We start from the raw sequence: 72089 nt of genomic DNA on the forward strand, positions 1-72089 counted from the left end.
AAGGACAAAATAGCAAAGCAAAGCACTGAGCACTGAGATCCAAACCCCACACTCTGCTCTGGCCACCGGGTCTGGCAGATCCCAATTAGCAGCAAGGACACGAGATCCACCAAAGATAAGTGGGCCCAGCTGAGTGTCTGACTCTGCTAAGTCTGCCTCAGAGTCGTTATGTGGGTGGTGCAGAATTTGTCAAACATGACGTTCACAGAGATCTCCCCCAGCACCGCCAAGAAAAAAATAAAGACAACCCTACCATAAAGTGACACATAATTCAGCTGAAGTGAAGCACACTCATACAACAGCAGAGAATAACTCATTCCCCTTAGGCAAAACTCATCCAAAAAGCTAATAATGAAAACTGGAGGACTCCAAACCATTATTTTTACTTTGCAGGCCAGCAGCAGGGATAGCTTATGTGGTTAGCAGCTGACTCTGGAGTTTTATTCTGGTTTCCACCACTAAGTCCCTGATTGATCTTGCAGCATCACTGTCCTGGGCCTCGGTCTACTGATCACTGGGATGTGAGTATAGGTTGACTACAGAATATTTAAGTCATACATGCAAAATATCCAGGATGAATACCAGTGCGTCTGGACTGTTGAAGCACATGCTTCTGTACCTGTTTTCCAGACCAATCCTTGAAATTATAAAGTAACTCACAAGCTTCAAGCCTCTGCAAGAAAAAAAAAAAAAAAGAGTCAATACACCTGAAAATATATGGGATGCAGAGCTCAGATTTTCTGGTGTCATTGGTTATGACTCAGAAATCATGGGAAAGAGGTCAATGCCTTAACGATGGCCCATTTTAACATGCACCCTGCTCTGTAGTTTGGGAATGGAATGCAAATGCAACTCTTTCTTGGAAGGTCATTGAATTGAGTTGAACTGACCCAACCAGTTACTATTGGCTTGTGGAAAACCGTGGACAGCAATATTTATGATGATTACCCTGACAGGCTGAATAATTGCTTTGCAGCTAAAATGCTAAAAGCAATGGAGCTGGGTTTTCAAAAGAAGTGTTTCATCAGAGCTTCCTAAATAAAATAATTGTGGGAAGTACCTGGAAAATGGAGCAGGTGGCTAGATTTGTGTTAATATATATGTGTGTGTATATATGCACAGATATTTCTGTATACATGTGTCAAGCGGTGCAGATCAGAGAAGAGAATAAAGCAATCTCTTTAGACTGAAGTATTCTTCCTGAATGTGTTTATTGCTACTACAGTCACTAGAATTATTATTTCAGTGGTAGTAAACATATTTTCAGGGAACCAAAAATGTAAAAATCAGATGACAAATCCACAGAATAGAGTACTCGGTGTAGTCTATAGAATGAAACTACAGCTTTTAATATATACCTGAAGAGTTAATGAATGTTAAAATAACACCATTTTTTTCCTCAAGTGTTTTGGGCAAAAGTATGAATCTGTGCTTTTTAATCAGTTTCTTTACTGTCTATGGCCCCAACCATGTTACTGCAGCCTTAAACCTCAGTGACTTCCCACATCCAAGACACTAGAAGTTTGCAGTGGAGAATTAAGAAGGTGAATTATTGCAGTGAGTCATCTTCTAAACATTTCTTATGTGAGTATAAAACCTTGAAAGGACCATTTCTGTACACTCATGCTATGAAGATATCTTCAACTGTGAAGTGAGCTTCAGCTCTCAAATTAGCTGAGACGTTTAAAAAATAGACCATGTTGGGCAAGTGCTGTTTGGAAGATGGTTCATGAAGTTGAATTCTTTGGTTAATGGATCTTCAAGACGTTTAGACATTGAAGTTTCTAAATTGCCATGTTCACATAGGGACCACAGCTTCCCGTGCAATGTAGTGGAGAACGTACGTGTGAGTGCTGGGAGGTGGAAACCACTTCTACAGCAGGTGCATAACCAATGCATGTGTGTATCAACATGAACACCTTCATGAAAATGTGATCCTCCAGGCCCAACCAGTTTCAATAATCAATAGACATCTTCATCCTCAGGTACCTCTTTAATGCAGTGGCTAAGAATTTACCACAGGCTCTTATTAATGCAAACCCAAAGCTCAGTCGTGTCCGATCACACCGCACTGCAGTGCTCCAAGGAGCACTTCTTTTTCATAAAGGGATTTCATTCGGTGTGCTGGCTCACAGGCCACTCTTTGCTGTGCTTTAGAGACACCCTTCTCAGCAGCTGCAGCAGCAGCTATATAATCACTGCTCAGGAAATAACCATTGTCTGAGTTTCGGGACAAGAACCACTTCTGTGTATTCATGAATGCCGCAAAACCACTAAGTAGTTAAGTTAAACATAGATACTCTGGATGCACATGTGAGCCAGACTTTGTATTTTTGGGGTTATTTTTGCGGATTTTGGATTTGAGAGTAATCTAAGTTACTAAAGTCTGCTATCCCAAATTCTGCTCTGGTCCTTGGCTTTGAATATCATGCTCAGCTTCCTGGACATTTGCAGACCACAGAGGAGAAATATTCCTCTGATAGATTTGGCAGGAACCTGTTTTATCAAAGACAGCAGAGGTGGGGAGATAAAGGTAGAGCTTTCCAAATTTGGCTCCAGCGGGACCCAGCAAATCTGCTGTGCTCTCAGAGATGGAAATACAGAAACTTCCATGGGTAGTGAGTAAATTGGACAAGAGCTCAGGATGACTTCATCCTTTTTTCCCATTATTACCAGGTATTCTGTAATAGCACTTGCAGGCTATAACTAAGACTGGGAGCTGCTGTGCTTGCACTTGTATGGACAAGCAAGTAGACACTGCTCTTGCCCTGAAAGGTTTAGACAGAGATAGTGAAAGCAAGATGATTTCAGATTTAAGGACAGTATGACAGACAAAAAGCAGAAAAAAAGGGTAGTGAAGAGATTTCTCAATGTCAGGAATACTTTAGAAGTCTTCTTCTGCCTGTTCTGATGGTTTAGAGGCTCATGGGCTGTCTCAGATGAGCACCATAGCAAAGTGGAAGTCAGTGGAATTAGAAGCAGAAGCTCCTGTGATCACTCATAGACCACAGAGTTCCTAGATATCACCTACTGTTCTTTATCAATCACAATTTTAGGATTCAATTTTTTTTTTTTTTTAATATCTCTGTGACTTCCTGCTACATCCCTTGTGAAGAAATCACACCCTTGGAAAATTGTAATCTAAGTAGCAATAGTTACTCCACATCCTGGAAGTGATTTTGATGTATCTGCATATTTTTTCTCTCTGTCTCTATCATGACACCTGAGAGCATTTGCAAATCAGTCAAAAACATCATCCCATATCAGATATGAATAACTATGAGCTACTTCTTACCCATCCCCATCCTCGCTGGAGGCTTCCACTTCCCAAGGCAGATTTCTCAGGAGGTATCTGAGTGGATAGCCAGCCTTGCTGGATGCTTTGAAGGGCAATACAGATTAACTTTGCCAAATCATTAGGGAAAGCAAGGTGTTGCTTAAGCTGAAGGTCCTGATTAGGAAATGCCGTACCCCACAAAGGTACACGGCAACCCCACCCACACACACAGAGTTCAGATCACTCAGATGCAAGATTGCAATTGATCTTAGCATCTGCAGAGATGAAAGGAACTGCAGCATCCAAACCATGCTGGGCTTCGTTTAGGGAGATCCAAACTGGGAATTTGGATTTCATTGCAACGGGAAACAAACTGGTAACCAGTCCAGCCTGCCAAGCAATGCAGCAATTAATGAATGCTGCCATAGCCTCCCTGCTAGGTTATTCCAGCAGTGTGCTTTGTAGCTTGCTAAGGTTTCTTTCTGAAAACTTACACAGCACCAGCTTGACACAGTCCCAGACCAGAGTCCCTGGGCTGCCACTAACAGGTAACACTTCCTGAGATGCTAACGTGTGCTTCAACCTGAAAAAAAATCTTCAGGTGTTGTAGAGTAGAGGGACAGACAGAAGAAGCCTTGGAAAACCTTCCATGGGACTAATTAGCCTCTGCCATCACTAGCACCACCTTCCTACACATCATCTATGCACCCAGAGCAAGGGGGACTCAGCTTCTCCCTGACTGAACTGCTGGTTGCTAATCTCTGTAGTGATTGTTTCACTCCAAGTACTCTGAGATTAAACTCCACCTTATAAAATACTTTGTCCTTTTAATGCTCAGTGCACTTCTGGAATCACCTCAGTGTCTGGCCACCTCAACACATTCTCCAGGCTTTTCATGACATCCCTTGACATTCACTTCAACATGTGACCCACATATATGCATCTTCCTCACAGACTCTAGGACACTGTGCTCCCTTTCTATCCTGAACCTTGACTCGGTGCACTCTGAAGCTGGCAGCTGATTCAGGTTCCCAGTTCTGAGGGGTGCTGAGAAATGAAGGGCTGAAATACAGAGGTACCTCACTGCAGCAGACCGAGGGGGTTCCCCTGACTGCAAATTTCTTAACAGAAGAATGTCTGTTTTTCTGGGCAGGCCATCAGGAGAGGCAAAGAAAAAACACTTCGTCTTCTCATCCCACTCACTTCTGTGAAGGAATTTGGTCTGTACTTTTTGAGGTCCTGAAGGATTTAGAAACTTTTCTCGCTATTATATTTTGGACTGAGAATATCCCTTGATTCTTCTCTATTTCTTTCAACAGAATTCTTCCTGTTTACATAAATTAAGGATCTGGCCCCTGGTTTCCAACTCAACCAAGAAGGACTCAAGTACAATGAGACAGATTGTCCTAGCAGGATTTTGAGCTGTGTAGAGAATCCAAAGTGCCAGAAATCTTGTGGGAAGGACTGTTTTCAGGGAAATTCCACCCCAAAGTTTCCATACGGGTTATATAAGTAATGTCACCCCAGACTATAAAACTTCTGAAATCAGCCTGCTGCATTCAATCCTTCTGGCTTAATTTTTAAAAAAAATATATACATGTGTAATTTTTCCCCTTCTGCTTTAAACTGCCTCGCTTAAAATTAAATTGTGACACTTGTGCCACCAACGTTCCCCATTTCTGCTGGAAGTGTGGAAGGACAGGATTCATCTGAAGCTGGTGAAAAAAAGCACTGAAACCTGTTGTAGTTGTGGCATGTGGTGTGGTACAGCCAAGTGATTGTCAGGTGCTCTGAGGGAATCTTTTGGAGCTAAACTCTGACACTTTAACTGGCTCAGACAAGCAGGAAACTGGAGACTGAGATTCATTTCTGGGTCTGTCCTTACTACAAACTCTGAGCAGTCAGTGGTGATTTTGATCAGATGAATTCCTCCTATCAGGAAGAAAGGCAACTTATGCCAGTACTTTAATTTCATTTCAATTTGCTTTAGCAGGCATTTATAATTATTATAAGGAATGACTTTATAATGTAATTCAGTGTTGTCAGAGTAGGTTAGCTTTATGACCTGCTTTAAAAAATAAATGCGGCTTTAATTAAAACAAAACCAAAGAGAGAAGTACAGTCTTGTACCAACATGTTGCTGTCAGCACCCTGCTAACTGTCTGAATTGAGCTGCAAGCTTCCTCTCAGAGGCTCCTGTGCCAAAAACAAAGCTCATTTGTGGCACATTTAAAGGTACCGCTGGCTTATTTTTAATTTATAGCTCAACTTGATATTGCTGGAGGTTTTCTAATAGCAATCATGATGACTGCAAGAAATGGGGCACAAAAGAACAGCCACATTTAGTAGCTGGCAGCTCTTGCAGAAGCAAGGCTGGATGCAGCAGTAAACCTGTCCCTCTTCTGCTCAGCAGTACTGCATTTCCATTACCTGGCATGGAGTCTCTTTTGCTTTAACCCAGTATGAGATCAGAATCCCAGTCATTCAATTTAGCCTTCCAAGATGCCATCTTTCATGAGGTAAGACGGTTTTGCTTCTGCATAATGAATGTCACAGAGCTCATCTTCAGTACATGCTCACACTACTTGTAATTTTCTGTATTTGCATTGCCTGACAAGAGACAATATTAATGCTGGATCACACTGAAGACCCTCTGACATCAGCAAATAGAGCCACCACACAAACCAGAACCCCTCCAGCACCACACACAGCCCCCTTTTTATCCTTGTGCCTCCTTCACAAGGTCAGGGATATTAGGCTGACATATTAAAACATTTTAGTATCACATTATCACAACTCCTCATGTCTTACTGTTCATCACACATCAGGATCCAGAGAGCTGTTGCATGTCTGTCACTAAATGGCTCAGTTAGGTGGTTATATAATATTCTGGAGGGTAAAATTTCAATCCTTAGAAGTCAATGGAGATTTTGATCTCACTCAGTTTTAACATTAATAACTCTATTAGTTTCCTTCTTATTGGCTTCAGTCTTAGAGAATTATCTAGTTCATAAACTACATTTTGGTATAAGGATTTATTTTTTAATTATTTTTACTTTGTCTTGATAAAATGATTCAGAAATTGAAAGAAAATGCAAATAGGCAGCAGCTTTGAGGAGAATAGCAGGAGGCAGAACCAAACAGGTGAGGGACAAATTGCAACCTTTGCCTCCCACCCCTCTGTCCAATGTCTTATTTGGGTGCTGAGAGTCCACTACCATGGATTTTCCAACAGGGGGTCTCAAGGAAGGGGTCTGCTGTAGCTGTCAATATTAATTGAGGCCACGTGTAGGAATGTGAAGTCAAATATTTGAGGGATAATTTATAGCAAGTGAAACATCTTCTCTAGTGTGCATTAAAAAGAAATCTTCTACAAAACATCTGGGTGAAAAGTGAAAAAGAGGTAACACTGTAAGATGTAGTTCTTAAGAAGATGTTCTGGGGAAAAATTGTACTTTTCAGAAAAGCCATGTTTTCTGCTAAGATTTTATAGTTTGACACTAGGACAGACAGCATCAGATATCATAAAGCTTCCTTTAAAATTCCTTTTACCAATTGCCTCAAATTATTTCTTGTGAGATGTATGCAAGACTGAAGTCTTCTGTCTTGGTGTGAGCTGGGTAATGTTCACTTCTGTGCCATATCTACGCTGGATTTGAAAAGCCTCACATCCTAAATGTTTTGTTCCATTAGAGAGCTAGTAAATCACTCCCTCTGAACATTTTAATACATTTCTAGTCTTGACAATTTATGAGTCATCAAATCTGTGAATACCCTAAAAACTTTTCCAGAAAGAAAAAACAAAACTTGTAAAATGTTTTTGTCACCATTTTCCCATCTGGTTAGTGCATACTGGTAATAGAGCCAGGATTTAGTAAGTGTTCTTTTTTTCAAGCCTGGTCAATTTTAATGTCCAAATTTTCAGGAGAGCTCAGTGTACAGTGTTTGACTCCCTTGAGCTGCCCATGGCTTTGGACACCCTTGGACAGGTGCCACATTTCTGCTCTGTGTTATTCTGTCAAGCACTGATTCACAACTTTATTCCAGGCAGTATCATCAGTAAATAACACTGATCATGAGCAGCTGTACCACCTGAGGCACTGAAACGGGTCAGGAGAGATAGAGAGTGGGTTCTAAGAGCTCCCGAAACACTCCCCAAACACTTTTTATCACCACACACCTATGATAGGTGTGGAGTTGTGAAATCCTACCGGGATCCATTTGGGATGTCTCTGCCCTACAAAGAGGGAGAAGCCTCTGTGAGCACAGGCTTGCACGCAGCACACGTCACATATGCCACAGCAGTGGGGCTGGTGCTCCTCTCACCCTCATCAGTCTGTTAAAACATCAAAAAAACCCCAAAATAAACCCCTGCATTGTGTATCACACGAGTCTTTGCCTGGCAAGAAGCTTTGCTCTGGAAGACGTGACAAGTGTTTAAACCATAACATATTAAACTTCAACAAGGCTTGTTAGTGTTCCCTGGGGCTGGCAGGAATGTTTTTGTAGTCATGGACAAGGAGGAAGGCTCCTGATCCTGCTGTTTGAGTAACAGGTGAGACACAGCTCCCCAGATAAGACTATCCTCCCTTTTGCCACAACATATAAATCCATTTTCCCTTCCTCCTACCTTGGGTTTTAGTGTATGTAAGAGCTCAGTGATGCTGAATTGGCCTTAATTAAAATGATTAATTTAATACAATATGTGTAATAGGTAAATAACTATTTTTTTTTCACTCGGTGTCCTGTAGCAGAATAACTCAATAGCAATAAAATGCTTTCACTCTTGGTTCACATCGTGAATAAAATAAACTCAGGTTTGTTCTGGACCTTGTTGGGCATATACAATAAAAGAGAATCCTTTGACGCCACAGGAGAACTTGTGCAAAAAAGCAGTTTGAAGCTTGGTCTCCGTGTTGATTTATGCTGGATTCAAATTTCTGTAAACATACAAAAAATGGTGGCTTTATTTCCAAAGGAGCAGGGAGTCTTCCTCTCATTGAGGTCTGTTGCAGTTATGTGTGTGGACTCAGCAGTGAACAGGGTGAGAATTATGTTGGGACAAGGAGAAGAAAAAAGCCTTTTGATGCCCTATAAATGTAATTTCTCTTTTTTTTTCTTTTTTTTTTCCCAAGAGCAAAAGTAGTTGAAATGCCCACATTCAAAAATCTCAGCCAGTTGAACTCGTTTCAGTTAAATAAAATCAATTTAACAAAATCTTTATGTTTGAAAAGCCAAAAGGATAAAAACAAAGTGCTGGTATTTTTCCTGTCCAAATTTAAGTGAAACAAAATGTCCTTCTATTTTCCCATTAGAGCCAACATGAGATATTGAAGAAATTACCCCTCCCCTCCTGCCCCCTGAGCTCTGTCTATAATGAAACACAGGGAAAACAAGTGCTAACACAAGTAGACTTTGTGCTGTGTGAACAACTTCTCCTGTATTAGCAAAGCAGACTGCTAATATGATATGATGGGACATTACTAATGCAACAGAGTGGAGCTAATGCAAACAAAATATGTTGGAGTGCCTGGTTGAACTGAATAGAGAATTTGTTTGTCTGGGACCCAGATTCTGAAAATCAAAGCAAATGCCTCAGAAATATCTTACAGATAATTCAATAAACACACAGAGCCCATCATGCACCAAGGTGTTTGTGGGTACTGGAGGTACAGGGACATCCATGAACCTCCTTCCCACACCGACTTTTGAAGGCAGCTGGGTGCTTGGATGTCCTTGGCACTTTGGAAAATCTCTTCTTGTATAAATAATATATGATACTAATTTACATTGACATAATAACTAAGTGTATGTGATTATCAGTAAAGGCTCTAAAACTGCTGTTCAAGGCTTGGGGAGCACTGCTGTCATTGAAGCAGAGCTGTCAGGAACTGTAGTGACAGGACAAAGAGGAAGGGCTTCAGGCTGAGAGGGAATAGGTTGAGATTAAATTTGAGGGAGAAATCCCTCCCTGTGAGGGTGGGCAGGCCCTGGCACAGGGTGCCCAGAGCAGCTGTGGCTGCCCCTGGATCCCTGGCAGTGCCCAAGGCCAGGGTGGACATTGGGGCTGGGAGCAGCCTGGGACAGTGGAAGGTGTCCCTGTGCATGGCAGGGGTGGCACTGGATGATCCTTATAGTACCTCCCAACCCAAACTATTTTGTTATTCTATATCAAGTTCAACTCCGAGAAATAAATAGTCATAATGCGCTTTAAAATCTTAACAGTGATTTTTTATTTTTTTTTTTTGCTTCCTTGCCTTCCCATTCTCAGCTGTTAATGAAGATATTGTCTGCTGTAAATGGATAGGTCTGAACAAATGAGAGGATCCTATCCCCAGTTTCAGCTGAGGCTAGTATCTCCCACAGCAAAGGGTCTGCTTAGGCTTTGATGCATTTCCCTCCAAAGGCCAGCTATTAAATGGAGTCCTGTGTTCTCTCACAACCTCCAGGGCCCTGCACTGCATTGGGAGCTGCTTTGCAGCCAGGAGCAACCAGTCACAATTTGTTATTAAAACTGCAGCTCCCCACTGCTTGCTGCTGCTGACTACCACGAGGCTGGAGTCTGCTCAAGAAACGCAGAGAAAGCAGAAACTCAGAATATTCCCAAGCTCTCCTTTTAATGAAGGCATATGGCATTCAGGATATTGTTATTCATGTAGTAATTGGCAATGGCATACACATATTTATGGTACCGCTCATCATGCTCAGGAAATTTTGGAATTGCTCCATTTTAATGGGCCGTAAACACTTACCTGAAGTTAAAGTATATAGCAAATACAAAGAAAGATGAATAATTCTTTATAATTGCATGCATATATTTATGTACACACACATACACACACGTAGCCATCAGGGAAGGCAATTTATTCTTTTAATAATTACTACTGAAGTAGAGCAAACTGTGCCTAAACTGTTATAAATCCAGGTTAGCAAATTTAATCAAGTCAAGTGAAAAACAAATGCAAGGTCCTGAGATTCTTTTCTAGGTATTTGGAGCCACACAAAAGAAGTGTAAAAATTAAGATAAATTGTCAGCAATTATCTGCAGAATTTGATTCCAACATTTGCTGGAAAAAAATGGGGCTTGACAAAAAGCCTCACTTTATACAGGAAAAAAGCACCACTTTGTAGTCCTCTTTCTATTGAAATATTAGAAGGAGGTGTGGGGTTTGTTGTTTGTTTGTTTTTTTAATGCAATAAGTAGCTGGAGTTTTCTCTGATCACTATGGAGAAATGTGAGTGTGTGGTTTGTAACCTTACTTAGGAAAAATGATAATCTGTAATTGTAGAATTAAACTTCGTCTTCTATACCTGTGAGCTATCCATACGGATATTCAAGCTCCATTTTTATTTCAGCATTTTTAAAAATTATTTTGACTTATTTAAACCAGAAAAAAAAAATCATGCAAAAGTAAAAAATTCATAAGAAAATATAAGGAACAAGAGTTGTTTAAATCCACAGACTCAGATTTCTGCTACTGCTAAGTTTAATCAGTTTGAGAGTAGACTCACTGAAAAGAAAGGGCTTGCTTAGAGGCAGGCACAAAAAGAAAATTGTATGTGCCAGCATTGGAGTCTGTGTCTATACAGACTAAAAGGACATGTATTTTTACACAAAATAAATATTTTTATTTTTAATAAAAATTACATTTATTTGCTTCAATTTCCCCAGAACTCACCCAACAGTTCACACAGATATATTAAAGATGTATTTTCAGGAGGGGGCTCAGTTGAACACTCAGAGTACCCATGTTCTGTATGCAGGAGTTAAGACCTCAGTGCAGATTTGGATAATGATCTGCAGCCACAGACTTTGTGATTGCCAACCTTAGTGTTCAAAAATGGGTGTCTGAGACTCTTCTTTCCTCCTCACAGAGTCAGAAATTGAAGTGCCTTGTTCAGAGCCTAACATTTGAAATATAGTGCTTTCAGAGACCATTCCAGCAAGTCTGGATTTTGTATTTCTCCATTAGAACCAGCACTCCCCTCTATCTTTCTGCTTCAACATCTGGTGTTGCAGGTAGGATACTCTGTTTCACAGCATCTGGGCTGAGAAATGTTTTCTCTCCTCAGTGTCCCAGATACTTCACAAAAACCCTTCAGAAACCATTTATCAGACCCAGCACTGAAATGTTCAGTAAAATTTACAGGGAGCCACCTTCTTCTCCTGCCTGCACAGTTGCCCCAGACTCTCCCCAGCAGAGCAGTTGTTAACAATTTGGTTAATTGCTGATGCTTTGCTGATGTTTGCTATTCTGAATCAGGTATAGCCAACCCTCTTCATACCAATCTGGAAATGACCTTAACCTATTGTTCAAAACTAAAACAGGCTTTGTTTTTGAAGTTTTAGAATCTCTCAAACAATTATTTCTTCTGATGAGTCTCAGCATCCATACTGTTGCTTCTTCATTAGCACAAAGAGGAAATGAATAATTTTATCAATAAAGTGCTGGCTGGCATCTCAAGAAGAACTGCTGCAGTCTCTGGCTCTGTCACGAATCTCAGTCATGATCTTGGACAAGTTCTGTCATCTCCCCGTGGGACTGGAGTGATGTTACTTCATTTCCTGCCTTTTAAGATGTTGTATTCATCTAGATTAGAACCCCTTCTTGAGAGCTTTGTAGGATTGGATGGAACCTGCCACAGTGTACCCTCATCAACATCACAGAATTAGATGATGCAATAATATTTATGAAAGTAATTAATTGAGGTAACAAAGAGATAGCAAGCAAAGGGGTGATCTTGCAACCTCAGACTGAAAACACGCATTTTGGAAACGTTGTGAAACAACTTGTGCCTCAGAGTTTACTACTTGAACTTTTTCAAACAGCGGTATTTCAATTGTTTGGCTAAAGCTGCAGAAATACCCAAACTTTTGGGTGCTGACGGGAAACCTCCAAACTTTCTGAGGTTTCTCTGTCATTGACATAAACCATGGTCTGTGGCTTTCAACAATAACATTTGTGCTGATTTTAGCAATTCAAATCCAGATGCAGCAACTGAGCTTGTCAAAACAGAGGAGCCACAGACCACTTCTCTCTATGTGAGTGTGCTGTCATTTTTGGTAACTGATTATCTACACAATCATGGACAACCAAATACCCATCTGGTTTCTCTGATCTGCAGGAGCAACATCACTACCAAACAGTCTATGGGGGATATAAATAATCTGGAAGCCTTTGCTCTGGAGTATTTTACTTGCATATCTAGCTGGACTGACTTCAACATGTAACTGAGTGTACTTTTACAGGTTTTATTGACATAAATTCTCTGCTGGAAAAGGACATCATTCCTAAAAATTAAACCTGCCAGAGGGTCAATGAGCATCTTCCAAAAATGCCCACAGGACAGCAATTCTTAGAGCAATGACAAATGCAATGTTTTTAAGGAATTGCTGCTTTCCAGGCTCACCTAGATGCAATACTTGCTTCTCCAAGGCAAGACACTTACCACTGCAGGGATTGTGTATTGACCAGCATCAGCGCCTTCTGGCAGGTGCCTGAGTTGCCCAGCAAAGCAGCAAAGCCCTAATCCCCTTTGTCCAAGAGTCAGGAATCAGCAGCAGGTCTGTATGGAAGGGCTGAGTCGACAGCACATCTCATCAGCACCTCTGAGATTGCCCCCAGTCTTCGGATGTGAGATGATATTGAGGTCTGCAAGGGAAAGTATAACAATAATTGACTTAACTGAAGCTTTGATTCAACTTTATGAGCATGAGAGAGGCAATTCACACTCCTTACCCAGAAGCTACACTCATGCCAGGGAGCTGGAAGGAGATATTCAATTAGAAGTATCACTTCACAAGGGAAAATTATACCTGGAGTGAGAGAAGACATGGGGAATTTCAGTGGGAGCTTCATTTTCTTTGGGGGAGTTCAAAGGAGAGTTTGTTTTGGTAGCCAAGCTCCTAATGGAAAGATAACTTCATCCTTAAATCTCAAGTGATTTCTGCCAATTTATAACAATTTACACCTACAGGGCATCAGCAAATTAAGTCCAACTACATCACTGGCATGTGAAGAAGTACTGGGGACACTGGAGCATGGAAGGACTGACTTATGAAGTGACATATGTTAAGGAAAACGAATAAAATGCAGGAGTCCCAACTCCCAGTTGCCTGCTATAATCACTGTACCTTGTTTTTTAATACTCTTCTGGAATACACTGTTGGAAATAAATGAATTATTTACATTCTGCCTGACCATTTTTCTCTTTCATTTTTTAACATTTTATGCCTCAGATTTAATTCATCCCCCGTATTTTTTCCATTTGAGTTTCTAGCAATAACATTATTAAATTTCATGTCTGCTTCCGTTTTTATTTCCATCTTTCACCAAAAAGATATAAAGCGAAATGAATCCAAATGAGAGAGCTTTTCTCTTCAAACTGCTCTCGGTATCATTGTTTCCTTAATTAAGTAATTGAAGCTCTCCCAACACACACAACGTCATTCAATCCACTGAGGTCTCTCATATACCCTGGCACTTACACTGCTTCCTACAGGAGACTCTTTTTCCAGTCCATCAGTCTCTTCTGCATCTCTCTAATAACCTCCCAGGCCTGCTCCTCCTGCTACCCCCTGGTGCACAGGGACCATGGCTTTAAAGAAGGAAATCACATAAAGACAGATTATTTTTTATCATTCCTAAGGGTGTCTATTCCAGGTCTTGCATGGGACCACTCTTGATAGGCCTGATATCCTCATATTTCTGTTGAACAGAGAAATTCCTTGCATTAGTTTCATGTTTGTGCCCTCAGTTTTTTTCCTTAGAAATATTAATTCTTTCCTTTGAAAAAAAAAACATTACATTTTTAATTAACAACTTTACATTAATGATTTCCTCCTTTTTATACCTTAGGCTGTCCAAACCCCATTTTGACATCCTTTTGCTGAGCAGTTGCTGCCTTCACTGGATTCTGGAATGCTCTTTTCTATGCTGGAAGTCTGAGCCAGAATTTTTTCCAGAGCAGAAATACATTTTTAAAGGATGAGCAATACACAATTCATGCTAAAACTTGACAGATCCTCAATACATTCATTCTTGAAGAGGTATGGCTGTAGATGTTGGGCATTACAGACTTTTTGTTGTTGTTTTTTGTTTGTTTTTTTTTTTTACTGTTAAAAATTTCTCAGTGAAAATTGAGATTCCATTTTAACTATATTTTTCAGGGAAAAGATCCCCTCAAGAGCCTAGATGATATTTTTCCTGAAGGCTGAAGGGAAGGAAGAGCAGCTAATGCTCTGTATTCCTTCTCTTCTGGAGACATTGGATCAATGTCTTCTGTTCTCCCTCCCCTTGCATCCTTGCACTGCCAATTCTCGTTAGGGGTGAGGAGATAATGTCTGTAATTGTTCTCTTCCCGGTGGATTTAGGATGATAAAGCAGCTTCTATTGCAACTGTTTTCAAGCTTGGGAGGAGGTGCAAAGGAGTCCTGGAGAGGGCAGGGAATGGGACTGAACTAAGGATATGGTGTAACAAAGCTAAAGGCTGGAACTGATTTGCATTAGAATTCCCTGCATAGGTGAGAAGGAAAGAAAGAAATGAGTGAAGTCAGACTTGGGATTTGGAGAGGAAGAGCTAGAGAGAGTTCTACGTGTATGGAGGAGATATTAGATGCAAGAGGGCTTAACAAGGTTCCATACTTAAAGTCTCACACAAAATGGCTCGGTAGGATTGTTTAGACACCTTGATCTCAGAGCCTTGACACAAAGATCCTGAAGTCTAACATCCAACCTCATTTTTCTGCAAACATCCTTACTGTGTCTCCCTGAAGTCTTCGTTCCCCCAACAGGCCTAGCTCTGGCTGTATATCTGAATTACTTTTGTTCCATAATTTTATCAGATTATAGCTGTGACAACCTGAACGCCGGGAGTGGATCCAGATCCACGTAGAAGAAATGATTCCTGATGTAATCCATGAATATGGGAGTTGTGACATTAGCAGGAATTCATTTCACTCTTGCTAAGAGTTTTGCAGGGTGGATTTGTGTGATGTTTTGTAGGCTGAGCATCCCTAAACCCAACCTGTGACAGTTCAGCTCATGGCACATCTGGTGAGTGAGTGACCTCCCAGTTTATGGCCACTGAAGCAGAGGAATTTCACCATCGATCTGGAGAAGCACTTGAGACAATGGTAGTAACAGGGCAATAAAGATTGCAATATATCACAAACTGGGCTGCTGGCTTGTATAGATCAGAGCTGCATTAAGGCCATTACAGCCTGCCTATGACCGACCTAAAGAGAGAAAGCCAGCTCCAGGAAGGCAAAGAGCAGCTGATATAGGAACAAAACCAAACTAATTAATGATTTGTTTTTAAAAAAATTCAACGTGACAAAATTTCTTTTGCCAGCCCAGACAAATGCCTTTGAATTCCCATTCTGTCACTGATCAGGGAGCCTGGGATTGATCCCCTGATGTACAGTCAGAAAAAGGAAACTCTGAACTGATAAAAGTAACTAGAGGAGTAAATCCCACCAGCCTAAATCTGCCTGTGGAAATACAGCTGAGGATTGGCCCAACAGGTATTTAGCTTTCCAGGGCACATGTTTGTCCCTTGGGCATTTTCTTCTTTCCGTGTCCCTGCGGATCACCTGCATTGTCTGGAGCTTTTCCTGTAGAGCAGATCCACCGATAACCTGTAAAGGAGCCAAAGCAGGAGCAAAAGCGATTGCAAAAACCCAGTCACACACGGTGGCTCCTTATCAGTCTAAGAACAAATGCCCTTTCCGGGTCCCTGATCCTTCATTGCCTGTTAAGAAATTTGCTGATTTTGTCACCTTCCTATGGAAGTAAAAGATGGAATTTGACACTTTGTGGAGAAAAAAATCTCCGCGAATAGAGGAGAAAAAGGAAGAGGGACTTTCACCAGTGTGTCCCCATGCTCTCCCAAGTCATTTCCATCTGCTCTGGGTTCGCCAGCACCCAATGGATCCTTTGCACAGGGATACACTTAAGCATCTCCGTGCCGTGCATTGAGCCAGGTGTGCTGAGCCACTGAAAGGCATTTTTATCAGCGGGCTGGGGGAGCTTTAATCCTCCTAAATAGAGCGAAACCTCCCTGCAGATAAAAGACTTGCCTGACTTGTTCCAGAGGGAGTTGGTGACATGGCTGCACCCTCGCCCCCTTCTCCCTTAGGAAAATATGGCCCTGAGGGAGAGTGCAGAGGGACGATCAAAGGCAAGTGCAGGTTGGCTGCCTGCTGCCAGCGCAGAAAGGCCAGCCCGTCATTACCGGGGAGCAGCGCTATTAGAGGTGAATGTCAATGCAAGGGAAGCACACCCGCATCCTTGGCAGACACAGGAACTGGGGCTCTGCCACGGCGTAGGAGTGGTTTGGGCTTGGGAGGGGACCTTGTTTCTTCCCACTCCTTTGGCAAGGTAGAACTCAGGTGTGTCCCTGGGAATCCCTAGGTTTTGAACTCACTCAGGAGTAATAATGAGTGGATGGTGGTTTTCACCTGCACAACTTGTAGGTAACTCTTGGACTTCCCACTGCATTTCGTCTTTACAAAACTCCTCAATCCTTCTCCTTATGTCCCCTTCCCCAGGAACACAAAAAGCAAATGTCCTCTTCAAGAGCTTCTGTCATCTTCTTTTTCCCCTTTGGCTTTGGTGTATAGGGAGGGAGGAGGGCAAAAGGGCAAATTTCCTCGAAGTTTTCAAGCAGAGCTAGGAAAGTAAAACGATTCTCCCAAAAAATGCATGTAGCAGTGCTGGAGTGGGAGCAGGCTGAGCAAGTTTTGCACTTTTTCTTCTGAGTACGTGTGGCTGCCTTGGAACGGGGTCCAGCTAATTATCAACTTGCAGGCGTTTTGGAAGGTGAGCAGATAGCCTTAGTGAGGCACCGGAGGGTGTTGGTAAAAGCACATTTTTCATCTGGCTTTTTAAGGCAAGCTGAATGGAGATTTATCTGTTAAAGAGCCTGCCTGCATGAACTTGAAGCCTAAACTTCAACACATTCACATTACCTGTTCTCCTGCTGCAGAGCTGGCAGCTTACAGGTTTCCAGCACAGATTTGTGTCGTCAGTCCTAAGAATTGGACAGAGGGAGCCCACAGGGAGCCAAAGGGAAGCTGTGGAGCAAACAAGGATTGTTTAATTAGTGCTGCTGCAGCTCACTGGGATGGGGAAGGCTGGATGGAGGTGGAGAGGGGGCAGGGAGGGGGTTTACCTTCACCCTGGGGATGAATCTGCCTATTGATAGTGGTCAGACTTTGAAAACGAAATTGTTGGGTAAAGACCATGCCTAGCCCTGGGTAGTCCTACTGCTCTCCAGAAAAGGGACCCAGTGCAGTGCCCTCTGCCAAGACCAATTGATCCAGGAGCAGACCCTGCTATCCTCTCTAACAGTCTGTGTCATGCTTTCCCAGGAGGAGATCCAGTTTTCCAGGTGCAGCTGTGCAGGACGCTGGGCCATGGTTTCTCTGCTGGTCTTTTGGGTAGCCCAGCATTCCTGTTGCTTCCAGCCTGGAGCCAGTCTTATATGTGAATACATAGAGTGGAGTTGAGTAATGACCTTTTGGGAAGCCCTCTGGTGTCTCTAGCAATCCAGACCATAGTCAGGAACAACCAAGATTTTGCTTTGTAAAAATTCATCATCTGCCCATTTGCATTTTAGCCATCCCTTGGATTGTCTGACTTTTATCCTCCTTCTACATAGGAAACCATATAATTTTTGATTTTTGAACCCTCAGACTGGAAGTTAAAAACAGGAATTTCCAAGGAGGCAAGTGGTTATTAATAATAAATAAAAACAACCTCTTACGTGTATGGAGCACCTCTCATAGAAAGAAATAGATCCCAAGGTGTTATACAGACATGTTTCTGCTTTTAGGAATCACTCTGATATGGATTTACAGCACAGGGACATTTTATGCTCCACCAAAGAAAAATCACATTATCCATCACTGAAAGCAGCTGTCTCAGGGGCTGAATGAAACTGATATTTTCCAGAATTAGCAGCTAATAATAATTATGATTTGTTTTGCATATTTTGATGAAAATGCTTCAATCTCATCTAATACTTGGAGTCTGGTTTTCTGTTTGCTGTGATGAGCTCTACAACTAAAACTTGGTTTCAGCCCAGATTCCACTTTTATTAAAGCACTCCAACAGGCACAACCTTTTAGCCTTCCCTGGTGAGAACAATATTTGCTTTCTGATAGGCTGGATTTCCATACATTTTCTTTCACTGTGTACATGTGTGTCACGATGAGAAGTTTTAAAACAAATGGAGTTGTCCCCAGCTGCTAAGTTCTGACATGAACTTTAAACAAGTAAACCCAGGGATGTGGCAGGCTGTGAAGGAAGGGAGAGCAAAACTGGCTTATGTGTTGCTCTGATCACAGAATTATCATCTGCTATCACAGTTTACCATTAGACCCAGCTGCTGCCATCCTGACCAGTGCGTTTCTTCAAGCTAAGCTAACAAAGCACTTATTTGTTATCCAGGGAACTACCTCTAATAGACTTCCAGTGAAATAATATTTGCTTTCCAACCCTACTTTGAATCCCACTCACTTTGTTAAAAAGATTGCCTCTGGCTGTCTCCGCTGGTCTAATCTAATAGTTTCTAGTTTGTACAAGCAAAGCGCTTTCAGCCAACTATATAAATAACTTAAAGAGAAGAAGACACTTTTACAGCGCTCTGTGCCGGGTGCTATAGAACATGACAGATTAGTAAATGACGCCTCAGTGGAGCTCATCTGGGAACCTCTGTCAGTTGAATATGAGCAATTACAATATTGTATTTAGGCTGAAAGGGTTGTCTGTCTTCTCACAAAAAGGCTAACAAGAAAAATAATTCCTGTCTTGCTTCTCCTGTGCATGAAACTGATCTAAGTGGCTCTCGTCCCTTTTCCCTTTCCTCCCATTGCTGGCGCAGCAGCAGGAGGGGGGGGGGGGGGGGGGGGGCAAGTGAGGAGGGAAAAGGGAGTTATTTTCTTTCTGTTTTCACTTTTGGTTTGAATTGAGAGCGAAGAAAGAATAATATTAGGAGACGGGGCTCCCTGAGGTTTGAGAGGGGACATTATATCATGATATCAAAGCTCATTCCCTGCCTCCCACCCCTGCCCCAGCAGCCCCAAGTGCTGCCTAAAGAGAGAGTGCCCCAAGCCCTCAGAGCTGCTCCATTTATCCCAGCTCACCTGCTAAGATCACCAAGAGTGAGTTTCAAAGAGTTGCCTAAGGTTTACCCATGCTATCCCCACTCTTGAAAGTTTTTTAAATAGAAATCCTGAGGCTGAGCACCATGCAACAGAGAATTTACCATCCACGCTATGATTTCCAAAGGAAAAAATTTTGCATCCCGTTGAAGCTTCCTTGAGGCTGTTTTGAAATTGCCTGTAGGACAGGAAGGTCAATACCACTTCGACTCTAGGACCACTGAGGGTACACCAAGTCTTTGTCAACATTTGATGAAGGATTTTGCAAACGCCTATAGCCAAAGCATTTTTATTTTTTTATTTTTGTTGGTTCCTTTTTATTGTTTGTTTGTTGTGTTTTTTGGTTTTTTTTCCTGAAGAGCCACCCCAATACCAGGAATTTCTTTGGTTTACAGCTCTCTTTTTCTCACCACTGTCTGTTACTGTGGCTCTTTCCAGGCCTGTAAGTAACTGCATGCAACTGTGAGCCCATGAATGTGCACCAGCAGAAAATTGTGCTCTTATTAAATTAGGTATCCATGCTACAGAGAGGAAAACAGTGTCATTCCACCTCCATTCTGCTATTAAAGCACATGCTGTGCCACATGCTGTGCCACCCTGAGAGTGACTACGGGCTGTATCTGGAGGTATATGGGGAGGTCTGGAACAGGATAAAGCCACACAGGTCTGAGCATTAAGTCACTCACTGCTGTGTCAAACAGGCCCTGGCATTCCTGGCATGGAAATTGCTTTCAGAAGTCCAGCAGCTTCTCTGGAAGAAAACAGAGTCATGGTGAGAAGTGACCAAGAAATTGCCATTCACTGAAAGCAAGTTGTGATCCCTGGATGGAGAAAATAGGGTCACAACACCATATTTCACTTGGGGTAATGACAGGAATAATATTATCTAAAAACTGGACAAAAATCCATGTAGAACAAAACTAATTCAAGCCATTCAAATCTAAATTCTGCCTTTGGTTATGCCCATGCTTCTGCACCTGGCAATGGCAGTGCTGACTGTGTGCTAGCAGCACTGGGCAGAATGTGACCCACGGATTTCCCCACACTAGGTAATGACGCTGTAACAGTGCTGAAAATATCTCTGAAAACAGGTATTTGAAACTCAGATCATCTCAAGCAAATCAAGAAGTTTTCATGCTGAAATGTGTATGATGCCACAGGTCCCATTCATGGCTCATGGGCAGATGCAGTGGCTCACGACTCACTGCAGCTCCTGGGAGATGAGGGGTGCAGCCAACTCTTCCTGGTGCTTAGGAGGTGTTTAACAGGATTTTAGTATCTGATTTCCTCCTCATTTTGCTTTGTTTGATCCCAGCTGATTTAATCACAGGTTATCTTTTGCCAGATAGGAAGTACCTGCATGATGACACAACAGTACTGAGTGTAAAGTTACCTCCCCAAAAATACAGCCTCGATGGAAAATTAGAGAACATGACAGGAGAGGATGGAAGGAATGGGCCAGCAGTTCTGAATCAAAGAGCCTGGGCTGCAGTCACAGACTGGGCCACCAAGTTCATGTTTGATCTTGGACATGATCTTTCATCTCTCTTTGGTCTCTTTAAACTGTGAACTCCAGGGGACAGGGCTTGTCACTCTGACTGTGTAGTATGCCGAACATGGAACATATTTCTTTCTAGATTGCATCTGGATTTGCATTTAAAAATAGGAGTGCAACCTCTACCTTTTGCATGAAAAAGTACAGAATAATTTTCAGAACACAGCCACTCACATCTTCAGTTCTAAAAACCAGATCTGGTAAGTCTTTATGTTTTCAAAATGTGATCTTCATATTGACTGCCTTTATTTCAGCCTTGGACATCATATTCTCAAATATAGGTGCATGCAGTTTTTTAAAAACTCTGAAAAGCACATTTTATGAAGGAAACTTTGTGGGAAGCCTCCTGTTCCTGTGGGAAGTGAAAAATGCAGAATTTGGCAGCCTTGGCACACTTAGGATTGTGTTGAAGGGATTAATCTGTTTTTGATTGGATACCTTACACGTTTTGCAGTTGCTGGAGGGGAGCACTGGCAGCAGGATAGGGACTGCCAGGGCTAAACCAGGACAGTGAAATGTTCGACGAGCTCCTGAGTGTGGTGCCAGAAGTGCCACATGAAAGGGCAGGGGCAGCATCTGAGTGTCATGGGCATATTTTCCCCATCAGTGAGTGGTTCCTAAAATGAGTGGTTAGATCTTCAAACTGCTACCGGGTTGAGCAAAGCCAGGGCTCATACTCCTAATGCAGGAATTATCTTGTAGCTGTACCTAGTCAAGGCAAACCATCTGCCTGCTCACAGCTCAGTCCATGAACCTCTCCTTGGAGGACCAGCTATGGAGCAATTCAGCCTCCAAGACCTGCATTTCTCAAACTCAGGGTGGGATGAAAATAGCATCTATATATCTTTCACATCCTTAATTGTAAAGTTGTTAACCTTGCATTTAGTGCTTGAGTACTCTTGTGATGGGCACTGGAGATAAACTTCTGAAAGCCAGACATTGAAATAACATTGTGAACATTTTTTTTAACCCAGAGAGCTATTATTGACAGGGTGTCAGCTGCTGATGAAGGGCCCTGAAATATTTTATGGGACGTGACAGCTAATAAAACAGGTTGCTGTTTTTAATTGTTTGGCAGGTTGCAGTGAATTGTGAACAGATGTGAACTGGGTGCAGAGGAGCCTGTAGGTTTCCCTGAATTTCTTCCACTTTTCACTGCCACCACCAACACTGAAAATCAGAAATATTAGTTTCCTTGTTTTCACCCTGTGCCTTGCTGCTTTGGTCGTATTTGAAAATTGCACATTACAACCAAAAGTGCTCTGCAAAATGCCTGGGTCCCAATCAGCAAAGGCAGGGTTTCAGTACAGGGGGATATGAAACATAATTTTCCACATAAAGTTTTGCAAGTGATCCTGTTGCAGATGACCAGCCACTTGCACAGATGGTGTGACTTTGCTGCACTGAGGAACACTCAAAAATGTCCTGAGACCTGTGTCCTCCTGAGGCTGCCCAAGCTCAGAATTACCTGCATTGCTCTGCAGACGTGCAGGCTCATGGCAGGGTGAGAGGAAACCTGGGGGCTTTGCATCCTACTGCGCAAAGCTTCCAGAGCTGCTCTGGGGACAGAATTTATCCTTGGTTTCTGCCAGGTGCCCTGGCTGCTTCAGCCAGCTGGATAATTAGATCCTGACACTTTCCATAGTTCAATGTGCTTTTGGGAGGCTCCAAAGAGCCTCTCTTTAAGAGACCCAGAGGGACTGTACAGGGCTTGCATTGCCTGAAATGAAAGATGTCTGATCAGGTTACACCTTTTAGCTCCTCTCTGTATAAGCATGCTGATAAGTGGTGCTTTTTCTTCCTCCATCTCCCCACTCCCTTTCTCTCTAACATAATCTTTGCCAGATCTAGTCAAAGTAGAATAGCTACAGGGGATTCATTAATCCTAGTTTGGAGGTAACCAGCACCACCACCGAATCATAAAAATAAAGATTCGAAGCACCCAAGTTTATTATTCATGTACTTTAAGTCCAGCCTTTTCTTCCTGTTCCCAGGGTACATTTCCCCTCCCTGTGTTGGGACCCCTGCAGTAACTCTGTCTTCTCCCCCTGATGCTCTGTTAAACAGTTATCAATTCCTGAGGGAGATTTGGGATAAATGGCACTCCTCCCATGTGCCGAGAGCTGCCAGGGTTGTGTACCCTGGCACAAGTACAACAGAAACTAAGCCTTGGCCTGCAGCAATGTAACACCCAGATAAACAAGTCTGCCAGAAAGAGGCCGGGCTGAGGCTCTCCAGAGCTGCAGATAGCTGCAAGACAGGGTGTATCCAGGAAAGCCTGGCTGCTCTGTGCTGGTACATCCCTCCTGGCAGCAGCCCAGTGCATCCCCCACAGCCACCCTCCCCATGCCACACTTGCCAATAATGCGGGGCAAAAGACACCATGCAGAGCTGGGCAGGAATCCTTCTGCTTTGTGGCTTCAATGGATTTGACCATGAGAACATGCCCAGTGGGGGAGAGGGGAACCACTGGCTTGCCCAAAGCCTTGGCTGAAGGTGCACCCATGGCTGGTTGAACTCTGTGAAGGTGGGAACAGACCCCAGCTGCACTCAAGGTTCGGGAGCAAGATTGAAGGATCACCAAAAAAAAAAAAACCTGTTATTTACAACCTGAGATTATTTCTGTCTTTCTTAGAGCTGGGCTGCAGAAGCACTGCCTGCCTCCTGCCACAAAGCCTCTCTTCCACTCCTGGGCACTGGAAAAGCCCTTCCTGCAGGGGACACAGTGAGATCTGGGCTGGAAGAGCAAAGAGCTGGCTCTTTGAATACAAGTCAAGGAGATGGCCTGTCTCCGGGTCACTTGAGCACTCCCTCAGTCCCTGGCTCCCGAGTAACATACTGTAAATCAAATAATTGTTGAGAAGAATCATGATCTTTAGATATCTGAGCACTGGACCCCTGCCTGCTTCTACCAATGAGAGCAGGCAGAGCCAGAAGAACATGCCCCCCGTCTTCTTCCCATCCTCTGACATGTTCAAGTTGTTCTCCTTTTGCTTTTCCATGGCCTTGGAAAGACTTGCAAGGATCATGTGCCCAAGGAATGAAGATCAGAAGTCTCCCAACAGTGAGGGGCACTCTCCACCCCCAGGCCAGCAGATGCCCACCAGGGGTGGTTCAGCTCATTCAGGGAGGGGACGCTGGGCAGGGCTGCACCATAATCCCACCTTCCACCTGAACGGAGCAGCCACTGCAGCTCCGGCCACCACAGAGCTGCTGGCACCTTACACACAGCCCAGATGTGGCTGCTGCTGCCCACTGTGGCTTAGTTTTCAGCAGGGTTTGGATGGATTAGGGGCCAACGAGGACAGGCTGGTCTGGGCACCCTCTCTGCTCTGATGTGCTGAAGGGAGCTGCACACAGCCAGGACATGCCATGAGCTTCAGCAATGCCATCACCCACGCTCTGCCACCCAGCACACCAACTGTGGCAAGCAGTGGAGACCCTGGAGGGTTCTTCTGGTAATATCAAGGTACTTTTTGAAACTGGGGTAATCCTCTCCTGCCATCAGGACTGACCTGCTTTATGGAAAGCCATGAGCAGCAGTGTGCTTGCAAGGCTCAGTGTGTAGATAACCTCTGACTGAGTCTTGCACAGAGCAGAGCTGTTTGTTAACTAAACTGGACTGCCCTCAGTGAGGACAGAAAGGACATCCAATTAGGAATATTCAATCGGTTTAGAGGCATATGCACAAAACCAGCAAAGACCAATCTTGTTTGCAGAGGAGACTGGCAATCTTATACCGAGAAATATGGGCCATAGGGTGCCTTGTACATCATGTATGTTCAAGGAATCATCTTGCAGAAGTGTGAAGGAATTCTGTTCATAGACCCCATTACAGAGGACTGCATTTTTCTTCTGAATCCTGTCACTAATACCAGGTAATAAAACCACCAAGACAGTTTTTCTATGAAGATTTTCCTTCTGTCTTCAAACTGCAGAAGGTGCCTAAGTTCAGAAAGGCACTTTAAATCAGAAAGAATGGTACACACCAGCTTGACTTCATTTTGGGGAATTTAAAACTGATTAATGACTCAGGAAAAAAAAGTTTCTGCAGACCTAGACTCTGATTTCATCAGCTGAGGGACAAAACCCTGTCAGCTCTGCTGCAGACTCTGGCTGGAGCAGTCACATTCTACAGATATGAGAGGGAGGCAGGCTGCCGTGAAACTGAGGGATAATTGGTACCTAATAAGTTTAAGTGCTATCAGTGGTATTGTTAAATATAGTTAAATGCAGTTTATCCACCTCTAATTCAGTATTGATCCACTTCTACTGTACACCAAGGAGGCCAAATGTGCTTGATTTTCAGTGCATCACTTCAGCATCTCTGACTGCCCTGGAACCTGTGGGACCTTTTGGAAACTGTGGTTGACCTCAGCAATCCCCACTCAAGATTAGCTTAATGCAAGTCCAGTGATAATTGCTGTTTCATTAGTAAAGCTCCAGCCCCTTGAGTCATTAAACCCTGTGAAGAACTCTTTTTCTCCTTGTTTCTTTAAGCATTTATAACCTCCATTGCAATACTGAAAAAGGCACTAAAATCTCAGGACCTAAAATTCAAATTAAATAAAGCTTTGACAATTATCCTCTCAACCCACGTGCTTGCAGTGAAACCTATTGCTTTTTTGCAGCCTGGCTCAGGCTGCTCAATTGCCTGGAGCTCCAGTTCTCCTTCCTGCTCCCTTCCCAGTGCTCCTGTGGGCTCTTGGATGCAGAGGGGAGAAGACGTGTGGAAGTGGAGACGGGTGCAGAGGCTGAGCTGCACTGCTCCCAGCACTGCCTGCAGCCCTGGATCAGGCAGGTTAAAGCTGGACCAGGCAGTGCAGGTGCTCACTGCAGATGGATTGCATTCCTCACTGCCAGGACTCTCTTGGTGAGCCTCAGGAGCAGAGAAGAGCCAGGTTCCCATTAGCAGCACACTGAGAGGTCCCCTGTGCACTTTGAAGCATCATCCCTGCTAACTCCCCCAGTGCAGACTGCTGGGGGACTTGTCAGACTGCTCATGATGCAGAGATCTCACAGGACAGCACCATGGTCATGGTTTCATCACACCCTTACACCTTCCTGGCTTCCCTCTGAAAGCTGTGTACCAAACCAAGGCAGAGGGAGAGCAGCAAGGGTGCAAGAAACCCATCCTGCAGCATGCCAAGACCCCTCCTCTCGCCCTGCCTCCCACTCCCAGCACCTTGCAGGATCAGGCCCTTTCTTATGAACTGTCATTATCGTCTTTCCCTGTTTGGCGTTTAACGCTTCTTGGCAAAAGATTAATGAATTGACTGGCTTTCAACAGGTTTTATGAAGCAAGACAAGAGCATGCCAGCACAGACAATATTAAAGGGAATAGGCAGGGAAGCCTCTCCTGCCTGGTGTGTCTGTGCAGCCTGTGCCTGTGTGCAGGCACGAAGGGCTCCCAGGGAATTGTTGGCTCCGACCGTCAAGCAAGGGGGAAAATTGCAATAAAACCAACATGTGGCCTTTAGCAAACTGCTTTACCTCAGATGAACCTTCATTAAAACTGCTCCCAGACTTCTGATTTCACACTAAACCCCACACACACCGCCCCCATGAAGATGATTGTTGTATATATTCACATACGGAAACATATGATTTTGGGATCGGGGGATTTAAAGCACTGTTTATATCTCTGTGGTTATTTCACCCCGGTGAAAGTGCCCTCCCAGCCATGTAGTCAGCATTTAGGTGCACAGGATTGTTCTGTCACCTGCTGCAGAGGGCAGAGCTGTCTGCACAAGTGAGGGTGGAGTGAGAGGTGTCTGTGTGATTCATACAGGGATAACTCAGCCAAAGGGTTCTGGTGACTTCAGAAAATCTCTGAAGCAGAGACCTCCCCAAAACAGATTTCACGTCATGTAACATGTCCTTCAATATTTTTTATAGTTTTTAAAATATATGGATTGAGTGTTGATTTAGGTGTTTAGAACAAATGAACCATTTTATTCAAGTAATATCTGTGTTAGCAGTGACTGAACCTATTGCAAGGATTATTTGCATGACAGTAAAGTAATGGAATTTCAGGCCTGATGAGATCGAGCCAAAATGCTCCTAAGTGCTAGAGAAATTTCAGTCCTGGACCTACTTTGAACTCCATGACTCACACCCCAGACCTAGATTTTTAATCCTCTGTAGTAATTGAAAATATGTGGTACAGAATATCTGTTTCAGGGAAGTGTAAAGACAGAAAGCCATAGCCCATTGCTCTGATGTTAGAACATCCTGACACTGCAAAGTGCTGAGAGGTACAAGGAAATTCTGATTTCCATGGATGTGAATGCTATACAAATTTGGTCCACATGTTACAAGCCTAGATTTACTAAGAATATCAGAGTCATGTGATGGTTTGTTGCCTCTCCCCATATAACATTGCATGGTTATTTTTTGAATAGAAGTTAATAGTGCTGTTCCCCAGCTGGAGTCTGACGGACTAGATCCATGGGAAACTAAGGATGAGACTTCCTACAGTATCTCTAAACCCATGCAGGATTTGTAAACCTCTCTAGATCCTTTGCCTAGACCTGAAACACCCGTTCAAATAACCAAGAAAAGCAGTTCACAGGCAGGAGCTTCTTTGGAAAGCACATGGGAGAGCCTGTGGATCAGAAAAGGTGACAGCCACTGCTCTAAGAGGGGTACCAAAAGGTGTAAGAGCTGTGGTGGCACTTGAAACATCCCATATGAGTGAGCTGTGGAATGCCAGGATGAAGTGGTGAGGGTTCCTGGGGTGACTGACACACAGCCCTGCTCCTCTCACACCACTTGCCCCAGGGCTGGCTGCTGGTGGCCAAACAACGCTGCCCTTGTCCAGCTGCAGCGCAGGCAGAGCCTTTGCAGCTGCACAGGGGATCTGTGAACTTAGAATTAACATCAGGGCTCCTCTCCAGCACAGGCAGACACGAGAGAAACGTCAGAGATCTCATGCCATGTGCTTCCTTAACAGCCCACGTGGAGATTTATGGCACATGGCATGTGAAGCAGGCAAACATTTCCTCTCACGTTTACTGCACAGGGAAGTTATGCCACACTGCCACTGCTGCCAGCAGCACAGATCGCTGGAAGACTGGAGAAGGTCCTTTTCAGGTGACAACACTCCTTGGTAAAAATTAGAGGCATTCCACTTCTTTTGGTATTAATAATAAAATGTGCTACTATGGGTTGGAGCCTGGCTTGCAGGAGTCTCTGCTCTCTGTGATGCTGAGACAGCTATGGGGCACAGGAATGCAAGAGAAACACAGGGAGCACTGGGGATCCCCCTGGGCAATTTTACAGGGGATAGTTTTACATCAATGTAGAAGCTAAAAGGCATTTTTCACTCCACATGGGCTGGAATGAGGCAGTGTCATCATGTGAGGGTGCCTCCCTTTGAGGTACGGGAATGCAGGCTGCCGCAGGGATATTCAGATGATACAGGCACATACAAACCATGATGTTCCCTTGCACAGTTCATCTGACAGTCATTTTGCAAGAGCTCGTTTTGATACGACATTGTGACCAGCATATTCTAACTGGAACAGTGACATGGCTCCACACCTTGAACCACCCACATGTATATCAAAACAGCCTCAACAGATTCCAGATCCCTGCACAGGCAGGAGTTTCCCAGGAGGAAAAAAAAAAGAAAAAAACCCTGACTGCACCTAGTTATGGAGCTTGCAACATTTGGTTTTCTATTTGGATTTTTCTGCCATTACTGCTGTGGACATGAAGTGAAGACTTTAAGGGTACAGAAATTATGAATACAGGACATCCTAGGCAGGGATTGTAACAAACTCTCACCTGCAAGAAGAAGAAGAAAGTACATGAATTACAGCTTCTGTAATGTCCCATTCTTCCAAAGACCAATTCTTCACACTCATCCTAAATCTGTATTTTTTACACAGATGCATTTAAGGCTGCATTGGTGCAGTCTTCATGCTGTTTTCATGCTGACACCATCACCAGGGTCCACATAGCCAGAGAGAGACTTTAGGCTTTTGTCTTCTAGTTTTGAGTTCAGAGAGCTTTCATGCTCAGAAATGGGAGGCACTCACAATGCATATTCAATTGCAGCTTGGGGCTCATTTATCTATTTATTTATTTTCCATCAGTATGCCTCCTTGAGGCTCTTTAGCAGAAGGCCTGGCACTCACAGCTTGCACACGCCAGCAGGTGCTGGTGACCACATTGCTCTGCAACATCAAAGCATGATTTCAATACCCAGGAAGGTTGGATTTTCTGCTCAGGGGAAAAATTTGCAGGTATTTATTTGTATGTAAAGTCCTCTCTATGCATTTGGTGTGGGCAAATGATGGGGCAAAACAACTGTTCCCCATTGTCTGCCTTAAGAAATATTCCCTTTGTGAGCCTCATTGATTCTGCATGAAGTGGGTGTGAGCACAGGTGCTGCCACACCTGTCCAGTGGAAGCTGAGGTCCCTGCCAGCCCCCTGTGCTCCCTGCCACTGTCTCACTCTGTGCCTGACCTCTGGGGCTGCTGGGTGCTCATGCCACTGAGAATGCACAGGAGGTGTCACTGCACAACAAGCGAATTGGGAGTTCATTTGCCAGGCAGAAGCAGAGGGGAAGAGATGTAATTCCCCAGTTTACATATGCACACATATCTGTGTTAGTGTTTCAAAAGCACAGTTTGAGGGTATGTGTGATCTCTGCTGCAAAATGAATGGCTGTGCATTCATTCATTCACTCAGATACCTGTGCAGGTGACAGATCTATGTGCCATTGCTCTGACAGGTAAATACAGCTCATGGACCCTGTGTGGAGCAGTTCTGTGCTCTGGCTCACACCCATCCACACCAGGCTCACTGATGTCCCCACAGTGCTCACATTCACAGCCTTGTCTACAACTTATCAGCCTCATTTTTACTGAGGTGGGATGTGGAACTTACTGTCTGTAGTTTCCATCCCTACCAAACCCCCACCTGACATCCCCTGGGCATGACCCACACCCCAAAGCCCTCATCATAGGAGCATCAACACTTCTGAGATCACAAGAGATGTCATCAGATATTGCCCCAAAGGCCTGTTTGGTCTTAGGAAGGGTCGTGGTCACCAGCTGCCCCAGGAAAGAAGCAGAAAGCCATCTCAGTCAAAGGGAATTTCATCCTCAGCCACGCAGCTCCATGGATGCTCCTCAATAAGAAAGGCTTCTTGCTGTTCAATATGATATTGAGAAGAAGGGGTGCACCTCACTGTGAAGTATCCATGGTTTGCAGTAGGCCAGCTCACTCAGCTGCCTGCTGAAACATGAATGACCATCCTGAAGGATGCTGTCAAACCTTTGTGCAAAGCAAGACCTGAGCCAATTTCTAAAGCTTCTCAGAAACCAAACTAACTCCAGGATGGGGAATGGGATTGTAACCAAAGGACTTGCTGGACTATTTTCAAGAGTATTCCTTGAAAACACAAGACTAGGAGTATGTGTGTATGTGTGTGTGTGTACACATACATGCACACACATCTCTTTCCTTCCCTTCCAACAGATTTCCTGCTCATCTTCTCCCTTAATTGAGATTTTTTTAGCTCTGACAGTGGATCACAGCAGTAATTATTTTCTTGATCTTTTGCCACACGCACTCTTTCATCTAAACTATTTCACCTACTCACTTTTGTGCAACTAAATGAGACACAGCAAACATGTGAGTGGTGCATTCATGCAGCAGAGGGAAGAAGAAAATTCAAATTGGGGCAGCAGGGCTGTCTCAAGCCTTGCAAGACTCCATGGAAAGTGCCTTTGGGACTTTACATAATTTCTTCTCCAACTGCAATTTTTTTCCCCTCTGCTCTAAAGCCTGTTTCTAACCCTCATCATTACAGAACTCCTCATGGCACTTAGAAATTAACCCAGAGACTCTGTTAAAATTACTGGAAGGACATCAGAAGAACTCCTGACCTCTGGAGCTTGATATATGCCTCTCTTGGTATTTTTCTTGCTTCTTTAACCTGATTAATCTGTCCAAAATAACTGTTATCAATTCATTTCTGTTTTCAGCAAAACACAGGTTGGGTTCTCTCTGGTAGAAAAAATATTTTGTCAGAAATATTTTGACTTCATTTCCAAACTGCGAAGTGCTTGCTAGTTAGTTCCTTTCTGTAATTATTATGCATTTTTTACATGTCAGAGAGAACACTGAAATGAAAGGGATGCACTGCTCTTGGCAAACCTGATCTCCTTTCCTCATTGTTTCTCTTCCGTAGCTTAGGGAGGAATATATAATTTTGTGCAAGAAGGGAAAATTCCTGCTCTTTTCAGTGCGGTGAATGCCGGGAGTTCGATGACATGCAGTCCCTGTGCTTGCCAATGCAACGGGACACCAGCTCAGCTGCACTTTTGGCTCAGTCCTTTGCTTTCTAGGAAGCGTTTCACAGCATCACCACCACGGATGAGGAGCACGAGGGAAGGGGCAGAATCCTCCTGTTGCAACACCCCATCCTGGCTTTTTACACCTGCGCTGAGCGGACTTTTGACAAAAGCAACACTCACAGCTCGGGGGAGTGCACTGCCAGCTGTCAGGGAGGAAGCACAGCCCTCCTTCATGTGGGGAGTGTTGCAGAGATGCGGCCCGGGTGCCCTGCAGCTCCTGGCTCTGCTCCTGCACGCTGCAGGACACCTGTGCGTGCCAGCACTTGCGCAGCTTCTGGGGCAGCTCAGCACCTGCAGCGTGCTCAGACATCACCACCCGCCCTCTCGAAACCCCTCTGGGGGGCTGCTCCACTTGGGAAATGTTTTTCTTCCTCCCTTCCACTTTGTGTCCCCCATTCTGGCAATGACAGAAGGCGCAATGGAGTTCGAGCTTAGGATGTTCTGCTTTTCGGCTGTGGCTTTCTTGAATGTGGTTGGTAACAACCCAAACTCCAGCTCTACAGAGCTGCTACCAGGCTTCCCAAGCAGCAACTCTATGGAAATGTGGGAACATTTTACCAGCAGTAGCTCCTTCACTGGCAGTCACTGAATACTACCTGCAGTGAGAAAGCAACAGGTCTGAGAGCTGGGCTTAGGCTGATGTCTGTTATCACCTTCCTCTTTATCTGGAGGTATTTTTGTTACCTGGCAAAAGAAAAACAAAAAAAAAAGAAAAAGAAAAAGAAAGAAAAAGGGGAAAAAAGGGAAAACAACACCTCACTCTGAATAAGTATACATTAAAAAGAAAAAATATGCTGACAATTCAGAGGATGAAGATATGCTCAATTTCTTACAGACATCATTAAAAGTCACTCCAGACATTTTTCTGGATGATTCCTGTATTTTATTCAGTTATAGGCTTGTCCATATGGAGACCATGAGAAGATTAAGCCTGGGATTTTAAGGATTCTCAGGGAATTCTCTGGAAGGGAATTTAAGGTAGGCTGTTCAATCCACAATTGTTAGTGAACCCAGAAGGCTTCAAATTTTCCCTACTATCTTAATTTTACTTTTATAGCACCATATACATGAGGTCAGACAGTGCTGGCAGGTGTGCCAGTGGCAGTGCTGATAATGTGCCAGGTGTGAGAACTTCTAGAAACTGCATCCTGCAAAAGGGATAGCAAAACCAGGTGAGGATCCAGACTCACAATCAGCATCACCTTTGCACTGGCACGCTGGCATGGCTTAAGGAAATTAATTATCTTTCATTACTATTATGCTGTTACTAAACAGAAATTAGCCCTACTATTAAAAATATTATTTTGTGATGCTAGAACCATTCTTTACCTTAGTATTAACTTTCTGGGAAAGTAAATCACCTTCCTGAACAATACATATTCAACAGTAGCAAGAATGAGCAAAAATAAAAGATGAGAAGTGATGATTATTTCATTCAGTGTGGTTACCCCATTTCCAAGTCCAGCAGCATGATACCAGACTGGGTATCAAACTCCCCAGTAGACATGGAGGAAATAGAAAAGTAAGAGACTGTTTCTCAGGCTGCAGAAAAGGTATTTGGAGTGTTTCTAAAAAAAGTACTAAAACTCTAAATATAGAGTTTCTTGGGGTGAGTTAAACTGATCCGGTATCTCAGAAGCCCAGGTGAACATTTGCCAAACTGGTCACTTAAAAAAAAAAAAAAATCTGCCCTACACACTGAGGTGCAAAAGCAGGAAGGAGGACTTACCCTGCTGAAAAGAAAGTAATTTTCCCTGAGTGTATGTGCTTATCCCGGGCTGGAGCCATCTGTTCCGAGGAGCGTGTCGCCTTACAGCGAGCCAGTGTGTGTACACAGGAGCGTGTGCTTGCTGCTCCCTGACCCAGAATCGTGCTGTTACATAAACCCTGGGATTATCAATAACCTCACATTACAAACCAGCTCCTGTTCAACTCATTAAGGGATTTTGTCTCTGCCTGGTCTGACTCATTTAGCCTCTTTGGCATTCTTTCTGTTAACGAAGATAGCGACTCATTACTCCGCACAAGCTGAAACACCCATAGGTTAACTTGGTTTTCCCTGTTAAAAAAAGATTCTTTTACAAGGATATTGCAGCAGTTCCTCCTGCCCTGGAAAAGCAGGTGCCAGGCCAGGCAGCAGCTGGTTATTCTGACCTCAAATACATGATCTGAAATCATTGCTGGATGTATCTAAAGCACCCAGACCTGGGTAATCCAGCAAACTTCACCACTCTTGTCTCAAGATCAGGTCACAGCTTTATCACCTATGACGTTGCATTGCCTCCTTGCAATGAAACATAATCAAGAACCTGAGAGTAGCTGACTCTCTCTAGGGCATTAGGAAGAACCAGTTTTCAAGGAGAAGCTGAGATGTGAGCTTGTTTCTTTAAGGTTTTGCCATATTGAATTAACTTGTCTGTAAGTCAGTTTGTAACACTGTCCTTTTTCCTTCGACCAGCTCTACGATTTGACCAGGACATTGAGATCAGCAAACAATTCTTCCTTGGAAATCCTAGAATTTACTGTCCTGGTTCTTCTGGGCCACAGCTCTTGTGCAATCTGCTGTCGTGCATGGAGCCTCACTCTTCTTTCCCAACAGCTCATCCCACACAATCTGCTGCAAATGCCCAAGATCTGCTTTGCACACTGAAAGGCTCCTTCATTTCTGTTTTTTTTGGTTGTTTGGTTTTTTTTTGTTGTTGTTTGTTTGTTTTTTGTCTCTTAATAATCTTTGTGGGATTTGAATCTAAATCCAAAAAATCAGTCAAATTTGAAGATGTAAAATTCTTCAGTGTTGGCCAGTACCGCGAGTTTAAATCCCAAGGAAGCCAGGATAGAGTTAAAGGTGCTCCCAGCCTGAAAGTGATGGCTCTGTATGGCCAGTGCCTCCTGAAAACATACCAGAGACACTGTTGTAGAAAACCATTTTACTGTCTGAATGAATGATTGTTCAAAAAAAGAAAAAAAAAAATTCCAGGTTACTTTGTAAAGGAATAACCTGTACAAAACCGGTGTAAAGAAAAAAAACCCAACCCAAATCCTTCAGAAATCACCTAAAGTTAGTGGGAAACATGGTTGGAACTTCAGCAAAATAAAGCATGGGGGGAGGGGGGAAGAAGAGAAGAGAAGAGAAGAGAAGAGAAGAGAAGAGAAGAGAAGAGAAGAGAAGAGAAGAGAAGAGAAGAGAAGAGAAGAGAAGAGAAGAGAAGAGAAGAGAAGAGAAGAGAAGAGAAGAGAAGAGAAGAGAAGAGAAGAGAAGAGAAGAGAAGAGAAGAGAAGAGAAGAGAAGAGAAGAGAAGAGAAGAGAAGAGAAGAGGTTTATAATTATTAGGAGGCAGTTAATTTTTTTTAAGCCAAACAACAGGACTACAGGCAAAACCAAGGAAAATGATGTTGCTCTTCCTGTGGAAAAGTTATGAAATTCCAGTTGAGAGAGTGTTCTGATCCATCTGAGGCTGGCATTTTACTGGGGCTGGTTTCTCCAAGGCAGCCCATTACAGCCCCATTCAATAGTTCTAACCATTGTGGAAAAATGCCATGTACCAACAGCTATTTTCCACAATTTTCTTCAGAAAATCTGAAAGAAATGCAGAAAATTGATTTGAAGCCCTGGCAGAGAGATAGAGAAACGGTAGCACAAGGCTGCAGGCCAGTAATTTATGTTCCAAATGTCATTGAGTGCTCTGCCTATAATTTCAGGGGAGAATGATAATAATTAAAAGCACAAACTCTCCAGTCATTTCTTACAAGGGGAAAAGTTGAATGTAGTAAGTGTAGGGATTTCTTTAAGTGCTTAACTTTTCCAGTGGAGTTTCAAAAATTAAATATAGTAATAATATCTGTCCTCCAAAGTTATCCCAATGAGCTTTCCTATGTTGGGAGGGGAGGCACTTTAGCCACCAAGCAAATGCAGACATTGCTTGGATAAAATGTGGGGCTGTTTGACAGGCAGCTGCCCATGACCCCTCAGATGGGACCAGCACCAAATGCTACCCTGGGACATGCAGAAGCTGCCAGTGGTGCCACTGGGAGGGCAGGGAGGGCTCAGCCATTCCAGCATGTCCCTGCCCAGCCCTCTGAAGGGTGGTGAAGAGACACCAGAGTCAGAGGTCACAAAGTCATAAAATGGCTTGAGTTGAAAGGGATCGTAAGCATCACCTCATTCCACCCCCTGCCATTGGCAGGGACACCTGCCACTAAACCAGGTTGCTCCAAGCCCTGTCCAAGCTGGCCTGAAACAGTTCCAGGGATGGGGCACCCTGTGCCAGAGCCTCGCCACCCTCTGAGTAAAGAATTCCTAATGAAGGCCCAGCACCCTGAGTAGCCACAGGGATGATCTAATTTGTGTCAGGACTTGCTTATTTGGATTTAGCCTGGATTTAATGCCCCACCAAATGAGCTGTTCCCGAGGAAGCAGCCTGAGGCAAATCTGAACGCAGAGCCAAGAATGCCAGGCAGGTTATCAGAGCAACCAGCTCTGCTTATGGCTTAAAGTCCTTGAGGTGTCCAAGGTGACCTCTCTAGACAACATGGGCCCCAGTCTGGTGCCTGCAGTGGTTGCTGGAGTGTGTGGTCACTGTGCAGGGGTTCCAAGTTGGGTTTTTTTTGGGTCTGCACCAAGCCCAGGCCTCTTCTGGGCTGGTTCTGCAGTGCCTGGGATGCTGTTGCCAGGTTCCAGCTGATCTCAAGGTGCAGGATACTCACTGCAGGTACACCCATCCCCTAACACTCTCCATGGCTACAGGGGACAGGCTGCCAAACTGCAAACCATCATTTGCCACAGCCAGCTCTCCACAGGGGTATCCCATGGGAATCTCTGAGGATGACTGTTCACCCTGCAAATACAATGTGCTTTCCTTACCAGTGGGAGCAGAATCCCAAAGAGCTGTTGAAACTGAAAGGATGCACATGAGCAGCAAGAGAATTTCCACTCCTTTAGTAAAGTCAGCAGGAATTACCTATAAGCACCTAAGAGCATCTTTCTCTTTTGAAAACAGGGATCATCTCCTCTACAAATTATTAAATTTGCCAATGGCTTTAATCCATACAGGAAAAAAAAAAAAAAGCACTTTTAACTTTTCACATCCATTCTGACAACCATAGGGACATTTCTCAAGGTATTTATTACATTCATTGAGGAAAAATTAGACCTGGAAGTAGTACTTTATATACTTAACAAAACTAAAGAAATGGTTATATTTCAATAGATGTTGTTAAATGTACAGCAAAACCTAAATACTTTATTTATGAAAAGAGATCGAATAAAACTTCTGGACTGAGGAGATATTTCTGTTTTTTATCAAGAATGTTCTCACTGTATTAATACTATATTTTGCCTAGATTTTTTGCAAACAAAGTAAATCATAGAATCTTTCTGGATGCAGGGAATGTCATTGCAGAGATAAATGGCTCTCAGGTATTAGTTTCTGACAGGGTAAACACTGACCCTTTGACCATTGACCATTTGTCCACAAATCATAATATTCACTGAAGTACAAAGGAGATGTATGTGCTGCTACATATAGCCATCTTTATTTTCAGCAGAAAGTCTCCTGGCAGTATCTCATATTGACTACGAGCAGGACTTGAATTAGGACAAATACAGCAAACGTGTTTACCAGTGCAGCCTCCAAATGGTGTTTCATCCCCCAGAATATAAATATTCTTTAAAAAATAAGGAAATAAATAAATAAACATCTTCTAGTAAGTAAAAGATTAATTATGTCTTCTATAGGAGGAACATTCTGGAAAACTGTGTGACTGTGAATGACATAATCTATGCCTGCCTGAGTTTGACGACAGCTGGAAGAAAGGTGTAAATATCTAAATCTTGTTTTCATCTCGGCCAGGTATTAACTCATTTTTCTTCTTAGCAACACATGTCAGAAGGCAGAGGGTGATCTCACAATTTGGTCTGCCAACTTGTTAGAAATTCCCACTGGAAATATTCAGAAGGAAAATTATCCCTCAGAGATATCATTCTTTGAAGTTCCCAGCAGCTTCCCTGGATACATTTAGCCTTGTAGAGGGCTCCCAGCAGAAAAAAAAACCCAGAGAAATATAAATTCCATGGAACAGGATACCCAAACGTCCCTGCTAGAGTGGTGGTGTGCTTTGCTGGACACAGCAATCCCATCTCAAGCCACAGATACAAAAAGGAGCTGATCCTACCGTGGGCAAGGCTTTTGCCCATTGTTGGAATGGGAATGCTGAGAAGTTGCCTTTTTAGTTCCAGTTTATGATTGCACCAACAGAATCAACCACTTTGGTGATTTAACTGAGGGCAGAACTTGACCCTCAGTCCTCATTAGCTCCACTCCATGTCAGAGACACTTCAACCACCAGACCTGTGTTCCAAACCTTATTATGGTATGTTATCATATAATAAATATGTGATTAATGATAACTGAGCACCACTTAATGAAAGGTTTTCTTGCTTTCTCTATTTATATTACCGCACATAATCTGAACCTCAGATAATTAAATGTTACATAAAATATTCCAATACTAGCAATCCTGGGAGCTTCCTTTTGAACACTCGGCAACCTTGTAATGGTGCCCTAATGTGACATTCCACTTCAGCAGCCTCTCTGAGAAGGTCTTTTTTTTTTTTTTCCCATTGCAGCAAGGAGCTGAAGGCTGAGTTATCCAGCAGAAGAAGCAGGTGTTGCAGCGCTGCTCCCTGTGGAGGTTATTTCAATACCCAGACGTCATTAGCACTGAGCTACAGGACGTTGTAGTGCAGTAAATGCGTCACGTTGCACTGGCTGCTGTGGTCCTCTGGTGCATCCTGCCATGGATCATCCCAGGATCCTGTCAGCAAAGGTTGTTTGAAAGGGAGAGACTGGTTCCCGTGAGCAGGAACTGCAGAGCAACAAGGAAGATTGCAATCTATTCCCCCCTTTTAGAGATGCTATCTCCCTTGCACACATTTGGCACTGAAACAAGGGGAAAATACTGTGAATTCAGGGATCATAGTATAGTTTGGGTTGGAAGGGACCTTTAAAGGGCATCTTGTCCAACCTCCCTCAATGAGCAGGGATAGTCAATGTTTAGTATAATAGTATAAACATTAATATTAGCTGAAAAAATAACATTCTAAATAATACTGAGTTATTCGCAATGTCCCTAATGGTGCACCAGTGTTCCAGTGGTTTCACCAGGGAAGGGTTTTGCATTGCACTGGGGTTGATTCATGATCCCATTTCTGGACAGGTAGCATCTTGCCAGGGAGGAGGTGGGTGGGACATAGATGTAGCTGTCTGTGCAACCTCTTGCTTGCCACATTGGAGGGGGTCTACTCATTCTGGGGACCTGCATCCCTCAAGCTCCTTGTCCCAGGAAAACCTACCCCAGTTTTATAAGACAGGTGCCTGCATTAGAATGCCAGATTAATTCAGGTTTGAGAGGACCTCAGGAAGGCCTGTTAGATCAGGCCAGGTTAGTGAGGGCTTTATCCACTCTTGCCTTAACTAGGATAAACAGGGAATTCTCTCCACTAAATGAAGCTGGGTTTTTGTAGTCCAGTCTTGTATCAAGTCTGGACTGATTTAGCAGAATCTGATGTCAGGAACTGAATAGTCTCACTGTGCATACTGGGGTAGGAAGCGATTGCTAACACAGCAAAGATGAAAACACAGACCTCTGGCACATGGAAATAAAACCAGTAGAATCAGGTATGGAATGAAACAGGATGATGCTTCTTGAGCTCCATAACTCTAAATCCCAAGTGAGAGAAGGGCCCTGCAGACACTCAGCCAGCTGATGGAGCGATCTGAAGTCACTCCAACCAACATCTGCTTCAGCAGGAGCAGAACTTGCCTCGGTGTTGTTAGCACAAGTCACAGTTTACACAGCAGGAAGTGTTTCCATTTCAGAGAGAGGTTTGCATTTGAATGCAGGTCTCTGGGAATTGAAGAGGATAATTTCATCTAAACCATTTGTCCCACTCCTAACAATTTTACCCAGCACGTCTCAGGTGCCAAGTGGAGCTTCACTAGTGGCTCTGCCTATATGTACACAGGAGATAGTTTTTTTAAATTCTTTAGCAATTCCTTTGTTACTGGAATATGGGAATGAAAGGCTGGCTGAATGAAGGGAGGCATGACCCCGGTGTCTTAATAAAATAAAATCCTCTGGGGTTGGCCCAGAGGTTATGCTTCCATTGCCATGGGAGAGACCTGGCTTAATTCCTGCCCTGGTCCTTTGCTCTGAGGCCCAGCAGCAGTGCAGGGTGCTGCAGAGGTTTTGGCCAGCAATACTCAGCAATGACCTTTCTGGCTGATGGCAGGGCAGCGCGGATGAGCCCCTGGGGCACCCAGCCCTCCCCAGCTGGGCAGCAACGCCAGAGGGGAGTGGGATAGATGACAGCCCAGGTTAAGGAAGGGGACTTAGGGCTCTTCTGGGGACAAAGGACTTGTCCTCAAGTTTAAAAATGTTTAAAAAAAAGCGGAAAAGGACACACCCCGCTGCCACAGCTAGGCAAGACGTGGGATATTCAACAACATATTATTTGCTGGAAAGAAAATGTAGGTTTTTTATTTAAAATGTGGCTCTCAGTGAAAACCACATTTATAAAATTTCAAACAATGTATGTTTTGTGGTTGTTGGGACTGAGCACAGCACTCCTCACGGAGCTTTAAATCATTTCATATTAATGCAAAAGCGCTTGCTGCTTTGCTGAATCGAGAGATCTCCAAAAGAGCCTGAATGTGAAAAGAAAAGTAACAGCTGAAAATTCCAACCAGCGGGCTCGAGTTTTCCAAGGCCTGTTTGCTTTGGCCTGCCTCTGCCATTCCTTTCTTTCTTTCTTTAGAAGTGTGAAACTGGTTGGTCGCTGGTATTTGTTCTGTGGTCTGCACTAACTGTTCCATCTGTGTAAACTCCCGCTTGCCAGCCTGGGAGTTTAACAACACTTTCCCTTCAGCTGGAAGGAAAATGAAAGTCCCGTTAAGTGGCACTTTGAAGCTTTGCAAAACACACTGCCCTGGGTTTGAACACAGAGCGGGAAGGTCAGCTCCTGCCTGGGCCATCAGCACAGGACAGTCACAGCCTGGAGCCAGCGGGGCAGCCCCAGAGCTCCTGGTGGCACATCAGCGTGCAGGAGCAAAGGGAGCAGCTGGCAGCTGCTCACACAAGAGGAGACACACACAGCCAAGTCAGTTCTGGCTTTGTTCGGCATAGCTCTTTGTTGCTGGCTACCAAGATTCTGATCTAGGGAAGTATTCAGGCTCTAAAATCATCTACAGGAGTTAAATGTCCAAATACCTTACTGGGCCTGTTTTCCAGCTCATGTCACACATCAGACTTGCAGATTTTCTTTTCCTTGATGCCCAGCTTAATTCTGAAAGAAGTCCAGTTCCTCTCTGACCAACCAGGTCAGCTGTGCCCAACATGACCAAATCTTTGATTGCCTCTGATTCATAGGACTGAAGATATATCTATGGTGCTATTGTCATTCCAGGTCACTACAATAACTGGTATTTTATCTGTGGGTTGTGACTCAAATTTGAGTCCAGCTTCCAGACAAGTTCTGTGTCATTGACCAAGTCCTGGGGAGCGTAGGCTGAGGAGCAGCCAGCTCCAGAATACCCTTTGATGGAGGAGGGACTGGCTCTGCCATGTGCCAGATTGACCTTGATGAAGGGCTGATCCCACCTTGGCAGGACTCTGGGTCCAGCTCTGATGGCACCTCTCCATTCCTAGGCCAGCTCCAATCTAGAGTTTATAATCCTGGTTCCGTTTTTCTTCAAATATAAAATATAAAAAACAAAAACAAAACCAAAGAACCGATTCAATCCACTCTCAGCCTTTTATTTACACAGGAAAGATGACTGAAATGCTATTTTGCCTCCTATTTCCACACTAGTTTTCCTCTGCCCCATGATGTATATTTGTCCTTCCCAGGGTTCAGTCCTCCCTAGATTGTACTCCAGAGCCCCAGGCATAAGGCTGCCTTTTTCCCTTCCTCTTTTTTAATTTTTTTTTTTTTGTTTTGTTTCCTGACTGTATGCTTAGCAAGGGTATATTTTTAAAGCTGTGTAGGGGTTTTAGCTGCCTGAATTCTGTGATGGCTAACAGAGAAGCTGTGCTGTTATTACACAAGTAATACTTTGAAAACGTGTAGTAAAATTCAGGATCAGTTACTATCAACATAGGAGAGAGATATATCAACTCAGGAAAAAAAAGTCTTTGCTGCTGAGAAAGCAGAATTCATCAGATTCTTCTAAAATAATGTTTCTGAACATTCATATGAACTCCCAACAGATGTTGAGTTCAATTGGGTTTCCTCCTAGTCAAAATATATACTGTTGTTTTTTTTTTTTTTTTCACAGAAAATTTAGAGGAGGGGAGAGAGGATTGCAAGTATTTTAAAGGAAACTACAAGTGACACTGGAAGTAAATGTGTTTTTGAAGATGACTTCCAATAAATAACCAGCTTACAGATAAAAGCCGTTTCCTGAAATTCAAACCAAAAAAAAATCACTGAACATTTTTCAGATTTGTCTTTCCCCTGCTGCCTTTTTCTGTCTAAAACCTGATTCTTTTCAAATACATTTTCCTTCAGCTGCAACATCTTATTTTGGCTGAAAATAAACTTCTATTGAAAAGTCCAAGAAGCTTTTCTCTGCAAGGATTTGGCGACTTCACTTCAAGAAATGTTCACAAAATATTCCATCACGTAGCCTTTGCTGTAGTAACCAGAGATATTTGTTCTCTGAAGAAAACTCCATTGCGTAATGCAGACACCTTTTCATTTTTTCTGCCCTCAAGCTCAAACACCTGTACCTGCCAACCTACTTCAGCCAAAGAAAGGTCAGCTGTACATTTGCATAAAATCGAATGCATTTGCATAAATCAAGCTGCAGCTTTATATATTACATTGATCTGGAATGTATATTGGGTTTTTCATGGTGACAGGCAATGAGAGGCAGCAACAGCCAGTTATGAGAGTGTCTGTCTCGGGCTCAGCCCTGCACTGAAGTGAGTAGAGATCAATCCCTGAGTCCACCTGAATGCTCACAGATGTCAATAAGACCAAGCAGACAGTCAGTTCTCCTTCTGCTCAGCTCACCAGAGCATGAGAGACTATTTTCCCCACATTTTTTAATCTGTTGTGCTTTCCTGAAGTTGTGGAATCAAACCTGTAGGTATCAGAGTTCCATGTAGGCTGAAAATTCAGATTAAACTATCCAAACTTAGGCTTTGCCAAGATGATCAATAAATTGATGTTCCCAAGATTTTTATACAATAACTTTTAGTTCATTTGAGTTTATTCAAGACCATTATGTATTTGGATCCAATATTTTGTCTGATTTGATGAAAGTGGCAGAGAAAATCTAGACTGTCCTGACTTTTAGGAACTTAAGACTTCGCATTAATTTCAAGTTCCAGGAATATCTAATAAAACCACTGCAGCTGGCACTGTTCAAATTGCCAATATATTCAAAAGCAAGTCAGAAGTGCCAAAGTGATGACATGACAGGAGAGCTTCTGCTCCTGCTCTGAGTCCACAGTGGCATCAAGTCCTGTCCTGGAAAGGCAAAGGGCCAGGCCACCTGCTCTCTGTGCTGACCTCTGGCAAAGAAACCACCTGAGCAGCTCCAGACTGGCCTATTAGAGTAATTATGTCATTCCTTTCACCTTTAAATCCACCTAAGTAAGAGGTCTGCAAAAGGATGGATCTCAAAACCAGACCTCTGCAAGGGAATTTTTTGTCTGTTTGGAGAAGAATAATTTCGTATCAGAACCAAAAATTGGTTTCAAACACCACACCTGGACTGTGTAAGTCAGGCAGGCAGGATTAGCTCTTTGCAGAAATCACCTTTTTAAACTACTCAGAGAATTGAGGTAGTGCCTGAGCCTGTCACCAGCATGGGGGTTGGCAGAGGGCATGGCCAGCAGTGTAAAAGTTTTGATTTACCTGAATGCTGACCAGTCAGCTCTACTGCTCTGAGTAGAAATCAGATTGTTTATCCAACCCCTCTTCTCTGATCTGCACTTTTGGGCTCGTGCTCAAAAGCAAAACATGCAGCAGCCAGGTCAACAGCCTCAGACAGCAAAGGTCACCAAACCTGGGCGCTAAAATAGGACAAAAAAAGGCATCCAGCTGAGCCCCATACTAACCCCAGCACACCATTCATTATTGCAGTGGTTATAGTTAATTAAGAGTGCAAGGCAAGATCCCCAGGCAGCTGATCAGAACCAGGAGACACCACATAATGATAAGTGGAATTGCCTAAAAATCAGCAAATTTTTACTGAGGGAAAAGGCCTTGCATTATTTTTATTGCCCCAACCCTCATCCGCTCAACTTACCTTTGTCTCTGCTTTCAAAGTCAGCAGCCAGACCTCTTTGGCCTCCCTCTCAGTCCCACGGGCAGTGGCAGGTAGGAAGCTGTCCCTTGTGCCTGGGTGCAGTGGGACAGGGGCAGGCTGGGCTGCCCCTCCTTTCTGCCTCCCCTTGAGCACCCACTGCTCTGGGGCTCCTCTGTAGTGGAGCTCCTATAGGCACGGCTTGATGGGAGGATTTCCACAGGTACAGGGCTCTGATGGTGCCAATGGGGCAGATGGAAGCAGAAGCATCCCTTGGGCTGGGCACAGAACCTTTTACCTGCAGCTGCTATTACCTGCAGCTCTGCTGGGCTTCAGAGAACACACTGGTGAAAAGAGATGTGGAGCATGAGCTGCCCTACAGGAGGAGAGCAGGGACTGTGTGTGTTGGGATCTGAGTTTCGTCTCATCCTGGAGCAAACCAGGAAAAGCTCTCTCAGGTCCATGGAGAACTTGGCTCTAGAAATGCTGCTCCTGCATGGAACAGTCCTTGAGATCTAACCCACCCACCACAAATAAAGCAATAATGCTGTTAGAAGGTGATATCTGCTGCTATCATCCAGACTAATTTCTGCTGCAGTATTCAACAGGAGATTTTGGAAAGGCAAGATAATGACTTGGGAATTGCAGCTGGCCTTAGCATAGTGCAGTGAAATTTTTATTGAGACCAGTTGAGAATGTGACACATTTAAACCAATCAAGTGTATTTATTTTACTATAAGCTCGTAATAGCAACAATGACCTCAGTGAGGGGACATTTCTGAGCACTAGAGATTAGCTGGGGTTAGCAGTCCCCTGAATGCTGATCTCTCCAAGGCAGTGATGGAGACGTGGATCCTTTTAAAAGGATTCATTACCGGCTGCTGGAGTCTCCATGAAACAGCCCCAGAAGGCCTCAGCATGTTTTTTAATAAATCAGCTCTGGCCCCCCTCACCCCAGGCGTTGCCTCCTAGCCAAAACTGCTTCTCTCTGGCATTTCTAGCAGCGTGGTTGTTCTCATTGCAGATTTGTTTCCTCTGTGGTTTTGTAGCCTGTTGCCTTCCATGCTGGCAGGGCCAACATAAGGGGAAGTAGGTGGGGAAATGCCCCTCCTGTTCCTGAGCCAAAAGCAGGGGAGAACTCTGCCTTCTATTTCTGGCTGGGGGGAAGCAGCATTCCCTCGTGCTTCCTTTCCTCCCCTCTGTGCAGCAAGGGCTCCCTGGATGTTCCGTCTGGGTGGTGGGAAGGGTTGGTGCTGTTACTCAGCTTGAACACCCTCAGTGCCTCTCCTCCTGAGTGCCTGCCCTGCCCTGCTCAGCCTAAGGGCCTTTGCACCAAGGGCACACCAAAGAATCAGCCCAGGGCACTGCACCTCAGATTTAATTAGAAAAAAATCTGCCTTTGCAAAATGATTGAAAACCAGAGGCCATTTAAAAAAATGTTGCCAAGACTTTGAAAGTGTCAAGAATATTTTGGAAGCTCTGCTGCCCATGGTGTATATCTTGAGTCACTGAGTGATGCTTTAGATCCCGGCTAGATAATAATTGGACAGATATCCCATAATGCAGAAACATCAAGTCATTATCAGACCCTGGAATAAAAAAGTAAAACCAAACTAAATGCAAGATAAAGCAGTATCCTATGAATAAGTGATTTGCCTGATACCATTCTGCTGAAGGCATCTTCACTGTGTTCCAGTGACAGCAGATGAAAGGCAGGACACAGAGAGGACTTCTTGGAGCTTGTGCAGAAGTTGCTTTTAACTACAATTAGAAAGTCAATTAGAAAGTCATTTCAGCACTAATGAAACAATGAATGATTGATGTTTAATGGCTCTGGCAGGAAATACAGCCTGGTAAATACAGCTGACCAGGGAAAGGCAATTCAAAGTTACATCAAAAGTTTATGGGTTTTGTGTGTGTGTATATACGTAAATGTATATGAGAATGTAAATTTACAAAATCAAAGTGCTTTAGTTTGGGGGTGCAAACCAACATCTTTAACCAGACAGAGTTTATACGCCCAGTCATTCTGGTGTAACCTATAATATGCTCATGCTGGCAAATGTGTTCCCAGATCCCAGGCTGGACTGGGAGAACTTCACTGCCTAGGTCAGGTGTCAGCTGGTCATTTCTCCTAATGTCCAGTGTGCTTTGGGCAGAAGCAGAGGTGAAGAAGGCATAAACTCGGTCATATATTATATAAAACACACCATATCTTATGTACTATGTGTATTAAATATAGGTATATTTCTCTATAAGTATAGACACATATAGATGTATGTATATATATTTCCAAATGCTCCTGTCTTGAAAAGGTGATGGATCAATGCATTATCCTGTTCTCTTGCCTGTGGCATCTTCTACTGCTGTTGCTGGGTTTAAAATCAATATTGATGTTGCAATACCTTGGCTTACACATTTAATCCCAGGTGGGACTAGAAATTCTCTCTGTAGCAGGAAGAGAATCCCAGGAGATGATTCAGACTAGATCCAACTGCTGAGATAGAGAGAGGTTTCTGAGGTTAGTCCAAGCAGAGAAGGTTTCAACCCTTGGAGCAGCCCAGCATTTCCTCCCCTATGGCCCAGCAGCACAGAGCTGTGTGCCTGCAGGGCACTCCAGCAGGAGCAGATGCCCAAAGCTGATGCAACGCACAAGAATCAGGGAAAATGCTGCAGCACAAATTACTTGAGCAAAACCGCTTTAATGTAGTTACACCATACACAGGTGTGTAGTTCCACCACACACTACAGCACATCCACACACAGGCCTGGTCTAGAACTTACTGCTAGAGCAGAGTTACTTGTGTGTTATAGTTATGTCAGAGGCTTGATTAAGCAAGACGGATTTCCTGACTTTTCCTTTAATCCTGATGAAACCTGATTGCAGTAATGGAAATGAGCATTCTGGGAAAGGTCAGTGTATGGTGGCACGTGCAGCACTGTAGGTGCAGGGTAACTGGACATGGTAAAGCTCTCCCTCCCCACAGAGCCTGTATTGTGCTCCGTTGGCCATGGAGCCACTCCAGGATTTTTCCCTTTGAGGATTGCATGGATGTCAGGATCAAAGGCTGGTACCCTTGGGCCTGGACACTCATACAGCCATTGCCTGAAAGAGCCTGGCTACTCATTTTAACCATATTTAATGCTTCCTATCCAAGTGTTTTAATGTACTTTAGAGGTGCGTTCGTGGTGCTTGATCCACTCTGAGGCAAACACTTGAGGTCTTGGCTTGAGCCATCGGGCAGCTCTGTGACTCTGTGGGCATCATTTGTGCCCACACCACTCTCTCTCCATCCCTCCTGTGCCTGGAGTCTCCTTTCTCTGAGCACTTACACAGAAAGCTGCAGTTTAAGTGCAGCAGAACAGCAGCACATGGAGCAATTGGCCAGACTGAAACATTTACCTAAGGCCATTTGTTCATAGCATCCTTGCACTCACCATGAGATCTTCTTGTTTTAATCCTGGCACATGGGTGCTGCACCTTGCACTTGTTACAGGCTTTAGGTGCCCTGTGGGCAACCACCTTCCTTCCTCTGGGACCTGTCAGCTGGGTTTGTCTCACTGGGTTTGGTCTGTCTCTAGAGAGGCTGCTGTAAAATGATTGCTAAGCCCATCTCCAGTTCACTCCTGCTAATTAAACACCTCTGGTTCAGTACTTGCTTGCTCCTTTATTTTTCCCCTTCTCCTTTTTTTTTTTTTTTCTTTTAGGCTAGTTCCAAGAGGATATTATTTTTAGCTCAAGAGGGTTAAAGGGGAAGGGAATTGTGCCAGAATCAGGTTGTTAGGAGATGGGGAGAGAGGAAAAAAATGCTGGGGGTGGGGGGTGATCTGCAGTGATTAAAATTCCATCTAATAATAAGACAGAAAGCTGCAGTGCACAGGCTCAGCCTAAATTAAGCTCCTGAATTAGAAGCACTTTCCAAAATTCCTCTCTGGACAATTTAATTAAGCGACAGGTATTTCCATAGTCACACGGTGCTTCCGCTTAGCAATAAATAAAGACTCCCAAGAATTCCTACCCTAGAATCCAGTGAAGAAAGCAAAACAAAACTTCCAGCAGGACACAGAGCAGCGTGTGGTGAGACTGGGCCGTTTCCCCTCCTCCCATCCCACCCTGCCCAGCTCTGTAATAGATGGTGCACGAGCACAGTCCTGATTAGGGGGCCAGGGGGTTAATCTGCAGCTTGATCTCTGATAAAGTCCATATCCAGGCACTGTACTGCACAGCCTATCCATAATCTTGGGTTTGCTCTCTTTGCAGTGTCAGTGCAGGATTGACGTGTACAGCCCTCAGTCCTGGCATAAACGATGCCATCCATCCACGTCAGCCCTGCTCTTTCCTTTTGCTGTTCCCCCCAGCCCCTCCTCCCCATCCCTCTCTGCAGCAGTGATTAAGGATGCTGGATCCCCAGCCCCTCCCTGACAGCACAGAGCACTGGGGAGATGAGATGATGTCTTCTCAGGCAGCTTGGAACAGGGGAGAAAGAGGAACTTAGAAGTTTATCCTCTCCAAAACCATCATCACCCTATATTCACCATGTATAATTAATAAATAAAAATAATTTTTAAAATAATGAAGTCAATTATTTCTTTTTGTTGTATAAATGGTCTTTGTAGCCCATGAAAGCAAGGATTAATTTGTTGCCTTCAAAAGATCATAGAATTATTGAATGCTTTGGGTTGAAAGGGACCTTGAAGATTATCTCATTCCAAACCCCTGCCATGGGCAGTGACATCTTTCACTATACCAGATTTCTCCAAGGCCTGTCCAGCCTATCCTGGAGCACTTTCAGGGATGTACTCACAGCTCCTTTGGGCAAATGTGCCCCTGCTATGCTGAAGAATTCTGAGTACCAAACCAAAGGGCATGCATTACTTTTACCTGAAAAGTGCCTTTCTTTAATGCACTGCTTTCATTTAACACACAAGTGTAACAATGTAGGCCATGCACTGATAGCAATAATGGGAATTTCTAGAAATCCCAGAAATATTCCTTCGCTCAGCACTGTTTTTCTCATCATTCTTTCTACTGGCCTCTCTTGTATAAATCTTCCTTAATTCCTCTCCCAAATATTTAATGCTGCCTTAACATTTTCTTGGAAACACTACATGTGTGAAAATATTCTTAGATTTTCTTGGGGTGAAAACCAGAAAAATTAAAAGCAAGGCTTATCAACCAAGTGTCATAGGCACCAAGCTCCCATGGAATATCTCTTTGTGTGACATCCTTTAAGTGACTTCAGCAGTCCCTCTTGGAGGGAGGTCATGTCTTCACCAGCAGGTTTCCCAGGATGTAGGTCTGGATGGACAGACAGGCTGGACAACCTAAAATCAAATTCAGCACTCAGAAGGAGTGAAAATTTGGAAAATTCTTAGGGATTTTTAGTGTGTCAGAGTTCACTCAGCGCTCATGGGAAGAGTGCTTTTTAGTCACATTGGTGTTCCAACCTTCAACAAACACAGTCTCTGGTAGCTCCCAGCCACTGCCTGGAAGAATTGCCTAATTCTTCAGGAAATGCCATGAGTTTGCATTCCTTCAACCTCTGAGCAGTCCTCTGCCTTTTTATTGAGTGGGTGTCTGAGTGCCCAGGTTAGCAGGATGTTGGGGATAAAGCATCAATTTTTGCACCATTTTGGAAGAGAAGAGAGTATTTCAATTCATTTTTGTTTATAAAAGACTTTGAAATTATACAGAAGTATCTGTGTTCTCATTTAACCTGTAATAATGATTTCATTTAATCTGAAGGGATTCTTCTAACTTCAAGAGTTCTTACCCCATGTTAATTAAATATCCATTGATTTCTAAAACAAAGGAAAACACTTGTGCTTATTGAGATTTTACTGTGATATTCAATATAACATGGTTCTATTGTATGATCTAGTCCTCTACAAATTTACCTTTAATAAAGAACAGCTAATATGTAGAGAGATTAATTAAGAAAATATAATCAGATAGCAAAAGAATCATTATAAATGACAAAAAGGTGAATTGATTGTTAATTTGTTTTTTTCCTTTGGCCCATACATAGTTGGTAATACTAAAGTAAAAATAATTATTTTTAATCAAACTAGGTTTCAGTTTAGTCCAAAAGGGAATTGTTGAGGTCTCATGTACTTACAGTACTTATAGAGCTAAGACACTTTAAAGAACTATTTAAAAAACAGCTACTAATCTGAGACTCAAGGCTGGAAAGCATAAGCCCAGGAATTCTCTTTAATATGGACTTCATGATCTGTGCTCTAAAATCATTACTTAAAAAAAGACAAAAAAAAAAAAAAGGCAAGAAAAGAAGGAATAAATACCCTCTCAGCTCTCACTTACCTGAATTACAGCTTCAAAATTTCTCTCTCATATTCACCATATGCACTGCTCTTTATCCAAGTGTTGGGTTTCCCATGGTGCTGCCAATCTGGAAAGTCAAATACTAAGGTACATTAAAAAAAAAAAAAAATGAAACCTGTGCATTAATTGTTTTTAATTTTTTTCTCATTTGGTTCCTGCCTAGCACAACATCTCCCATCTGAGAAAGCCATTAGCACTGGGAAGACAGGCACTGAATAAGCATTTTGCTGGAAGTGAGACATGTTTGCTTTCTTTGGAAGGTGAAAGTAGTGGAAGAAGTAGAATGTGACAATAAGGTGAAGCAGCAAAAAAATAGGTGTGGGAGGTACATTTTTAAAAGAGAAAGCATTTCTTACCATTCAGAATTCCACTTGGATTTCCGTGTGTGAACACACTCCTACACCTTAACAGCTGCTTCAAAATACCCCTGTCCTGGTGACAGCACGATGGATTCACGACCTCTGAGCTTTTTGCCATATGGCACCATTATCTGGTTTGTAGCTAAATTTGGCTTTCATGTAAAGTTAAAGAAGAGCCCTGCAGTGAGCAGAAAGCCCCAGAGGCTGCCCCACGCAGGCAGGGCAGTGCAGCCTGTCCCACACAGCTCTGCAGGGCCCTCTCAGGGCTGCTCTTCCACACTTTCCCCATATTTCAATCTAATTCCAGTCCTGCATTTCAGATTAGGCCAGGCCAGCCTTGGTGATGCTCCTGAGATGAAACTGCAGACTCGGTTCAGCCATCAGTTTGATTTGCATGATCTGCACTCACACCTTTTCCCGGTGTTGTGCCATGCAAATATTTGAGGTATTTGATTTCCACTTGCATGGAACCAGGTAAACAATGAAATACAAGTGGCTGCATTCAAAAGTCACTTGGGTTATCCTCTTTTTGGAAGAGTCTCAGGACATGGAAGCCTGGAATAAATTGGGTTTTTGCCAGGACTTGGGCAAGGAGGATTTGGGCATCTCTTTGCTTATGTAGTGCGCAGTCACAAAGAAAGAACTGGAAGGAAGCTCGGGAGATTGTCTGGGCCATGGGTTGACCACAGAGTGGCATTAATTCAGTGGGTGTCTCTCCTGCCAAGTGGTGATTTAACCCATTCATGGCAGTGTCTGGCTTTGGGGAATCAGCAGCTGCACCTTTCCATGCACTGTGGAGAAGGAGCTCTCTGTGCCTCCCGTGACCTCCACTTGTCTGTGCTTTCTGGACTAGAGACAGATTTCAAGGACCTGGGGGAATGGTTTTGGTGTAAAATTCCTCAGCTCACAACATGCACTGAGACAACACTTAGTCTCTCCTTTAGTCATAATTCTTGTGTGTTTTTGTTTCCTCCAGGCTGTAGAAATTTTTCTGTTAGCTTGTAGTAACAGCAAAGCAGGATCCTTTCAGCTGTGGCTGAGAACATGCTGGTTGGACAGAAAAAAGGTAAAGCCAAGATATGACTGTATCCTGCATGTTCCTTCTCTTGCCCTGTTTCCGTTCTGTATTTTTTAAGGATTTGGAACTAGTTGGGATATAAAAGATTAAAGGACCTTTCAATCTCTCTGCTCTTATACCATTGTCTGAGATAGGGAAGGGAAGAAAGTTAAATATAAACTCTACATACAGCCAGCAAATCTCAGGAAGGCTGATTTTTCCTCTAGGATTCTCCAAGTTTCTAACTCCTTTAACCAGTTTATCAGATCCTGTTCCCTTAGTGTCTGTACCACTGATGGATTCTGATTTTCTTCCTGACTTGCAAGATCTATAGCTGTCACTTGCAGAGGAGAAATGATGCTGTGTGGTGCATGTGACCAAGTCATTAGCTAAATCAGACCATATTTTGCATACTGAACAGCATGTCCTCACAGAGAATTGTTTGTAATCAGTCAATATTATTTATTTTTAAAAGTGCAGAAGATACCATTGAGTAAATTTGAATAAGAAATAAATTTGGAGAAATTGTAATCAGCCTGTGAACATTTTGCAAGCAAGGAGAAAAAGAAACAGGCTAGATTAATTGATTAAATTACTTGCAGCAAGTCTCTCTCTCTGTGCTGATCCTCTTCTCAATGCCTTCAGTATTGTGGGTGCGTACCTCATGCCTGACCTGAATCAAACTCTGCTTTTCCAATCAGAGCTCTTTCTTCAGGGGGGATTGCCAGTCATACTCCATTAAGTGATGGGTTTGAGTGGTCAGGAAACCATCATTAAAGAGCAGGCTGATAACATAAATCTCATTTTCACTGGTAAACCAGGGCTGGTCTTCAGGTGTAGTAGAGACTGATCTATTTGCTCTTTGTCTTGCTTCTTTTTTTACTTTTTTTGGCTTCCCACTCTTGAGATGGTGATGCAGTTTTCAGGAAGGAGTTTTCCACACTCAGTATGCCTCTTGTTTTCCACCTACTGAAGAAGAACCAGTAACATTTGATCAGCTGTAGCTTCACATCCAAGGATGATCCTGCTATGCAGGGAGATTCTTGAGGATAATAGCAGATGGGGGCTTCCATTTGAGCCAGAATAGCACTAGGGGCTGGAAGACTTGTTGATCTCAGCATGGAACCTCCCACACTGCAAAGCACTCACCAGGATGCTCACCAGACTGAAGTGTACGTGCCAGAGGCCTCATCCACTCAAATAACTTCCTGATCTTTCTGTGTTTTTAAACTCATCTTAAGTGCCATGGATCCTCAGGAAGGAAGGAAGGAAGGAGGGAAAGTAGAATATCCTCTTGCTCCTCAATACCCTCTCATATTACAACTCAGCACTCTGCTCTGATGCTTTGCTCTAAGAAATCCTTGGCCTAGCACTAGAAGGTATCTAGAGACAGTCACAGCACTCATTATTCTTCACATCTCTGCTGGATAAGGAGGCTCTGGAGCCTTCCAATTCCAATTTTGCAACTGGAAGATGAAATTTCCAGCATAAAAGCAGCAAGAAGCTGAACTGTGCAGAAGCCTGTGCTAGCACAGCAAACGGTACTCATGACACTTTCTTTGATCCATGGATCCTGAGGACTCAATATGAATTTGGGTAACTGCATAATGGATGGGGGATATAGGAGGGACTGTATGGGAGGAAAATAAAATGTTGAAAGAAGTTTGATGCTGGCAATTCTGACCCCAATATCTGCACACAAAGAGCAGTGGCAATATTGCTATAAAGAAACAAAGCAACATCTGGCAGAGCTTTGACCCAGCCAGGAAGGATGCTGCTGGGCAAAGGGAAGAGGACAAATCTGGAATTTCAAATACAAAATGAAGATCGAGGCCAGTTCACATAGATGGGGTGCACTGCAAGTGTTGTTCTGCTCCCCTCCTGCTGCCCGTGGTGAGGGGGAGGAGAGGAGCAGTGAGCCTGCTACAACCTGCAGGGATGGTTTGATTTGGTTCATTGAGCCAGTGAACCTCAGAAAGAGTGAATTATGGGCAGTTTTGTGTAAACCACTTCAGGTGAAGAAGGAGGCGGTTGTGATTGATGCCAAGAATTTACTGAGCTGAGGTGAAAAGTGTTTGCGTATTTCAATGTGGCGTGACACGTAAGCCCTTCCAGTTACAAGGTGCTACCCAGCACAAGGGTTGCTTTTTCGTAATGCTAACCAGTGATGATGAAAGTTTCAGCCTCATGTAAAGTCTCTTACTTGAATTTTTCATCCTCTTTCCCAGCAGGGCTCTGTTCCTCATTCTTGGAATGCAAAAATGGCAGTAAAAAGCCATAGTCTGTCTTCATCTGGGTGTAGGCTTGGGATTTCCTGCAAAACACTGCCCAGCATGGCTTTTCCAAATCACACACGTCCAAAACTATCTGCACTTACCCATAAGCACTGTGGCTGTCCCACAGATGTGTCCAGCTGTGGTTCCCATGTGCTTTCCCTGCTCTGAGCCACAGGCAGAGGTAGGTGCCCTTCAGCCAGGACAGTGTTAGGGAGTTCCTGATTGTATTCTTCCACTGAGAGGGAAACTAGCAGAGCTTGGTGGAAAAAGGCACCCGGAAAAGGAACCTGCCTTTTTCTTATTGTGGATACAGGAAAGCTGTGGATTTGTTTTATCAGCATAACACAAAAACAGCTGACACTGAGGCTTTGAATACCCAGAGCAAGGGGCAGAGGATATCAGTGCACAGGAGGAACAGCAGAGCTGTGAGCCACGTTAGCAGAGCATGCTGCAGCACACAAGTCCTTACAAACAGGCTGCAATTTTCCAAACTTTCCTTCTAGAATGCCATTTAAAGGTTAAAGACTAAATGGAAAAGGAAAGTTAAAAAAGCATTAAAGAGAAAAATATTGAAATATTCTATCTCTATATATGGAAATACATACCTCATGGACGTCCCTACAGTAGGCATTCTAGTTAACAGGGGTTCAGTAATGGATCCAGTGTGATATACACCAAGTTCTCAAATTTATAGTCTTCTGTTAACTCATGGGAGAGACAAATGTTTCAACATGCTCTGAATGAGTCTGAATGATGAGTCTGAAAGATGAAATTCAGCTCTAGCCAGGAGGGCAGAAGACAAATTACCTCAAGCTTCCTCAGCAGATGCAGCTCCTAGAACCATTCTAGATGTACCTCAAAAAAAAAAAAAATAGACAACTATATATTTCTCCCTCTCAAACAAAAAATTATTTGCCTTTGATGCAAATATAGAGATTCGCTTCCTCAGACACGCTGTGTTTACATTCCTTTTGAAAATAACTCAACTTTCACAAGACAAAGATTCGCAAGTTTTGTATGGTGGCCTCCTAAACACATGCAAAGTATTACACATAACTGAGAATTACAATTATCCCATCAGCTTCCCAGCTTTAGCTAGGAGAATCTCAAGTTGTAAAATGAGTTCTTTTCTGACAGGTAACATCTATGAACACTGGTTGATTTTCTAGTTGTTCTTTGAACTACTATTAAAATATTAATATCTGATATCACATATTACAGCACTGGAAACACATTGGTGTTTCAGAGACATGACAAACTATATTTGCCTCTGGATGGAACAGTGTTAGACAATATAAAGACTTATTTTTTAAGTACTTTCGTTCAAGCTACTTCCACTTTGATTTTGTCCATTCTTTTTGTTGCATTTGTAAATATAAATGCAGCTGGCATTGGCCAAGCTGTCCTTGAGGTGCTGTAGAGAACAACAAAGTCATGTTCTTTCCTGAAAGGACTGAGCCACTTGGCAGAAGGAAACTTCACCATGGTTTGTTTGGGGCTGTTGTCCTAGGGAAGGCAGTTCTAGTTTGCTGAGAAATTTGCTCCAGGGTAAGTAAATGGATAGGCACAAATTGAGCTCCATTGTATCTCCAGACCTTTTGGTCCTTCTGCCTCCCTCACTGGTAATTGAATATTAATTTTCACTGTGGTGATGCTGCTCTGAGCAGTCATGAATACTCGTGCACCTTCACAAGCCAGAATCTAACAATGAACAAAGCCAATGAGTGCAGAATATTAAAACATGGATTTTCACTTCTCTACAAAGGCATCTGTAGTAGTCATGCACAAAATTAAACATGTCATAAATTAAGGCACCTATTGGATATCAATGCCTCTCTTAAAAGTGTATCTGTCCCCAAAAGGGGAAAATCTACTTATTTGATCTTGTATGATATTTCCATTGGACTCTGTGGAGCAGCACTGGTGGAACTCATGCATATGATTAAAATCAGCTTTCCTGGCAGAGTGTTTAGTATAAATAGTGTTTCTAAAACCACAATAATCCTTAAGGAAAGGGGAAAAAAAGAATCATTCCACCAAGCAGTCAAGGTGAAAGAACTTTTTCTTCATATTTGAGGAGGAGATTTTGAATACATGAATGTGTGAATGGAGGACAAGAGCCCCTCACAGACTTAGCAGAGCTAGAGGTCATGCCATAAGTTATTGGAAAGGTTATTTTTTCTAGAGATGTAATATGGTTTTGAATTTGACCTATGACTTCTTAGTTGCTACGCATGACCCCAAATAATCCAACTTCAGCTTCTTGAAGGCCATTAGCAGTAGAAGGTCATGCCATGTGCTTCTACATTTACAAGGTAAAAGTGTTAGGCCGAATTAAAGGCTACTCAGAAAATCTGTAGAAAATAACCTGGTAAATAAAGCATCTCTTTATATTTCCCACCTGGTAAGATGTGATTTCAGATTAACCTCTGGTTGAACAAGCCTCTAGCAGATTCTGCTTCCTTATTTTCTGCTGAAGAAAGAGATGCTAATTAGCATTAAATGTTATTATAATTTTAAACATTGAGATTTTTTTGATAAGAAAAAAATGTTCCTGTCACCAGTGCTGATACAAATACCCAGACTTTTCTAATTTTTTGTGTTATTTAGGAAAAGCCGGGGTTCACTTTTTCCAAACTTTCACTGCAGAAACATAAAGCAGAAATGTCTAAATACCTCTTCATGAGTCAGCAGTGTAAATTCTCCTACAGACTATGGTGAACTGTTAACCGTTCCAAAGAACAATTCATTTGTCTTGATGTGCTTGACAAAAATTGGTCATTAATCATGATTTACAAATCCCTACTTCTCTCCATTGACTCAGTCATAAATGAGTCATGGATTACTGGATCACACCATTGCCCACACTAGAGTTGCCCAGAGTCAGGTGAGATTAAATCCTCTGTAGGTTTCTAAAGAGATCCAGAGACCTTCCAAGGGAAGTCTGGGACAGATTTTAAATTATTAAATGGAAGATTTTAAAATGCTCATCTTTTCTCTCCTCTGTTAATTGTCTGTATTGTGATTCTCTTCAGCAATTTATTTGTAAAGACATATTAGGCTCTTTTCAGCTTTTGCTGCCTTTTTGATCTAATAATTTACATACTTCTTTTCTTCTTAAAGAATGCTGAAGAATATCTGCCTTGAACACTCATGGTGCACTACAGCAGCAGACCAACATAAGTATTTGCTATTTTTCAAGTGAGTTTCAGCCAGGAGAAACTGAACCTTATTGCTGGGAGTGAATGAAGCACCAAAAAAAAAAAAAAATAACCCAGTCCTTCGGAACAGACTTATCAATTTCTTATTCTGTTAAATGAAAAGTTGGAAAACTAAAACCTCTTTTCTGGAAACAAAGTTCCCCTACAGGTCTCAGAAATATGCACTGGAAACTACTAAGATTTCAAAATCTTAAACATCATAGCCTTTGAATTCTGTGTTCTGTTCACTGGGATTTATCAAACTTATTTTGTTTTTTTCCACATTCTCGGTTCTTTTAACTCCTCTTATCCCACTTCCCACAAGCCCACATACTTAGTTTAATAAAAGCGATGATTACTTCCATCTATTTCTCCTCCAGGCTAGACACTTCAAATGTGCCACATTTTTGAAAACTCTATTGTCTGAGGAGCAAAAACGCACACGAGAGCTGAAACATGCCTGTCCCTCCATGTGACTTCTGAATAACTGAGGCAAGTGAACAGAGATGTGAAACTTTGAGGAAAGGGGAAAAAGGGGGGGGTAGTTAATGCTGAATGAGTGGCTCATGTTGCCTCATTCTCGCTCTCTCCTTACCCTCTGGTGACTCAGCATCACAAGGGGAATAGTGACTCTGCAGTTCTTGTAAGCCCTGTCTAGTAATTCCTTCCTTCCACAGATCACGCTGAGGTGGAGTTTTTTTCAAAAGCAGATAAAATTGGTTTGACATCTGTCTTTGAATCCTGTTTATGAGCTGCACACAGTTTGTGTTGTTCTCCTACAGTGTGGAGTAAAATGTAGAATATGCCAAAATGTGGATGCCGTTTTTTTCTGGGTGCTCTGGGGGCAAAATTAAAAGGGAAAAAAACCTGGAAAAATTAACTCTTTACCTCAATGACAATGTAAGCACGGCAAATGTAATAAGCCATACCATGCTGAAGAATAGCTTTATTCTGTGTTTTTAGAAGCTTTTTTTTCTGTAGAGAAGAGAAATAACTCTCCTGGGGAAGTCAAGACAGTTCAAATACATGGTGCAGCTCTCACATGACAGCTGGTACAACTTCTCAAAACTCCTGGTAATGCCAAGAGCAGAGTCAGCAGAAATGGTGTACAACCAGAACACCCTCAGCCTCGAAGCTGAACAGCCTCTGAAATGCACTGCTCAAGTGTGCCTTGAGAGGTTTTTTATTAATTGTCCTGTTAGTTTTGACCATTGCCAGCAATGTGGTGATATGTCTGATGCAGAGCTTGGAAATGTTGCAGGCTTCTGTTGAGAGGTGGCTTGGATAATGTGCTTCTGCACATGCCTTGCAGACAGTATTGCTGTCCAGCAAAACATCTCTGCAGGGATGTTCTCAAGTCATCTGAAGCCAAAGAGTTCAATGTCAGGGCATTCCCTAAAGCCGAGCCAACTAAAGCTCTGTAAGCTGCTCCATCAGCTCCTGGTATTATTATTTTCTTTTCCTACAGCTTGACTTTCTCAGAGGGATGTGGCTTTTTCCTGTGCAAAACTTCTCCTTTCACACCACATGAACCCCACCAGGAAGGTACATCTGTTCTCTTGTGAGATGTGTTCTTCTCCTCTAGGCTGCTGACTCACCAAACTAGGAAAGTAAAGGTGGTCCCTTCCTAGAAGGAGAGTACATCGGAGCTAATATGTTTTATCTAAAAGGGAGAATAAATGGGAACTTTTATTTCTGATTAAAATTATAAAAGAACACCCTCAAGCAGAATTGCACTAAAATAGAAAGAGAAGGTTCTTCTACCCTCATCCCTTGGGTGCTTTTGAGGTTAGTCTGCATTCACTACCAGATATCCCTTCAGAAGTTGTCCTGTCTTGCCATGATTGTAAAATAAAATAGAATGTCTAGTAGTTGTTTCCTGTTTCTGCAGATGTACCTTCACTATTAAAGGCCTCAATTTTAATTTGAATACAAATCCCTGAGAGATAAGAGCAAAGTTGGAAGCTCATAGGAAATTATTTTACTTAACTACTCTTCTGCTTCTGCTATGAGTGGATGGACAGCAGTAAAGAAACAAGGAGTTTCAGCTGTCCCAGACTGCAATTCTCCCAGAGCTCCAGCTTCAATTAGTGCTAAACCAGTGGGACACAGCAGCAGGAACCCAGCAAAGTGACTCTGGCTGTGATGGGGCTGTTTGGGGTAACACTGGGGATTCAGAGCCACACGCAGATCATCTCTTCTGTGCAGAGGGAATCCAGCTGTTAAAACCTTAAACAAGCAGAGGAATCCGAGGGCTCTATTGGGGAATAAAGAGAATAGTGGGAAAACGCCAAGAGATTATTAGCTCAGCCAAAGATTACGCATTTGCACTAGTAATTAAAGTATTTAGCACTGGATGCAGGCTTTGGCAAGTGCCACCAACAAAAGATTTCACACATGCATGTGTGAGTACAAGTCCATAAGAGCTTTCTGTCTGTCTCACACACGCACACACACACTCACACACAGGCAAACAGAAAGAATGAAATAAGCCATTAAGAAATATTTCCGCATAATGCAATTATTACAGCTGTATAATTGAATGGGGAAACCATTGATCTGTAGTAGAAAGGAAATTGCTCTTTTCATTGTGTTCCTATGAATATGTGAACATTAATCTCAATCTATAATCAACGTTCATTTCAAATCTGATTGCGTGCCACTAAACACCCGTAGCTATGCTAACATTATGTTAATACGGTTCAACATCATAGCTCCCAGCTTCACAGCACAAATATTTTTCTTTGGCAATCAATAGTAATTTCAGCTGAGTGGATGGAAGTCACGTTTTAATGGTAATCTTTCCTCCAAGCCTCCAAGTGGAAACTCGACTGGTACCTTAACACGGCCGCAGTGCATTGCATGTAATCAGATAAATTAACCTAAAAGACAGGGAGAAAACACAGATCAGGAATAAAAAGCGGCGCCAAGAAGCTCTACATTTTCCTGATGGATTAAAGTGCTCATTATCATGAGAGAGAGAGTGGATTTCAAGAGGAGAACTGAATTCCCCTGGCTTTGAGCCGTGGCTGGAGAGGCAGCAGGTCACAATCCTCAGCGCAGCCGGGGATGCCTCCAAGGAGGGGGAAGCCAAGAAATGCAGCCAGGGCTGAGCTGGACTCTGCTGCCCAGAGCCCAGCTGGCCTCAGGGCACCAGGGTTTGTCCAGGAATAAAGAGTCTCAGTTTAAATGCTGAAGTTCACTGCAGGCTTTCTGTGGGACCTTGGGTAAATGGTTTATTCTACTTGTGCTTCGCTCCCCTGGCTCTGAAAAAGGACATAATAGTGCTCTGCTGTCCCCTGGGGATGCTGTGAAGATTTGAGGATGGTCAGTTCCTGGGAATGGGAGCTACAGAGCTATGATGCATTAGTTAGATCTCTCTTGACTTTGCTGGTTCGTAGAGCTAAAGCTGCTACTGCATTATATCAAACTGCTTTATTTCCTTAATGGCATCTATTTTTAGGTATTTCCAAAGTCTTTTTTTTTTTCCTGCATTTGAGGGGCCAAGTTGCTGGACTGAGTCCCTTAAAATCTTGCTTCTTTTTAAAGTGGATAAAACCTGCGATCATTGTAAAGCCTAGAAAGAAATTACCAGGTACAGACCAGTGCCATTTTCACAGTTAACAGGAGCTCTATGAATCCATACCTCCATAAAGGTATTCAGACATATGAACATTAGGATAGGAAAACATCTGCACTGATTAAGACCTAGGCTTGCTTAGCCCCATATCCTCTTCTTTGAAGTAGATGGATAGAAAGAGTTTAAGGGAGCACCAGAGAATGGATCAGACATATGGAGATACTTCTCCACAGAACTCTCTCAGGATCTGATGACTCAGGTGCTTCTTCAGCTATAAATGTTATCTTTATCAACAGTAAAGAGTTTCATTTCTTTATTGCATTTTATTGCTTTTCTTTCTTTTTTTTTTTTAATTGTTGAGGACGTATTTCTAAGAAACCTCAAGGAGTATTTTTGTCCAAGAGGTTTTCCAAGCCCTCTTTGAACACTTTCAATCCCTCTTCACCTTCAGCTTCCTCTAGAAAGAACTTCCTCAGATCTTCTGTGTACAGGAGGGAATAGCTTTGGATTCCGCTGAGCTGAAAAAAGATTTTCAACAGCAGATACAGACTGTAGGTTGCCTTGGTAGTACCTATTTTGTGTCATTTTATTTTTATTTCCTATCTTGAGGCAGCTTTTAAAGAACCTGATATGTAAATCTGTTATCCTTAAATCTGCTTCTTCTTGGAAGTCAGGTCCCTCCTATGTTCCTTAACAGATTGAGGTGTCTTGACTTGTGTACCCCAAAAGACTCTCCAAACAATGAGTCACTTAAAAAATCTTATCTCTGTTATTTTACTTAGTGCTGGATAAATTCCCAGTGTACCATTAATACAGGGCTGGTTGCAAAGATGTTCTCTACAGGAGCCAGTCTTCTCTGTTATCACTCCAGGGTCCTGGCCATGGTCTAGGAGAGGTCCTTGGGACTTTGCTCCAATCCCAAATGCCTCCCTCATTTAGTAGACTTGCTTTACGGGAATAGGGGCGCCCTGAGTGGCTGTCATGTCTATTTTTGCAGATAGTTTTATGAGCTTTTTCTCTTTTCTAGTTTCCTCAAAGGTATGGGCCTTCAGCAAACTGCTCAGATTCACCAGGGAGGAAACTAAAAGCAGAAAGACAAGCTCTGAAGTGTCTACAGGTTCCACATGAACAGGCTCCTTTTGTCAGAGTACACCAATTTTACATGCTTTGGGCCAAAGCAGGAATCCCTCAAACTGTTCTAACTTTGCAACTTAAACACATTGAATTTTCACTCTGTGCAATACCAGAAATTCTGAGTAGTGTCACCTTTTCCCACTGGGGTTCTCCATAAGAAATGTGTAACCACTTGGTAAATTTGTGTTACTGAAGGTGTCCACCCAGGCTGTTTTGTTTCAACAGTGTTTTGTCACTGCCTGGGTGGGAAGTGTGTTGGAATATGGAACTTCAATCCATCTTGGCTAACTTGGATATATCTAAGGTAGGCCCTTGAAAACAATGTTATTTCAAAATTAACAGAACATACTTGTGTGTGTGTAAGGAGTGAGGTCACAGCAGAAAGCAATCCCTTCCCTCCTCTAAGGCTGAGCCAGTTTCAACTGGCCTCTCTGGCTTTCCCCAAGATCAGGAAGTTGAAAATGTGACTGAGAGACAACCCTCTCCCTTCTCCTATTTGATTCCTGTGCCCAAGCCACTGTGGATCTGACCCCAGGACCTCCTGGCTCTAAAAATGGATTTTGTACTGCCCAAGTGGCTCCTGTAAAGTGCAGAATTGGAAATGCAGTGTTTGTAGTTGTAATGATTTGCAGAAGAGGTGGGCCTTTGGAAACGGGGAAAATTGGCTGCCATCACCTCAGTGGCTTCTTTACCTGGTGCAAAGAAAAGGAGAACCATTATCTCCCATTTGCTGCAGATTATTCAAGCCTTCTAGCAAATGGGCTAAATTCCCACTGGTGTAAACTGGATTAGCTCCACTGGAGTCAATGGACCTGAGCTGTTTCACACCCTGTCTTAGTATTTCTCCTGTTATCTTTGAGCATGGCAAGAATAAAAGTTGTAGCATTGCAAATAAAGTCCCTCCTATGCTGTGGATTATGATCCATGCCTTTTCCTGTCCCCATGGATCTGAGTTGTCTCAAGATTATGAGCCTTAGCTGTTTAGAGCAATTTTGACTGGATCAGAGGTTATAGCCTCTGCTTTTTAACATTCTGTTTTTATTTTCAGGCTATGAAGTGTAATAGTTCACCATTTTGGTTTAAGTATCACAATAAAAGTCAGTGAGATGGAACAGGCAATAAGCAGCCGTTTTACATCAGCGCGGCTGAGACAGAGTGCTTAAGTCTTCATTAACCTACAGAGGAGGGAGCTACAAAAAAGACACTCGAAATAAAATACCAGGGATGAGGCTCAGATGATTCCTGGATCGGCACAGGCAGACACTGTGGAAGGCTGGTCTCTGGTGGGAACCTCTCTTCGTACCTGTGCTCTCATACAATAAAAGGGAGGGTAAGGAGACCCCACACAGGTGTGCCAGGGGCTGGAGTGCCTGGGTTGTCACTGCTGGTGGATGCCAGGAGCTAAAAGCCAGGCAGGCTGTACTGCAGAGATTCAAAACTCAGGGATGGCATTTCTGCGTTTGCAGCATCTCCTTGTTCTTCATTAGACCCACTATTAGAATTCGGAGACTGCTGGGTCTCTTCTGACAGGTGGTATTTTGTTAATGATTTACATTTCCACATATAGTCCAAGAGAAGCTGGGGAAACCAGTGCTAGGTGGAAAAAATTCAGATTTCCCTCAGCTCTTCCACAGAGAAGAGGGGCTCCAGGCCTCAGAGCACTTTTCACTGCAGCGAGTCCCTATCTGTCTTGCACTTTACCTGCTCTCTGCTGGGGCATAGCTAAAGATGCCCTGTGTGAGACTTCTGACTCTTGGTGAAGGAAAAGTAACATTTCCCTGCAGCCCAGAAACAGGAGAGCTCAGATAAAGATATTGCTGCTTTCCCTCTTGCTGAACTGAGCCTTCTCCCTGGTCCCAAAAGTACAGAATCCCAGCCCTGCTTTGTACAACACTTTGCTGCTGCTTCTGTGAAAGGTCTCCTTGAGACTGCCCCTATAATGAAGATTGTTTCCCTTGCCTGGGGGTAGAAGTGGAAATGCTGAAAATTTACTGTTCTGGTTTATTGCTTAAAAGAGATTTTGCTGTGCCATGAGTGTGTGTTTGCCTTGTCCTGGGTTTTGCCATGTCAGAGCACTTCCAACATCTTTTGCAATCTCTGCAGGATCTCTGTTTCCTGGGCTTCTGTTTGAAACCCAGAACAATTGTGACAAACTTTCCAAGAAAACAGCCACTCCCTGTGTTTTTGATTCATGGTTTCCCCATTTGCATCCTAAATTTGCTCCTTTTCCAGGCAAGTTAAATACCTCCTCCTGAATGCTGAATAAAGAATGATAATATATGTTTTGGAGTTTTTCCTGAGCTAAAACCAGGAAGGAAAAAAAGCACAAGGAAAACATATGTCTGAAAATCAACAGATATACCTGTCTACTTCACTTATGTTGCTGCAGGAAAACACAAAAAAATATACCAGGTGAAAGGTGAAGACAAGGTTTAGAGTCTGTTCTGTTTTCACCTTTGTTAGAGACTTCTTAACTTGCTTATATAGCGGAGAAATTCAGATATATTTATTTAACAGTTATCTAAAGTCCTCATATTCATAATACATGAAAATGGCTGGTTACATGGAATTTTGCTTTCAACTGGAATTAAAGGCAGTAATGTCCTAGAATACACCTGCTTTGTCATTCTGCCTTGCCAAGTGGAGATTTGCAGCAAGGGGGAAATGAAATGAAGCAATATTTTCACATCATTGTAGGTGAACCTGGGCCACTCACATACAGGTGGATATTCAAATCATGGCCCCAAGTCCCTATTCTTATCCAGGGCAGAAAAGTGTTTTATTTGCATGAGAAAAGCAATATATTGATGATAAGGAAGAGTCAGGATAAATACTTTAAAATACTTTAAAGACTATGAGGCATTTTAATACTACAGTGGTGAATATAATGTAACTGAGATAAATGGGTGGTTGGGAATAAGTAATAAAATAAATAAAAGTAGATAAATAAGTGCTTCATAAAGCTCTGCTGTTTCTTCAGAGAACAATGAGCTTTCCTGATGTCCTAAGATTAGAAGGATGTGAATGATCTTAGTGGCTACCAAAAGTCATGTAAGAAAGTGAACAGTTCACAAAGGTTTTACCTAATTTTTATTAGTGTTTTTAGGTCTACTTTCCTGAGTGTCCTTGCCCTGAGAGACAAGGACATGCCAAAGCTGTGCTGAAGCCTGCATGGTTTTGAGCACAGACTAAATGAAGCACTTTCAACAATCCAGCCAGTGACTCAGTGTAAATCTTATACACTGCTTGGAGATAACATCTGAAATAAAAGTGCTTTTCTCTTCTTTTTCTTCATGGCCACTGTTGTCCTATGAGAAAGGGCTCTCTATGTATTTAAACATTGATGAACTCTTAAGTAAAGAATCAAAACAAACAGAAAAAAAATAGTCCCCAGGAGTGTATGAGCAGCAAGGGCTTCTCTGCCTGTGCCCTGATTCTTTTTCCCCTTCAAATAGCTGTAAATCTTCATGATCTCCCTCCTTGTCCACCGACTCTGCTAGAGGCAAATGAGCAGGGACAGGCACAAATATTCAACCCTAGAGAGAGAGAATGCTAAAATAATCCCTCTCTACTCCCTCCCCCCATTTACTCTCCCCCCTCTCTGAACAGCCACATCAATGCCCAGATGTGTCAGCAAATTCAGGGGTTTGTCTAAATCCGTTTTAAATCTCTGCTACCTCCTTGCAGGACTTAAGCAAGTGCAAATTTTATAATAGGCTGATCAAAGATGAATGGAAACCTCCTTTTATTCCCACCTCAATTTCCTGAATAGCAGCATCTCTTCCTATCCATCAGTCTCTAGAAAATGGACACTGCTTCTCTCAGAATCCATTCTCTTCTCCCTATTTTTTTTTTTAATTCCAGTACTAATTAAAAAAAAAAAAATGAAATCCCTAAGAAGTGTATACCAACACCATCCAGTTTGTGCCTGGGAGTCCTTCTATGGAAGTGACAATATATCACATCCACAGGGAGCTGGGAAGCATCACTGGATGTTGCATTTATCCCACCCAGGGATATGGCTGAGATATCCCTGTGCTCCTCTCTGCTCCTAGGGATGTTGGCTGTACAGACCTGAGGCAAGCACAGTGCAGCAATGACATATCTGCTGCAAACCACATCTGTAACTACAAGGATTTGAACGTAAATAGAAACAAACAGCAACTGAATGAACTTTTTAAATTAAGGACTGAGACTCCAGAGGACTTGGACTATGAGGCTTTTTTGTTTGCTTTTGTGACAAGGTTACTCTCTTTGTGTCAAAGGGAATTTTATCATTGCCTTTTAAAGAAGTTTAAGTTCAAACAATATTAAGATGCTCTTCTCTTTAAACCTCTTTGTCTTTTTTATACCACAAGAGGCAGTACAAGAGGCAGTATGTCAAATAAAAAAGAAAGGGCTTAAGAACTGCTATTTTTCCATCTTATCAGACATGTAGAGCCATGGAGACATCACCTAGATGTGTATTTAGCAAAAAAAAATCTAAAGTTGGTTCAATTTTTGGCATTTAGCACCTGGGCCCTGCCCTGGTAGTTGGGCCTCAGTAGATTTGAACACAGAGCAGGCTGGACACAGGGGTGACTCCAGATGGCTTCTAATGCAGTGATATAGAAATGAAAAATCCCTTACGAGCTGCTGAGTACATGGGGTATATTTTAGTCACCAGCTAGACGGTCTGTGCAGTGAGCACTGCCAGAATATCCTTTTATTTCTCTATGAGAGAGCTCCTGTGCCTTTAACCGAGTGTGACAGTTCCTTAACCACTGTGCCTCTCACCAGAGGTTCATTTTCTTCCCCTGGGACATCACTCAGAGTAATTGTCCCCAGTAATAATCAATAAATCCAAATTATCTTGAATAAAGCCAGATTTATTTAACACAGTGTAACAAATAGAAAACCAGAAAGAAAATCCATGTAAATATAATTTAAAGAGAACAGGCTTGTCTGAGACTATGAACTATGTAGTAAGCACTCCAGCTGGCCAAGATATTTTACAACACTGTGTAGAGACCAGCACATTAACCCTTTAGACCAAGGGAAGTAGATTTTTGACTTGAGAAAACTTCAGGCTGCATGGGACCTTCTTTTCTAAAAGACTTTTCCTTAAATAAAAATTTCTTAGCTCTTCATTTCGTTAATCTTTTGAGTATATAAGAAATACTAAAGATGGAGGCTTTTTTTTTAGTATGGAAAATCTTTTTTGGCTAATGCCACTCTGGAACTTCTCATGGAAATGCCTTAAATATTTTTTCATTTTCTTCCCTCAGATGGGAAGCCATCAGAATATTCTCTAGAATCATCTAGTGGCCCTACAGCCTTTGGATTCTAATGGCACTGGGATCAAATTCATGCAAAACAAATTTTTGCATCAGATTTCTTTCCCGTAACTTATAAATTAAAAGCCATTCCTGGTCCTTTCATCAGCTGTTTTTTATCTCCCTGTTCCTAGAAGTCAAGTTCACAGAGGCAGTGATTTCAAAATGCCATTTTCCTGGGTCTGCTGGGTTCCAGTACTACTTCTCAGTTTCTGTGGTGACAGAAGCTGCTCCTAGAGCAGCACTGCTGAGGTTTTTTCTCCAGCTAATTAAAATTTACACCTACAAATTATCTCTGCTGTTTGGTCTTTACCTCAATCCCTGAACACACATTCATGCTGGTGCCAGTCAGGAACTTATGAGGGATTTCAACTGGAGATGCATTTGTAACTTTGTTCTTTCAAGGACTGGGTATTTAGAAGCTGATTTTCCAAGTCTCCCATGCAAGGTAATTGTTCTGTGATGCCATCCTCTCAGTAGCCTCTCTTGGCATCCCCCAGACCAATTACTATAAACCTTTGAAATTTTGATGGTGACTTGGTTAAAATGGAGGCTTCCAACTTTGGTGGTTTAAATGTGATTTTTTGTTGTTGTTGTTGTTGTAATTTACTGTAGTGTTCAAGCAAGTAATTTCATGAACTTTGACAAGCTGATTTAATTTTATGTGTTCATGACTCCACGCTGAGGTCCCATGAGAATTCAGCACTAACTTATCAGGGCACACTGCAGCCTTTCACTTTCCTCTGAAAGTCTTTAGGACCTTTAAACTTTGAGAAGCATTCCTCTGCCAAACACAGTTAAAATTCACCAACTGTTTCAAAATTTTGGCGTGTTTATGCACGTGCCCAGAATATGAGTGTGCAAAGCTTATTCCCTTAGAGGGCAGAGATAAAAGGAAATTGGCCACTATAATTGAAATTAATAAAAGTATTCAACATTTTAAACAGAACAATTCAAGACTACTCTTATCACATTCTTTCTTTTTTGCAAAAAAATCTGTAGTGACCCACATCCTCATATTTGTTTATATCACTGAATGCAAGATAAGTGATAAGTAAAAAATATGCGGTGTACCCCAAAATAACTGCAGATGTAGATAATTGCTCCTCTGAAAACCTCGTTTGACCAGTTTATTGTGCAGTGTTCAATGTGTGTATTTAGAATTCGTGGGCAGCTTTTAGCGTGCACACAATTCTCTTCAGACACATTCCTTCTCACGCCTGACCTCCGTTTTACATGATTTTAAGCTGTTTTCCTCTTAACATGAAGCTATTCCCAGTGCATTTCAACAACATATTTAGCATGCCATTAATTTTTTTCCCCTTCAAATCTTGTTCCATCTGATAGCCCGGCAGCTCTGACTATTACCAGTTTCCCTCTCATTACCAGTCCTTTAAAAGGGAGGAAGAAGGCATCTTCAAGGTTTCGTTACCTTTCTTCTTTCCCATTGTGAATTTCCTGCTTTGTCAAAAAAAACACAGAGATTGTTGTTCACAATACACATCCCACCGACAGAGAGAGAAATAATAAAACCATAATGCTCAGATTGAATCAACTGCTGTCATTGTGTTGCAGATAATTGAGCATATTTTTAGAGTCCTCCTCTGTGGAGGTTTTGTTGGTTTTTTGTTGGTTTTTTTTTGTTTTTTTTTTTGTTTTTCTGTTAAGTCATCCTCTGTGTAGGTGTTTTTATTCGGGGGGAGGTGCTTTTTTCTTTGCTCTGTTTCTGAAACACCAAGGGCACAAATGTTACCACAGTTCTACCACAGCCTTTGCTGCTTTTCTTGGGGTTTTGTAAGTTGCTACAAGGAAAGCCTGGTCTCATCTTTACCCAAGTGTTGGTTTCAGCAGAGTCTTAACAATCAGCATAACAATTATTAAACTATTTTTTCTTAGTTTCCTAAGCCCAAGAAGAGGTGCAGTTTGGCTTCTTGGCCCCCTTCTTATCTTTTCACAATGGCCCTTGGAGTGGAGTCAGGAATGAAGTCTCATCATACTTGGCACAGGAGAGGCTGATTCATTAAAATCAACCTTGTCTGAGTGAAAGGGTGAATTCGAGTTTAAATTTTTTAATTTTAGGTGTTACCAAAAGATTTGTTTTAACTGCCAAAATGTCCATTCTGTCTGAATTTTTAAATGAAAATATTCTGAATATGGTTCCAAGGTGAAATTTTGCATTTTCAGATTTTCCTTTCATTTTCAGTTGAAAATTTTACATGTTCATTGGTTATAGTCTGCATTAGAGAAATCTTCTGTTTGTAAAAGTACTTGAAGAGAGTTGTTTTTATATTGTCGTCCTAGTTTTGGGTAGGAAAATATTTTAAAGTACAAAATCTGATGGCATGGAAAACATTTTCCTTCCACTTCACTTTTTTTTAATAACTGCCTCTGTTGAAATATTATTCTAGTTCTTTTACTTTTTCCTAGTGCCCATCAATAATTCATTACATTATTAGGAAATGGATAAAGATGGAATAAATCATTTGATACAGTATTTTCCAAATTCATATCGATGTGAGGTTGTGTGTGTAGGATTCTAGAAGGTGATTACCATTTCCAGCAAGTAAAAGAAGCAGATGAACAGTACAAAATACTCAGTAAATGCCGTATGCTTGGCAATGCAACTTTCTGCCTCCCTGGCTATGGCACAACCCAAATCACTAAAAACTGTGAACATACAGACTCAAGCACTGTCTGATGTGGCTGTGTATGACCAGGCTGTGAATTGCTAAATAATTTAAAGACTGTCCAGGGCTGATAGTTATTTTATCCCTGAAATTTTAGGTGCAGACTTTGATGTTGCACATTGTCATCTAAAGCAAGAGGGTTTCTGCCCCTCACACCTTTCAACTCATATAGATGGAGCAGATTTTTAAATAAAGCTCCTGTCTGTATCACCACTGTGGAGCTACACCTTTGTTACGTCCCACAGTCAGCAATATCAATCAGATGAATAAAATTGTGCATGTGCTGAAATGCTTTGCTGATGGGGAAATGCGAGCTGCAACAGCTTAAAACCTGCACAGACCTAAACTGGGATCTGAACATGAAAACCACTATAACATCCTCTCTCCCAGATAATTTCCCTACCTTTCAGTCTTCATGAAGAAAGGCTGCAAAGCCTCCCAAACAAGCAGACTCTGCCCAGAAAGCTGATCTGACCTCAGACAGTGCTCACAGATTTCACAGGAGCAGGGACCAGCACGTGGTGCCTTCCTGGTCATTTAGGAATTGCAGAAGGAGCTAAGCTGAGACTGGCTACTGAACTTGAGGTCAAGTTTAATTGCTCTAAAGTAGTGCCATGGGAAGGAGGGGTTTAGTTAGCTTCTCCAATGGAGCTTTCAGAAAAGCAGCCACTGACTCAGCTTATTTCAAACTGCCTTAGGAACATGTGGTCCATAGGGCAGACGTGCCCACTTTAAAACACTCTGGCCACAGATGTCTATTCCTTCTTGATTTACAGGAATGTGGAACAGGTAGTTGTTTGACAAACCAGAATGCATTCATTCATAAGCCATGCTAATGGTATTAATCAGTATTAATGGAAGGTTGAGAGAATTAGGAAAGCATCCTATATGTCAGTCCTTCAGCAAAGCCATGTCTTAAGATTTATTACATTTACAAACACTTCTCACCAAAAAAAAAAAAAAAAAAAAAAAAAGAAGGAACCCCTCCAAAACTCAGAGCTGATGGCAGAAGAGCTGTTCAGCTGAAGGTGGAGGACCCTGAAGCCAAGAAGAGAAGAGAAGGGCAGCTGTGGGAGAGGGGAGCTGGCAGGGCTGGCTCAGCCCCGGTGCCAGCGCTGTGCTCCAATGTGTGAGCCAGCTGGCAAAGGGGAGCTGCAGAAATGCTGCTCTCTTGCTCAGCAGATCTGCTCTTAATTACCTGCCTGTAAATCAGGATTCATTTAATAAGTCAGTGGAACTGGACAGTGTGTAGGCTACAGTCCCTGCAAGCTGAATTTCTCTGCCCTGGGTATGTGCAGGGTTCAGACGCTACTGTGAACATCTTTTCTCAAAACTTCGACATTTTGCTTCTCAGTCCAGAACTAAAACTGTCTTAAAACAGAAAGCTGAGTTTGGGTAATGGTTTCTACCATGAACAGGAGGTTTTCAGCTGCAGCAGCAGGGCAAAGGCACCAGCTCCCAGCTGCACTGCAGGGCCAATGCTGCCCTGAAGTCCCCTGTGCTGAGGTACCACAATGAGCAGGAATGAAATAATGTAATAGTGTCTGCATATGGGAAATACTAATGAGGAGAGCTTTATCTGAATGAAAGAAAAACAAACTCCAGACCTGATAAACAAGTGTTTTAAAAGGCCCTAGACACAGGTCAGTCCTAAATGTTAACAGTCCTTGCAAAATTGGCTGAGATGAGGTGAGATGAGACAAGTCAGAGGTGCTTATTCCAGCTGAAAACTCGAGTGCTGAGTGCTTTGGGTACCTTGTGTTGATTTTACATTATTTTTCAGAGTTGTAGGGTGGCATATTTTATTTCAGAAGAGCTGAATGTCAAAACCCTGTTTTGGTGAGTTTTGAAATATGTTTATATCAGAAAACTACTTCCTTCTCCATTTTTTTCTGAACCCTCTTAAAAGTAACCCATTCAAATTTTGACCATAGAGTTTATCCAGTTTTGGCCTGCTGTATCCTTCCAGCAGCAGCCTTTTGGCTTCTGTAAAGGATGAGTGACTGGCTGTCTATCACAAAAAAAAATGAGCCTTTTCAATCACAGTCTTAATTTCTAATTTACATCCACTGGCACTTTAAGTTATATTCCTAATTTTTGTCTCCTGGGAAGGAAGCTTTTCATATATCCATTGTTAAGTAGAATTACCATGAATTTCCAGAATAAGGATGGAAAGAGAAGAAGAAAGAAAAAAAAAAACCTTCTTTTCCTTCTTTTATAAAAAAAAGTCTTTTTTTTTTTTTTTGTACTCCAGCCAGATGGAATTAGGGCAATTGTTCACTTGAAGTACTATAGAGATTAATGAGGTCCAGAGGCAGAGCCATGAGAAAATAGAAATGTAAAAAAAAAGTGAAGTTTCCAAAAATACAGCCTCCACGATACCATAGGGATGGATCAGATTGAATGTTTCATCTCACAGCCTGACTGGGCAGGCTGCCTCATGTTCTTAG

Source organism: Cinclus cinclus, chromosome 18 (genome assembly GCF_963662255.1).
Source record: "Cinclus cinclus chromosome 18, bCinCin1.1, whole genome shotgun sequence".
Taxonomy (NCBI): domain Eukaryota; kingdom Metazoa; phylum Chordata; class Aves; order Passeriformes; family Cinclidae; genus Cinclus; species Cinclus cinclus.